Consider the following 60,948-nt stretch of genomic DNA (forward strand, 5'->3'; position numbering starts at 1 on the left):
TAGTTGAATGCAGTCATTTGCATTTCCACATCACACCGTTTGGACCTTGAAAAAGACCCTGCTATAAGGGTAGAAACGCGTTGGTCCACTTTACCATGGTGACTGGAGGACGGACAGCAGGTCCGATTAGGCTGCAGACATTTGAGCTGAGACCAGTGAACATCACCCGGGTTGTTACCACTGAATCTCATGCTTATTAAACTGTTTTGTAATTTGCTGTTATTCTACCACACACCATGGCTTTGTGGATGTTATATACATTATCGTTTTAACCTATTCTAAAATAGGTTGTGAATTGTTTGTGTGAATCAAATTACTGTACTTCACTACTGAACTTTTATCTTTTTACTTTTGGGACATACTGCTCTGGATATCTATGATGAGAAGATTAATCTGCAAAATCAGCGCTAGCTAAGTAGATCTCCACATTTGTTGTTCTGTGTTTGTATCTATTTGGCGAGGGGATTGGAAATCCTCCCTACTGGTTATCCATTTGGCAAGCAGCTTCTTTTATTAGTGCACTTTCAGATACCTTTACTACCTAAACCTCCCCCCATCCGTAGCCTGCTTCTTAGTGCCTAAACCTAATCCTCCATCCCCGCAGCGGACACTACCCAAACCTTTGTGCGTAATCCTCCCTCCCCATTGACTTACCCTAACCCTCTCCTCCTACAGCATATCCCTGCCACCCCCCACCCCAACCTGCCCCAACATACTTAAAATCGAGATGCTAAGAGTCAGGATTCTGGAGTTGGCATTGACAGCAATGTCAGTATTCTGGTGTCCTGGCCACCAGTCCGGATTTTGACTGCTGGCATTCCAACTGCATCCCTTTATAAAGACATTTGGGGTTATGGGAGTATGTTTGTTTGGCAGTGCCTAGAACATTTTTATAGTGTGGTTAATAGCAGTACACTTTTTTACAGATGCAATACTTGTTTGTGTGCCATGGCTGACATAGGATCCGACACAGAATGTGAAGAGCAAGTGGTGTCACTGATCAAGGGCTGTTGCATAGGTTTGGTTACAATGTGGTACTGCTATTTCTGTACAGGAGAATGTAGACATTGTGGAAGTAGTTGTTGCAGGAAGAGTTGTTATTAAATACCAGTGGATATTTGTAGGAGTATGAGGATGTTTGCTAGTTTTAAATAATGGGGGGGGGGGGGGTTTAGGTGTCGGGTTGGACAGATAGTCGTGATCCGGGATTGCATAGCCCCCTTATTGTGTAGCACATTAAGATATCAGCACCTTCCACTTGCAGAAAAAAAACAACTGCAATGTGTGCCTATAATTAGTGTTAACAGCAATGGCTTAATATAAGCCAATTTAAGGCCCCCATACACTAGTACAATTAGGACTGATTTCACTTAATCCTGACGGATCGGGCCAAGAAATCAGCCCAAATTGGATGTGTTAGTCATCCCCTCCGTCTCATGCGCATCGGGTTGGACGCTGGAGACTGGAAGTCCTGCATATAAAGTCTATTCAGACCCATCAGCAGCACATTACAGGTGCTTTTGAGCACCTGTGATGTGTTCAGTCCAATTCCGTAGGTGTGTGCCGTCATGTCCGGTGGGGCTGACAGGGGTTACCGACGGGGCAGGTGTCACTCAGGGCTTCCCATCACTGCCTGTCCCACCGCTGCAAGGTCAACCCCACCTCCTGTGTGCTCAACGCAGCCTGGCACCAGCTGCTGCCTGGGACTCACCGCTGCCTCCCCACCACTCACTAGTTTGTTTGTTTTTTGAATCTCATGGCCCCGCAGCTCCCTAGGAGTCTTTACATGCGATAAATCGCATATAAACATGGCACATCAAGTGCCAAATCGTAAGTGAGCTCTGCCAGGGAGCTGCTGGGGAGCTCAGGGGAAATTGGTACCGAGCAGCATTTAACAGATATAAAAAATAAAAATATAAAACTTCTAAAAAATATCAAATACCTAGGCTGACAGGTGTACAGTTTTCAGTAAGATGTATGGGCCTAAATCTGCATGGGGTTAGTTTCCAAGAATTCACAAGACAACAGCTTGTGGCAGTACGCTGCAGGGGGCCACCCAGCACAGGGTCACAAAATCATCCACTCCCACAAACTGCTTAGTCTCTGCCCCAGACGCTACTTAAACTGCGGTCGCAAGGCCTGCATGTAATCGATGATTATAGATTTACAGAGATCTCCGCAGCTTATTGAGTTAGCCCTTCTATCCAGTATAATTGCTGCATCTGGTTGCACTTATTTTATTGTATTAAAATACAGAAACAAAAGCTTATGTTATATAAAGCAAAGTGTTGTACCAGATATATCCCACAGGGACCACATACTTATGGAATCTTCCTCAATAAGTATTTGGCTTCAAAACAAATATATTTAGTTATATTTAAGCCCTGTACACTTTATGTGATAAAGGCAGATGATACGCATGATAATGATATTACTGTTCCAATATGCACAGTGTGTACGGATGGTAACAATAAGCAATCCCGTGGGATGTTATCGATCCCCTTTCTTGTCTGTACATGCAGTAAAGTTTTCCTTATGTTGTTTATGACTAGGTGCATATTGCTGAGTGTGTAAAGGTGCCCATACACTAGGAGAGTTACATGCAATTTGGGCTCTTTTAATTCGATTGCGGCAAACAATCTCAAATCACATATGATTGACAGCAGGCCCAAGGCGATGCACGGTCTAGTGTGCATCGCACTGGAGACACCAGTTGCATCATCTGTAGAAGCGATCTGTTGGATCGCATGCGAGCCAGCTAGGCTTGACTGGGATCGCATGCAATCTATCATATGCGAAAGGACCGCATACAATATATTGCATGCCTGCCCGGGAAGGTCCTGGGAGGCTCAAGGGAGGATTACAGAAGACTTCTCTGAGGGAAAGAAAGTCACCCAAGTGTATGGCCAAGAAAGCTAAAGATACATTTTTCATAAAACAGGATGGTCGATGGTACACCAAACTATCTTTGTCTTTATCATTTGAAATTGTTCAGTGTATACTCTATATCGTTTATTCTGTAGCCTTGAGGTCAAGGGAAATCATCAAATATACTGTTATCTGCCTTCATTGCACATAGTTGCAGCTTTACATATTATGCTTTATACAATAAAGAATTGTTATGATGCTTTGGTGGTATACTTTATAAAAAAAAAAAAAAACACACAGCTTTTCAGTGGTTATGGTCACAAAATGTAAAAGGACAATAATATAAAATACATTTAATATTGTTGCCCTTTAAATACCAAGGCCAAAAATGTTGCTTAGTGAATAGAACACCTTGGTGTCAGGATAAGATGGACCGCTACATTGTTGGAGAATCCATTCGGAGACAAGTCCAGCACACTTATGCCCCTTTCAGACCGCACTTTTAAAACGGTAAATTGCCGTTTTTTTACCGTTTTAAAACGGTAATGTGTGCGGTCTGAAAGGTCCAGTCCCACTTAACCGGTTAGAAAATGCCGTTTTTTCTAACCGGTTAAAATGCAGGGTCCTACCCGTTTCTGAACCGGTATTTTAGCGCAAAAATCGGCTCAGAAACGGTATTTAGGACCCAGCCAATGAGCTGGGTCCTAAATTCAGCACAGTGAATACTTAATGAGCGCTCATTAAGTATTCACAGCACTGGAGCCCCCCCCCCGCGCGTGTCGACACCCCCGCGCGCGTGTCGACGCCCCCCCCCGCGCGTGTCGACGCCCCCCGCGCGTGTCGACGGCCCCCCCCGCGTGTCGACCCCCCCCGCGCGTGTCGGCGCCCCCCCCGTCGACTTACCCCCTGCCGGTATCTCCGTTGTGGTTCCCGGCACTGCAGCTCAGTATGCTCGGAAAGCACTTATGAAAAAAGTGTCTTTCAGAAAATGGCTGCCCCCCATACGGAAGACAGTTTTTTTAAACAGGGTTTCCTATGGGGCAGCCATTTTCTGGAAGACACTTTTTTCATAAGTGCTTTCCGAGCATACTGAGCTGCAGTCCACAACGGAGGTACCGGCACGGGGTAAGTCGACACGGGGGGGGCGCCGACACGCGGGGTGGGGTGGGGGGGCGTCGACACGCGCGGGGGGCGTCGACATGCGCGGGGGGGCGTCGACATGCTCTCGGTCGACACGCGAGGGGGGGGGGGAGCTGCACGGAGGGGAGGGCTGAAGGCTGCACTGGCTTTGACCCTGTATTTGGAAAGTTTCCAAAAACGGGTCTGCCAGTGTCAAAAAATCGGCACTTAAACGGTAATATACCGTTTAAGTGCTGCGGTGTGAAAGGGGTTTTATCTGGCAGACCCGTTTTTGGAAACGTTTCCAAATACAGGGTCAAAGCCAGTTATGCGGTCTGAAAGCAGCATTAGATAAGAGACTTATCCCTATGTGTTTTGCCTTGGACACTATGCTATATGACAGATATTCCTTTGCTCTAGAGCAGGGGTGGCCAACCAATCATAGGCAAGGAGCCAAAAAATGTGTTATGGTAAGACAAAGAGCTCATAACATGCAAAAAAGGCCACACCCCAGTGCTATATAAAACCATCTTGTGACAGCTCAACTTTATGTTTAACCAACAGCCCATATATATATATATATATATATATATATATATATATATATATATATATATATATATATATATATATATATATATATATACACACCTTGTGACATTTATTTTAATCTTAGCAACCCATGTAAGCACTACAAAATGCCGAATTAGACATTACTGTTATTCTTCCCGCCCTCAATTGCAGGCTAACCCTACAGCTGAATCAGTCCCGACCAATAGTGACTAAAATAACTAAAAGCCTAGGAAAGAAGCTGGTCCAATAGTGTAAAGCACTGGAGAGAGAGCAGCATAAACAGCACTGAAGAGCTGAAAAAAAGATGGCCACTAAAAGGGTCCTCCCTAATTTCATACAAGCAAGAGGGCTGGGTTTGCCAAAGGAAGGAACTCCAAACCCAGCTCTCCTATCTCACCAAAGAACTCAGTGGAGTGGGGCAGATGGTAAAGCTGAGAGTTGCTGTTAACAGAGACCACAGTGATTTTGCATTACTCCACTGTGTGCCGGCTCCCACACCCGGGGCACTGCCACTTGCCTCCTCTGACTGTGAGCCGCATCTCATTAATAAAAGAGCCACCCTGCTCTAGTCTTGCCATGTGCTTCCTATTTTTGGCAGTATATGAGCATGGCAAGTAAAAGGTTTTTTTTTTCAAAAGCACATTAGTACCACAAAGAATAAAAAAAAAAAAACTACACACAAATATAGCAGCCAGGCAGCATTCTCTACTCGCCTCCAGCCAGACATTGAATCATTCTGTTTGTCAGATGACTGGAGCCATCAGAGTGCTTAAAGCCATTTACTGTATAGAACAGGGCTGGGCAACACCGGCCCTCCAGATGTTAATGAACTACACATCCCAGGATGCTTTGCATTAGTTTTGCTATGTGGCCATGCTGAAACTGATGCAAGGCATGCTGGGATGTGTAGTTCATCAACATCTGGAGGGCCGGTGTTGCCCAGCCCTGGTATAGAAGCATGTGGAGAGACCACAGGAAGGGTAAATCGTTTCAAAATGTGTTTTCCGTGACTGAGTGGGCAAGGGCCATGGGCACAATTCAGGGGGAACGCCATTCATAATAACTCACCATGAAATGAATCTCCCCCTATAAGTCTAGACTTAATCAGCACTGCGAATGGCGTGGGGAGAAGGAGGCCGCTGCTGATGTCAGTGGGCCACCCTCCCAATGGCCAGGCAATGCTGGTGTTTTTTGGGGCACTCCTAGAAAATGCCGGCGTTCTGCCCCCAAACGCTCGACGCCTGTCAATCAATATCGATGACTGATCACAAGGTACAGCTCGCACAGGAGCGGTCATTCTATAATCACTTGGGTTGCAAATTTGCAGCCAAACGATTGGCTCTGTATTGGGCCCACAGTGCACTGCTTTGCTGAGAGCCTACTGTGCTGAAGACAGCAATGGCATGTGGAAAATGGCAAAAAAAAAAAAAGGGTGAACACTCACAACTTGGATATCACCTTGTTTTGAACAAGAGAATAATATTAATAGTATTAATAGAATTGTTAACATGAAGATTAAAGCTTGGTACATTCTGGAGCGATCTTCGGTCGGTATGTTATTTCTGTCCGAATCGGAATTACATATCGGCCCAGGGGCGCTGGAACGTTTTTAGGTTGGGGGGGGCAAGATATAATCTCATTTTGGCGCCCCCTAAATTGCTATATGTTACCCCCGGGCACTATACACACTGGCAGCGGCATATACACGTGGGCATTATACACCGGGCAGCGGCATATATGCATGGGCATTATACACAGGGCAGCTGCATATATGCATGGGCATTATACACAAGGCAGCGGCATTTACGCATGGGCATTATACACAGGGCAGCGGCATTTACGCGTGGGCATTATACACAGGGCAGCGGCATATACACGTGGGCATTATACACAAGGCAGCGGCATATATGCGTGGGCATTATACACAAGGCAGCGGCATATATGCGTGGGCATTATACACAAGGCAGCGGCATTTACGCATGGGCATTATACACAGGGCAGCGGCATTTACGCATGGGCATTATACACAGGGCAGCGGCATATACACGTGGGCATTATACACAGGGCAGCGGCATATATGCGTGGGCATTATACACAAGGCAGCGGCATATATGCATGGGCATTATACACAGGGCAGCGGCATATATGCGTGGGCATTATACACAAGGCAGCGGCATTTACGCATGGGCATTATACACAGGGCAGCGGCATTTACGCATGGGCATTATACACAGGGCAGCGGCATTTACGCATGGGCATTATACACAGGGCAGCGGCATATACACGTGGGCATTATACACAAGGCAGCGGCATATATGCGTGGGCATTATACACAAGGCAGCCTAGCCTAGCCGCCTCTCAGTGCGTGGCCGGCGGTGCTAATACTCGGGGAGGTCAGCGGGGGTCACAGACCTCTCCGCGCTCCCTCTGTCACCTGGCTGCGGCAGTCCCCGGCGCCGCGTCTCCTCACGCTGCTGGAGGTCGGCGGGGGTCACAGACCTCTCCGCGCTCCCTCTGTCACCTGGCTGCGGCAGTCCCCGGCGCTGCGTCTCCTCACGCTGCTGGAGGTCGGAGGGGGTCACAGACCTCTCCGCGCTCCCTCTGTCACCTGGCTGCGGCAGTCCCCGGCGCCGCGTCTCCTCACGCTGCTGGAGGTCGGCAGGGGTCACGCTGACGTCCCCGCTCAGCCTCCCTCTCTCCGTCCCCGCTCTGCCATTAACCCCTTCTCTCCTGGGGCTTACATAGGCGGACTGGCGGGGGCTGGATCAAGATTAATCAGCCGCCCGCACAGCTGGTTTAGCGCCTCAGTAATTTTGGGGGGGGGGGCAAGCTGCCCCCTCGCCCCCCCCCCCCCCCCCCCCCCCCCCCCCCCCCCGTTCCGGCGCCACTGTATCGGCCTGATCACTCAGTGGTCATTACCACTATCTTCTGGTCAACTGAGCTGTACAGCCAACTGGATGACATCACATGCTTTGCCACGTGCTGTAATAAAGGACAGAATAGGGATAATTCCATCCTGTATTCCAGTACATCATTCTGACGTGTATGCACAGTGAGATATGTCTGCCAGTATATTGAGTGGGTACACATGGCTCCAATGTGTACCCATCTTAAGACATTCCCTGTGACAACAGGGGCACTTGTACAAATATAAGCTGATGATTTTGCAATACTGTTCTTTTGCACGTTTCTAAATGATAACTATTATTGTGAAAAAAAGGTAGCACTGACAGTGTGCATTAACAAATAATAAAGTTTTACATAAAAGGTTATGGCAAGGGGTTAGAGATCATTATATAATGTATGAAGCAGTGGCGTAACTATAGTGCCGCAGCCCACGCGGTGGCGCTAAGAATATGGGGGTTCTGCGGGACTATAGTTACCGCCGGCGATCCTGCCCCCGCCCCCCCCAGAAAAGTTAACCCCCTCCTTACCCTGTTGCCGCCTCTAACCCCGTCACGCAGATCTGTCGGGTCCCCGGCTCTCCCAGCTACAGCTGCTAATAAGGGACACTCGGAAAATGGCTTCCCCCATACAGCAGACAGTTTTTAAGGTTGCTAGAGGGAGCCCGCCTCGGGGTAAGGAGGGTGATAACTTTTCTGGGGTGGGTGGGGAGTGTTAACTTATGGGAGGGCGCCCAAAATTCCCGGCGGGGGGGGGGGGGGGGCACTTTAAATGTAGTTACACCACTGGTATGAAGAACTATCCAAAGCTGTAAAACTGGCAAAAGTGCCTACAATGATGGGACCAAACGCATATCAGGTGGAATGTGAGCTCACAGAAATTGGACAGATATAGCAGTAAAGGGGTGCGAAGTAGAAAAACGTGCATAATATCAGTGGAGGAGGGGTGTAGAGCAGAGACGGGTAAACAACAGAGACAGGTGCACATTACCAGTGGAAAAGTGTAGAGAGAGAGACAGTAACAGTGGGGGTGCATTGTAGAAAGCAAGGGGAGCAGAGAGAGGTGCAAAAAAGTAGTGGAAAGGTGCAAGGTAACAGGAGAGGGGGGGCACTGTATCAGTGCCAGGGATGCAGATAAAAAAAAAGTTGCACATTAGCAGTTAAGGGGTACAGAGCAGAAAAAGGGTGCACAGTGGCAGGGTGCAGAGCAGAGAAGGGTGCATAGTGGCAGTGGAGGGGTGCAGAGAAGTGAGGGTCCCACCTGCGCAGCATAGCGAAGTTCTGCCTCTTATAATAGTCCAGTAGTAGAGCAGTCCTCTCTCTGCATCTCCTCCCGTCCACCTCAAATCCCTCTCCCTGCAGGGCGCTGCTCATTCTCTCTGCCACCGCCGCCCACACCTGGCCGAACTCTCGCACCCAGAACGGGTTGTGGTGGATGACCTCACGCAGCAGGATGATGTCATGGTGTGCTGCAAAACGGATATGACGCTTGCGAGTGGACCCGGGTGGAGAATAAGCCCCAAAATCTGCCCGCACTGAGAGGAAAGAGTGACCGGTACATTAGAAACAGACATGAATATGGGAAACATGAAGCTGCTATATGTCACATACATAATAACGGGGAAGAGAGGGAATGGGTAAGAGGTGGAATGCAGATACAACACCCGGCTTTTGCATTTCCATCTCTATGCGCATGAGGGGCAGATACGTGGTGTCAGTGTGTGCCCAGCTCTCACCCGCGCTGCTCTGTACTTGTCCCTGGGACTCCATCCGTCTGACCCTGCGTCGGCGGAGGGAGCGGGCTCCCCCTGTGTGCCCGGCACAGGAAGCAAATCCGCCCAGTAGTTGCAGCTCATGCTGCGTGCCGCTAGGGGCAGCAGTCATCCTGTGACAGGGCTGTGCTCATTATCTAGCAACAGGTTTTATTATTGTGGGCTAGATCATTTACTGAGCTAATGAGCTTCAAAAAGTGATGAAGTGGAGAGTTGTAAACTACCAGCCAATCAGCTCCTATAGGGAAAAGTAAAGGTGCCCATACGCTGAGGCGATGTGGTCCGATTTCAGCCGATTGCGACCAATCGGCCCGTTAAATTGGACCAAATCGCCTCTCCCTGACAAGCAGTCGTGTCCGATGCACATCGGACCTGACCACCCGTTCTGGGACCTCCCTCCAGGTGACGAGGCGTGCGGGAAGCATGGACCACAGATCACATGCGTCCCTGCCGCCGAGAAGGTCCCGGCGGCTTGCAGGGTATCGGGTGTCCGAACACTGCTGCGAGACCTTGCAGCAGTGTATGGGCACCTTTACAGGAGTGAGCCCATGTGCAGGCGCTGGGTGGGCCGCTTCCTCTTGGAAATGCCCAAAATGGAATTTCTGAATGTTGAACAAGGAGGTTGCCACTTAGGAAGTGTTCTGAAATAAATTTACTTTTGCACGGACTGAAAATTGATAAATTACCTCAGAAGTTCACTAGCAACAACCAGAACTACCCCAAATTGGTTGATTATACCATATTGATGTGTTTTTATAATGTTGAATAAAAAACCATAATGATCAGCAAAGATTCCTGCTAGGTCCGCTGCTCATATAATCTTTCGATTGGTTTTACCCCTGATGAAGTCTTAGTGACGAAACGCATCAGGTTTTTTCTTGCAATAAAAAGACTATTCATCTAGAAATGGACTGCATAATTATTGCGAACATACTCAACATTGAACACAAGGAAACGATCTCCAGAATGAATTTCTGATTTTATTTTATATATATATATATATATATATATGGATCCAATCCCCACAGGGACAATAACGGCACTCAAGGAGACGACCAGCTTAACAAACAGGTGGTGTTTTTTGGGGCACTCCTAGAAAATGCCGGCGTTCTGCCCCCAAACGCTCGACGCCTGTCAATCAATATCGATGACTGATCACAAGGTACAGCTCGCACAGGAGCGGTCATTCTATAATCACTTGGGTTGCAAATTTGCAGCCAAACGATTGGCTCTGTATTGGGCCCACAGTGCACTGCTTTGCTAAGAGCCTACTGTGCTGAAGACAGCAATGGCATGTGGAAAATGGCAAAAAAAAAAAAAGGGTGAACACTCACAACTTGGATATCACCTTGTTTTGAACAAGAGAATAATATTAATAGTATTAATAGAATTGTTAACATGAAGATTAAAGCTTGGTACATTCTGGAGCGATCTTCGGTCGGTATGTTATTTCTGTCCGAATCGGAATTACATATCGGCCCAGGGGCGCTGGAACGTTTTTAGGTTGGGGGGGGCAAGATATAATCTCATTTTGGCGCCCCCTAAATTGCTATATGTTACCCCCGGGCACTATACACACTGGCAGCGGCATATACACGTGGGCATTATACACCGGGCAGCGGCATATATGCATGGGCATTATACACAGGGCAGCTGCATATATGCATGGGCATTATACACAAGGCAGCGGCATTTACGCATGGGCATTATACACAGGGCAGCGGCATTTACGCGTGGGCATTATACACAGGGCAGCGGCATATACACGTGGGCATTATACACAAGGCAGCGGCATATATGCGTGGGCATTATACACAAGGCAGCGGCATATATGCGTGGGCATTATACACAAGGCAGCGGCATTTACGCATGGGCATTATACACAGGGCAGCGGCATTTACGCATGGGCATTATACACAGGGCAGCGGCATATACACGTGGGCATTATACACAGGGCAGCGGCATATATGCGTGGGCATTATACACAAGGCAGCGGCATATATGCATGGGCATTATACACAGGGCAGCGGCATATATGCGTGGGCATTATACACAAGGCAGCGGCATTTACGCATGGGCATTATACACAGGGCAGCGGCATTTACGCATGGGCATTATACACAGGGCAGCGGCATTTACGCATGGGCATTATACACAGGGCAGCGGCATATACACGTGGGCATTATACACAAGGCAGCGGCATATATGCGTGGGCATTATACACAAGGCAGCCTAGCCTAGCCGCCTCTCAGTGCGTGGCCGGCGGTGCTAATACTCGGGGAGGTCAGCGGGGGTCACAGACCTCTCCGCGCTCCCTCTGTCACCTGGCTGCGGCAGTCCCCGGCGCCGCGTCTCCTCACGCTGCTGGAGGTCGGCGGGGGTCACAGACCTCTCCGCGCTCCCTCTGTCACCTGGCTGCGGCAGTCCCCGGCGCTGCGTCTCCTCACGCTGCTGGAGGTCGGAGGGGGTCACAGACCTCTCCGCGCTCCCTCTGTCACCTGGCTGCGGCAGTCCCCGGCGCCGCGTCTCCTCACGCTGCTGGAGGTCGGCAGGGGTCACGCTGACGTCCCCGCTCAGCCTCCCTCTCTCCGTCCCCGCTCTGCCATTAACCCCTTCTCTCCTGGGGCTTACATAGGCGGACTGGCGGGGGCTGGATCAAGATTAATCAGCCGCCCGCACAGCTGGTTTAGCGCCTCAGTAATTTTGGGGGGGGGGGCAAGCTGCCCCCTCGCCCCCCCCCCCCCCCCCCGTTCCGGCGCCACTGTATCGGCCTGATCACTCAGTGGTCATTACCACTATCTTCTGGTCAACTGAGCTGTACAGCCAACTGGATGACATCACATGCTTTGCCACGTGCTGTAATAAAGGACAGAATAGGGATAATTCCATCCTGTATTCCAGTACATCATTCTGACGTGTATGCACAGTGAGATATGTCTGCCAGTATATTGAGTGGGTACACATGGCTCCAATGTGTACCCATCTTAAGACATTCCCTGTGACAACAGGGGCACTTGTACAAATATAAGCTGATGATTTTGCAATACTGTTCTTTTGCACGTTTCTAAATGATAACTATTATTGTGAAAAAAAGGTAGCACTGACAGTGTGCATTAACAAATAATAAAGTTTTACATAAAAGGTTATGGCAAGGGGTTAGAGATCATTATATAATGTATGAAGCAGTGGCGTAACTATAGTGCCGCAGCCCACGCGGTGGCGCTAAGAATATGGGGGTTCTGCGGGACTATAGTTACCGCCGGCGATCCTGCCCCCGCCCCCCCCAGAAAAGTTAACCCCCTCCTTACCCTGTTGCCGCCTCTAACCCCGTCACGCAGATCTGTCGGGTCCCCGGCTCTCCCAGCTACAGCTGCTAATAAGGGACACTCGGAAAATGGCTTCCCCCATACAGCAGACAGTTTTTAAGGTTGCTAGAGGGAGCCCGCCTCGGGGTAAGGAGGGTGATAACTTTTCTGGGGTGGGTGGGGAGTGTTAACTTATGGGAGGGCGCCCAAAATTCCCGGCGGGGGGGGGGGGGGGCACTTTAAATGTAGTTACACCACTGGTATGAAGAACTATCCAAAGCTGTAAAACTGGCAAAAGTGCCTACAATGATGGGACCAAACGCATATCAGGTGGAATGTGAGCTCACAGAAATTGGACAGATATAGCAGTAAAGGGGTGCGAAGTAGAAAAACGTGCATAATATCAGTGGAGGAGGGGTGTAGAGCAGAGACGGGTAAACAACAGAGACAGGTGCACATTACCAGTGGAAAAGTGTAGAGAGAGAGACAGTAACAGTGGGGGTGCATTGTAGAAAGCAAGGGGAGCAGAGAGAGGTGCAAAAAAGTAGTGGAAAGGTGCAAGGTAACAGGAGAGGGGGGGCACTGTATCAGTGCCAGGGATGCAGATAAAAAAAAAGTTGCACATTAGCAGTTAAGGGGTACAGAGCAGAAAAAGGGTGCACAGTGGCAGGGTGCAGAGCAGAGAAGGGTGCATAGTGGCAGTGGAGGGGTGCAGAGAAGTGAGGGTCCCACCTGCGCAGCATAGCGAAGTTCTGCCTCTTATAATAGTCCAGTAGTAGAGCAGTCCTCTCTCTGCATCTCCTCCCGTCCACCTCAAATCCCTCTCCCTGCAGGGCGCTGCTCATTCTCTCTGCCACCGCCGCCCACACCTGGCCGAACTCTCGCACCCAGAACGGGTTGTGGTGGATGACCTCACGCAGCAGGATGATGTCATGGTGTGCTGCAAAACGGATATGACGCTTGCGAGTGGACCCGGGTGGAGAATAAGCCCCAAAATCTGCCCGCACTGAGAGGAAAGAGTGACCGGTACATTAGAAACAGACATGAATATGGGAAACATGAAGCTGCTATATGTCACATACATAATAACGGGGAAGAGAGGGAATGGGTAAGAGGTGGAATGCAGATACAACACCCGGCTTTTGCATTTCCATCTCTATGCGCATGAGGGGCAGATACGTGGTGTCAGTGTGTGCCCAGCTCTCACCCGCGCTGCTCTGTACTTGTCCCTGGGACTCTATCCGTCTGACCCTGCGTCGGCGGAGGGAGCGGGCTCCCCCTGTGTGCCCGGCACAGGAAGCAAATCCGCCCAGTAGTTGCAGCTCATGCTGCGTGCCGCTAGGGGCAGCAGTCATCCTGTGACAGGGCTGTGCTCATTATCTAGCAACAGGTTTTATTATTGTGGGCTAGATCATTTACTGAGCTAATGAGCTTCAAAAAGTGATGAAGTGGAGAGTTGTAAACTACCAGCCAATCAGCTCCTATAGGGAAAAGTAAAGGTGCCCATACGCTGAGGCGATGTGGTCCGATTTCAGCCGATTGCGACCAATCGGCCCGTTAAATTGGACCAAATCGCCTCTCCCTGACAAGCAGTCGTGTCCGATGCACATCGGACCTGACCACCCGTTCTGGGACCTCCCTCCAGGTGACGAGGCGTGCGGGAAGCATGGACCACAGATCACATGCGTCCCTGCCGCCGAGAAGGTCCCGGCGGCTTGCAGGGTATCGGGTGTCCGAACACTGCTGCGAGACCTTGCAGCAGTGTATGGGCACCTTTACAGGAGTGAGCCCATGTGCAGGCGCTGGGTGGGCCGCTTCCTCTTGGAAATGCCCAAAATGGAATTTCTGAATGTTGAACAAGGAGGTTGCCACTTAGGAAGTGTTCTGAAATAAATTTACTTTTGCACGGACTGAAAATTGATAAATTACCTCAGAAGTTCACTAGCAACAACCAGAACTACCCCAAATTGGTTGATTATACCATATTGATGTGTTTTTATAATGTTGAATAAAAAACCATAATGATCAGCAAAGATTCCTGCTAGGTCCGCTGCTCATATAATCTTTCGATTGGTTTTACCCCTGATGAAGTCTTAGTGACGAAACGCATCAGGTTTTTTCTTGCAATAAAAAGACTATTCATCTAGAAATGGACTGCATAATTATTGCGAACATACTCAACATTGAACACAAGGAAACGATCTCCAGAATGAATTTCTGATTTTATTTTATATATATATATATATATATATATATATATATATATATATATATGGATCCAATCCCCACAGGGACAATAACGGCACTCAAGGAGACGACCAGCTTAACAAACAGGTGTATTTAGGAGGACGTTTCGGGGTATGAGCCCCTTCTTCAGCTCCAAACCTACAGCAATATACAATACAAAAGTGCAAACATTTATACTTACAACAATCACCGCCTGACGCCCGGGACTCGCCATCCGCCTCCACTGTCAGAATCGGAAGTTGTCAGCGCCAGCTTCCATCCGCTGACACGCACCCAGTTGCTAGGCAACAATGAGCGTGCGTCTCGCGGCACAGGAAGCCGCCCGCCTCACAACACCAACTCCCCAGATGCGCTCACCCCCGGCGCCAGTAACATATAATAACTACAGATAACATGAGTAATTGGCACCATATGAAGTATGGCAGTCCAGTGCCGCTACCCACCGCAACATATACCATGACTACAGGTTTTACACCCTATCCTGCCTGCCATGATACACAATGTTAGTGGATCGCCAGCACGACACACCACACCAATGGGCACTTTAATACTCATGAGAAAGATATATACATACATACATGAATAAGAATATAAAAAATATAAAAAACAGAAAAAACACGCATAAAGCAGAAGTTAAAGAAAACATATGCCTGATGTAAATTGGAAACCAGCAAGGTAACATAGCATTACATAAAACTATTCCAATTTAGTTTGTCATTCAGTCCATCGGGGCGCATAGTTTTTAATTTAAAGATCCATTTAGACTCCAGGACCAACAATTTCTTGGCCCTATCGCCGCCTCTCATAGACTCCTTAACGTGGTCTATGGCAAAATATTTGAGCATAGAAATGGTATGACCCTTTTCTTTAAAGTGGCGTGGCACCGGCCTGTCAATCTGCCTTCCTGACATAGAAAGACAGATATCAGATCGGTGCATTGCCATGCGGTCACGGAAAGGCCGGGTGGTCTGGCCAATGTAGTATAGTCCACAAGGACAAACAATTACATATACCACGTATGCAGTTTTACAAGTGAGAACAAATCGTATGTCAAACATCTGATCTGAGTGTGGATGTTTGAACTGTCGACATGACACCATGTGTCTACACGTAGCACACGAGTAGCAGCTATAACACCCAGGGGGTTTAAAATGGGTATTGACAGGTCTAGGAACACCCAATCCCGTTATATCGGTTTTTACCAAGCGGTCTCGTAGGTTAGCACCCCGCTTGAAAGCTGCCAAGGGTCTGAGTGTATTTAACCCAGGTAATTCCGTGTCAGTTTTAATTATAGGCCAAAGGGCATTCGTAGCATGCCTAATGACCGGGCTACTGGTGGAGAACGCACTAACCCAAGGGAGAATAGAGGAGCTACTCCGCTCTTTAGCCACAAATAATTGAGAGCGTGGCATACCCAGAACTTGCACCTTCTGTTTCTCTAGCTCTCTGCGGCTATAACCCCTCTGTACAAATTTTTCAATCAGGTCATCCAGCCGCTTCTCAGTGCCAGCACCATCACTCATTATTCTGGAGACCCGCATCATTTGTGAAAGGGGGAGGCCTCGTTTTAAAGCAGGTGGGTGATGGCTTGATGCCATCAAAAACGTATTCCTATCCACATCTTTAAAAAACACATCAGTGGAAATTCTACCCTCCTTGATACTAATCTCAACATCCAAGAAATGCGAAATAGTATCACTGCATGTAGCGGTGAATTTTATTGTGGAGTCTCCAGAATTAATGTTAGTTAGTAAATCAGAGAGCAATGTTTGTCCACCCGTCCATAGGATAAAAATATCATCTATGTACCGGGTGTACATTAAAAGATGTTCTTTGATCTCTGGTTTATCAAGAAACAAGCGCTCCTCCTCCCTGAACATAAAAATGTTCGCAAATGACGGGGCCACAGCGGACCCCATAGCACATCCCCTGCGTTGGAGGTAATATGCCCCGTCAAATAAAAAGAAATTACGTTTCAGTGTCAAGGTCAACAATCTCAGAAATAAATCATGGTCCAGTAGAGCTGGATCCAAGTAGTCATGGATGAAGATGCGCATAGCCTCAACACCCCCATCATGTGGGATGGAAGTGTAGAGGCTACATACATCTAAACATACCATTATAGTACCCATAGGTACTATGTCAATCTGGTACAACATTTTCAAAAACGTGGTGGTGTCTTTCAAAAAGGACTGTTTTCTACTCAATAAAGGCTGCAAAAGACCATCCAGCAACTGGGCCACTGGCTGGTAAAGAGATTCACGTGCCGCAATGATGGGCCTACCAGGGGGATTTTGTGGATCTTTGTGTACTTTAGGAAGGGAATAAAGTACGGGAACCAAAGGCCATTCACAATAGATAGCCTTAAACACTTTAGATGTAATTTTCCCTTCAGCCACAGCAGTGCTGAGTATAGACTATAATTCTCGCTGGTAGATGGTAGTAGGATTGCCCGATAATTTTTCATAGACCTCAACATCACTCAGCTGACCATATAGCTCATTTTTATAATCTGTCAAATTCTGCACTATAATGGCCCCGCCCTTATCGGCGGGCCTAATTACTATATCCTCGTATTTTGACAGATTGGATAGAGCTGCCGATTCAGCAGGGGTGAGGTTTTTATTAATTTTAGCCGGAGCGGCCACAAATTTAGACACAGACTGATCTAGTAATCGTCCAAAAGTTCGAATGGAGGCATTCGTAGAAATGGGATCAAACACCGATTTAGATTTTGATTGTAGAAAGCCTTCTTATGGATCTGGGGGGCCGGATTCAGGTCGAGACTGAAAATGTTCTTTCAAGCGTATTATTCGCATCAGTTTGTGTTGTTCACATTTCCAACGGAACGGATCATGTCCATTCGTGGGCACATAGGATAAGCCTTTATTCAAGACCCTATGTTCATCAACTGATAGTATGCGCTGTGACAGATTTATAACGGCCGTTTCTTGATTACTCGTATAGGATTTCGTCTTGGCTCTCTGGTTTTGTCCACCCCGACGAGTGGGCGGCCTCTGCCTCTGCCTCTTGGAGCCGTACTCACTGGAGCTTTCCCTAAAGGGATTGCCTGAGAGCTATTGGTATCATCGGAATCTGATATTATAAAGTCGCTGTCGTTGTCAGTTGCAGCGATCTCACGGTGTACCCGATCTCTCTGAGCTCTAGGTTGCCACGGGCGACGTCTCCTATCGGTATTGGTTTGTCTTTGGTTAATACCGGCTAGCCATCCATAAACTCGGTTTTCCTCATAGTCAGAGTCTACTGTACGCTTTTTATTGCGTTTAAACTTGACCAACTCAAGTTTATATGCCTCACATTGTTGTTCAAGTTTCTCTAACCAACTTGAATTCTCTTGATCATTGAGCAAGGTGTTATGCTCTGTCACAAAGGTACTGATCTTAGTCCTTGTCAATTGTAGTTCGCGGCCCGCCTCCTCTATAACTAGGACCATAAGATCCAGGGCACAGTGGTTTAGTATACCCACCCACTTTCTCACAAAATCGGGGTTGTGACGCCCGATAGTGGGGGTATTCCTTACCCTAAATCCTCTCGGGATATGTTTGGCCCTGAAATATTCTGACAATGAGGTCCCATGTAATAGGAATTCACCGCTACATGCAGTGATACTATTTCGCATTTCTTGGATGTTGAGATTAGTATCAAGGAGGGTAGAATTTCCACTGATGTGTTTTTTAAAGATGTGGATAGGAATACGTTTTTGATGGCATCAAGCCATCACCCACCTGCTTTAAAACGAGGCCTCCCCCTTTCACAAATGTTTCGGGTCTCCAGAATAATGAGTGATGGTGCTGGCACTGAGAAGCGGCTGGATGACCTGATTGAAAAATTTGTACAGAGGGGTTATAGCCGCAGAGAGCTAGAGAAACAGAAAGCGCAAGTTCTGGGTATGCCATGCTCTCAATTATTTGTGGCTAAAGAGCGGAGTAGCTCCTCTATTCTCCCTTGGGTTAGTGCGTTCTCCACCAGTAGCCCGGTCATTAGGCATGCTACGAATGCCCTTTGGCCTATAATTAAAACTGACACGGAATTACCTGGGTTAAATACACTCAGACCCTTGGCAGCTTTCAAGCGGGGTGCTAACCTACGAGACCGCTTGGTAAAAACCGATATAACGGGATTGGGTGTTCCTAGACCTGTCAATACCCATTTTAAACCCCCTGGGTGTTATAGCTGCTACTCGTGTGCTACGTGTAGACACATGGTGTCATGTCGACAGTTCAAACATCCACACTCAGATCAGGGCCCTTATTCTGATCGGTGCGGCCAGGTGCGATTATGCGGCCAGGACCGTGCGTGCGAAACCCCGCCTTCCATACGGATCGCCAACTCCGTCCGTATGCGGTAAGAAGCTGTCCGAACGGACCGCACGTGTATTTTTCACGGAATACGCCTCCTCCATCTAAGGGAACCTCCCCCATCATTCGATGGTCGCAGACCATCGAATGCAGGACCGAGTGCTCCACCAGCACCCGCAACCTCAGACCACACGGACATTTTTCCGTGCAAAAGCAGGGATCTGGGCGGGCAGCTGACATCCGGCGATGTCATATATCCGCCCCCTACATGTGCGTCACGGCCGCATTACCATACGTACGCCCAGCGTTTTCATGGGAACGCCCATGAAACGCGGGGCGTATGCATATGGTAATGAGCCCAAATAGCCCTTCACGCCCCTCTCCACCCCCTGTTCGGAGTGTTCACATATCATGTGGGATTTGGCCGTACGCCCCGCTCGCACATGCGCAGAGACGCCTCTGCACATGCGCAGACACAAAACATCGGCGGGCCGAACGCACGCGGATATATCCGCACCGATCAGAATAAGGGCCCAGATGTTTGACATACGATTTGTTCTCACTTGTAAAACTGCATACGTGGTATATGTAATTGTTTGTCCTTGTGGATTATACTACATTGGCCAGATCACCCGGCCTTTCCGTGACCGCATGGCAATGCACCGATCTGATATCTGTCTTTCTATGTCAGGAAGGCAGATTGACAGGCCGGTGCCACGCCACTTTAAAGAAAAGGGTCATACCATTTCTATGCTCAAATATTTTGCCATAGACCACGTTAAGGAGTCTATGAGAGGCGGCGATAGGGCCAAGAAATTGTTGGTCCTGGAGTCTAAATGGATCTTTAAATTAAAAACTATGCTCCCCGATGGACTGAATGACAAACTAAATTGGAATAGTTTGATGTAATGCTATGTTACATTGCTGGTTTCCAATTTACATCAGGCATATGTTTTCTATAACTTCTGCTTTATGCGTGTTTTTTCTGTTTTTTATATTCTTATTCATGTATGTATGTATGTATATATCTTTCTCATGAGTATTAAAGTGCCCATTGGTGTGGTGTGTCGTGCTGGCGATCCACTAACATTGTGTATCATGGCAGGCAGGATAGGGTGTAAAACCTGTAGTCATGGTATATGTTGCGGTGGGTAGCGGCACTGGACTGCCATACTTCATATGGTGCCAATTACTCATGTTATCTGTAGTTATTATATGTTACTGGCGCCGGGGGTGAGCGCATCTGGGGAGTTGGTGTTGTGAGGCGGGCGGCTTCCTGTGACGCGAGACGCACGCTCATTGTTGCCTAGCAATTGGGTGCGTGTCAGCGGACGGAAGCTGGCGCTGACAACTTCCGATTCTGACAGTGGAGGCGGATGGCGGATATGGGTGATCGTCAAGAACAGTTGACGGAAAAAGAGCTGAATGTAGTAAATCCTTATTTAGGCAATAACAATACATTTTGACAAGTAGCAAAAAGTGTCCATACCGGGGATCCAATGCTGATTTTTTACAGAACGATTGGCCCCCAATAGGGTGACAATTGGAAACAAAAGTTCAAACCAGTATAGGGTGGTCAAACCGGATGTGCTCTCCAGGGATCCAAAATATTTTTAGTATTTGAGTTAAGGCAACATTCCAATTTGTACCATAAAAAGCACTTATTAAAAGTCCAGTGGAGTGCCACCATTTGTGTATGCTATATGCATGCTGGCTGTGGAATATACTAAGTTTTCCGGAGAGCACCCATGGCAATTGTATTTTTATATATTATATATTTATATATACGTACAGGTTGAGTGTCCCTTATCCAAAATGTTCAGGACTATGAGCATTTTGGATAACGGATTTTTACGTATTTTGAAATATTTTTTTTTATTTCATACTTATTTGGTCCTTCGGCGGTGCCCCGATGGTCCCTCAATGTCCCCTGGAGTCCATGGCGGCCTTCGGAATACTCTTCAAGGCATTCTTGTCCAGGGGATGCCTCTGAATAGGATTCCGATAGCCGCCGTGGACATCAGGGGGCGAGGTGATTATGAAAAAAAAGGGGTGGTGGAAAAAAATATTCTGAAAAACCACGACTTTCGGAATATTTTGGTTTTTGGAATATACGGATAAGAGACACTCGACCTGTATATACAGGGTTTGTATAAAAAGTAATGGGACCTATTTTTTTCTGACGTGACTGTATTTCACAGCGTGCATGCTCCAGGTGGATTCGATGAAGGGGTAAGTCAGCTTCAATACGCACCAAGCGTCGCCTATTAGCTTCTGTGCAGTGCATATCATGGATTTAGTGGACTCCTGTCCCTAGGCTCGGTTGAAGCTTAAAAATGCAACGTTCTATCAAACAGTGATACGCCATTAAATTCTGTGAGACATTAGCCATGATGCAGAAAGTGTTTGAGATTGAAAGCCTATCAAAAGTTGCTGTTTCATGACAATTCACAAAGCCCCACCAGCTTCGTAGTCAATGACTACCTTGCATGGAACGACATCGCAACACTTCCCTAGCCCCCCTACAGTCCCGATCTGGCCCCAGTGGACTGTTTCCTGTTCCCCCGTGTGAAGACAGAGCCATCAAAGGACACGACAGCAGACCGTAGTAGAGGTCATTCCCAGTAATGCCCTACAGGGCAGGCATCAGTAGTGGCTCTGGCTTGGGCTCTTCATGAGAAAGGAGTGGTGTGTGGGGATACAGTGGGGGTACAGGCTGTGATTGGGGTGGCCCTGGCCTTGCCGATGGGGGTGGCAGGCTTTAGGCCCCTAGCATTTTGGGGCCCTATGGCAAATGCCCTTCAAACCCATATCTTAAGACGCCCTTGCCTGGAGGGTATTGAGAAACTCTAATGCATAGTGGACCATATCATCCATTTGTACTACCAAGTCATATACACACCTGATTGCTTCTCTGCTAATTTGCAGAGCCCTGTAATCAGACAATTGCCGTTCAGCCAGAGTGAAATTCCACCCTGTGCAAGGCTGCACAGATTTGCTATTAGCTGCAAATCTGTTTTCAACTCTTTTATATATACGCGCTAGGATCCGTGTGCATGCGCAGCCCAGAGATCAGGTTTGAATAACCCCCTAACCCACAAGTGATCCTCTCTACATGTATGAAGAATCTAACACAGTAAATGCACAACATCTTGATTATAATACTGATGGGTAATGACCTCACTAGGGACTGGATAAGGTCAATGTTTTTATGTTCATTGTAATATTGTGAAACTTTGTATTTGAGTCTGATATCATGGCTTTAACTCAAAATTATTTCAGTGAAAAAATGTGTGCGTATTTTGCAAAAACATATATCAACATCTGATTGATATTCCAATTATTTTTTATGGGAAGAGATTTTGTATTGATTTAAAGTTATCAGAACAAGTATTACGTTATTCTTGTCAAGTAATCCTTTGATAAATGAAGTCTAATAATGGAAATACTAGACATTTCAGTGTCTAGTAAACTAGGTAAAGTAAAAAATACCCAAGTGCAGAAGAATATGCAATGCATCTTTGGGGGGTAATTCAATTACTGTAAGCACACCAGGAATGAGGTCCCAGAGCTATTCCATTAGCAGCATTGTAAACCCCCCCCCCCCCCCCCTTTTCCCTCCAATGCGGAGAATTTAATAGATCTAGGTACATATTTCCAGGGCCACAACTAGAGTTGTGTGGACAGTGCTCACCACACAGCAAATATACACTCCGGCCGGATAAATTAAATGGACAATTTTAATTGGTCGCATACTTGTGTGAGGTTACAGATTGGTCCACCATTCCATCATAGGACCGATCCCTCTAGCCAGAGGCAGAACTCTGGGAGGCAATGGAGTCATCTGCTGCCGGGCTTCTGCTCCCAAGGGGGCACCTCTCCTCCCCATGCAAGTATAAATCAGTTATTTAAAAGTCAATGATATTGCTTCTGTGTCTGAGTTCTGAGAAATATATGTGTTATCTACCTATATTTCTATATAAATATATATTTTATATAAGGTATATTTTATATAAGGTGTGTGTGGAGGGGGGGGGGCACCAATATATATCTTGCCTCCAGGCAACTGGAGCAAACTTACGCCACTGCCTCTAGCGACAACCATGGACTCTGATTGCCGTGTGGACATTATCTATTTGGGACTGCTGCTATTGGTACAGTGCATGTTATTTATATGCTTTACAACTGGGCCTACCACAGTTTAGCACTTGATCTGGATATTCAAACCATTGTTTTTATTTCTGTTTTATTAAAATTGTTTATTAAAATTGTCCATTTAATTGATTCACTTGGTACAGTTTATTAGATGTGCGCTGCTTTCTTCTTCTCTTTTGGACATTATAGGGGACTGACCATCCCCCAATAAGCAGCCGCCTTAAGTAAGCAACTCCTGATTAAAAGGTGCTCTTTTTTAACTATACGTTAAAACCATTACTCTGGGCGGATAAGCCGCCTCATCCACCGGCAATGGTCTATGTGCTGCTGTCAGCTGCAGCACTGCCCACTGTAATGTAGGTATTTGTGCACCCAGTGTCTTCTCCACTCCACTACCAGACGCACAGGTACATACTTTACATATAGTGACCAGAGTAATGGGCCAGGCAGCGGTGATAGGGCAGTGCAGGTGCAGCATTCAGTGACAGTGAACCTCCTGAATCATGACATTCTTGGGTGTTTTTTTATGTGGGGGAGAGTTATTAAGGAAGGTTACATATACCTGTGCAAGTGTATGATATGCCCCCAAGCCACGTCAAGGCTTCTTTGTATATTGAGGGGTCCCTAGCGCTATATCTAGGTGCAGGGTATGGCACCCCAAAAACTATCATAAGCTAGAAAGCCCGGTGCGGCACGCCAGTGAGATACTATAGTGCTAATAAAAAAATAGTGATAGGAAGCCGAAGCTATATATATAGATAGGGACCCCCAATATACAGAGAAGCCTTGACGTGGCTTGGGGGCATATCATACACCTGCGCAGGTATATGTAACCAATATCTCTGAATTATATTATCATGTAGTGTTCCAGATTGGTTACTAATACCATTCAGTGTGCTGGGGGAACCAATGTCTTGTTATATATACAGGTTGAGTATCCCGTATCCGAATATCCATTATCCGAATTATTCCGAAAACCATACATTCCAGAAAGTGAAAAAAAATATATTTTTTTTCGCTAAAAACTTACTGGGGACATTTGTAACTGCACTACTGAGGACATGATACAGTATGTAACTGGCACTATATATGTGCAAGAAAATGATTGCTTGGCATTCAAATTCAGTGCCTAAGATAGTACACAAACTTTGTTTCATGTTTTGAAACTTTATTTTTTTAACAAATAAAATATATTTGTGTGTAATTCATGTGGTTGATTTGTTTATATAGCATACATGCAAGATACTTCAAAATACATTATTGAAATATTCAAATATTCCGAAATACGGAATAATCACTTATCCAAAATTCTCATGGTCCCGAGCATTTTGGATAAGGGATACTCAACCTGTATAGGCAAATGCTTCTCTCTAAATTAATACAGGTTGAGTATCCCATATCCGAATATCCATTATCCAAATTATTCCGAAAACCATACATTCCAAAAAGTGAAAAAAAAAAAATTTTTGCTAAAAAAACTCACTAGGGACATTTGTAACAGCACTACTGAGGACAGGATATGTAACTGGCACTATATATGTACAAGAAAATGATTGCTTGGCATTCAAATTCAATATCTGAGATGCAACACAAATTTTGTTTCATGTTTTGAAACCTTGTTTTTTGAACAAATAAAATATATTTGTGTGCATTTCATGTGTTTGATGTGTTTATACAGCATAAATGCAAGATACTTCAAAATACATCATTGAAATATTAAAATATTCCGAAATACGGTATAATCCGTTATCCAAAATTCTCCTGGTCCCGAGCATTTTGGATACGGGATACTCAACCTGTATAACCTTTAAAAAATAAAAGAAAGCGCTCGGATTAGATAGAAATTACAGCCAGTCTTAATAAATTAAAAATAATATTTATAAAAATAATACAACAATATACATGATAAACATAAATTGAGAGTATTTCATATACATTTTAATGTCCTATATACTAATGAGTAACGGCCGATACCACACAAAAATAAAAAAAATTCAAATTAAAAAAGTGTGACTAAAAAGTCCCCTTTTAGAAAAGGTTTTTGACCAAAATATCTTTTAAATCCAATGTTGTTAATCTGAGTCAATTAACAGAAAGTCCACCATATTTTAGTTTGTTAGTAATATAAGTATGCAAGCGGTCGGTAGCAAGTAATAATGGTAAGTAACAGCAGTTGGTTAGATATTAATTACCAGTCTTCCGGTTAGTAAAAATTATTATGCAAGTATTCAGGTAACAATCGGTGATGGTATTAATGGAATTAGTAGTTAGTTAGGATATAGTCGTCGGCGGCTATTACCTCTTTGGAGGAGGGGGGCTTCCACAATGCAGGCACCCCCTCCGCTGCTGTGCTTATGGTCCCCGCTACTGTCGCCACAAATTCCAGTCCCAGCCACCGGTCTCCGGCATGGGGCGAGCGCATACGTAGTAGCTTTTTAAATACTGCGCATGTGCTGGCCCCAGCCTCTATGAGCTGCTTTTGCAGCAGCCCCTGACAGCATATTCAGTACTGCGTATAACTCGTATAACTGGGGCTTCGCAGCTGCGCATAGAGAGGCATCCAAGAGGGAGGGAACACTTCCCAATGGGACTGCTTTGAGTGACTGGCAGGTCGTACGATCATTTTCTGCACGCACCCCATGTGTTTGGATGTGCATGGCATTCGCACATGCGTAGATACGCCTCTGCAAATGCGCAAACACCAAACATCAGCTGTCCAGCCGCACACTGAGCCATCCGACTCAACCAGAATAAGGACCTATGAGCTGATACACTTTGTTGCCATGCCCCTTGCCTACAAAGTCACACCACTTTATCCCTTGCATTCTGGTGGAATCGATGCAATAAAGAATACAGTACAGTATCTATCCTTATGTATCAATGCCTATTTCCCTATAGATTGTAAGCTTGCGAGCAGGGCCCTCCTACCTTTTGACTGTCTGTAAATACCCTGTTTGTTGTATCACTGTCTCCATTTGTAAAGCGCAACAGAATACATAATGGGGGGAGGGTGGGTAGTGCTAATTCAGTTTTTGGAACAGGGCACCGAAATGTCTAGTTATGGCACTCCCTGCTTATTTCTGACACTAATCAATATCAAATTTAATTTAATCCCTCCCTTTACCTTCTATCCAAACAGGGGTCCTCACATTTACAGTTGGACTTGTGAAAATTATTTTTATTCCCATACTGTACATACATTTAATGACTTTTATACTGTTATTATCGATTGGAGTTTTTATTGACAAAGTAAATTTGTTGGGAGCCAATTGGCCTACCAGTATATTTTTGGATTGTGGGAGGAAAGCAGAGTACCCGGAGTAAACAAACACAAGCATGGGGAGAATATACAAACTCCACACAGTTAGGGCCATGGTGGGAATCGAACCCATGATACACGCTATGAGGCAATAATGCTAACCATTACACCATCCATACTGCCCATGTATATGTATACAATCATACTTATGGCAATTTCTGACAAAATGGGGGCTTATTCTATAAAAGGGCTATATAATACAAAAAATTGCCTTAACCCTTCTCTGTTATGGTCAATTCAGAAGTGTACAGATGTAGCCAGCCTCGTCATGGCTAAGTAGTCATGCCAAGTGTGCCTGCGAACCGCGACGGCCATAGGGAATGCGTTAAGTATCCTCCAGATGTAAATAGTCGCACCCTGGCATGGCAAATCACTACCTCTATGAGGTTTATTTCTGCTTGCACTCTATAGTCTGCTAGACAGTAAAATCTGTTATCTGCCGCCAAAACAGTTTCCTGCGGTTCAACTGATTTCTGCTAGAAATTAGCAAATTAACTATGCTCCAAGGTGTCCTTGTGGGTGTGATACAGGGGTCCGACAGTCGGGATCCCGACGGTCATTAGCCCGACGTCGGGATCCCAACTGGCCGGACCCAGACAGCATGGCGAGCACAACAAAGCCCCTTGCGGACACACTGCGCTTGCCACGCTGCTACGCGAGCCACCTATTCTATTCTCCCTCTATGGGGGTCGTGGACCCCCACAAGGGAAAATACCCGACACCCGTCGGGAACCCAGCTGTCTGTGTTTTGACAGTCGGGATCCCACTGTCGGGCAAATGCCTGTCAGGATCCTGACTGTCGGGACCCCGTCCGGCACCCGTCCTTGTCATGGTGCTGGTTTCTCCCTGGTTTCTCGCTGCGCATAGTGAGCGCAGCGAGCGATGTGATGTGATGTGATGGGATGCGGTGCACTTTAAACTGTGTCCATGTTGACATTCAAGTAAAAAAAACGGTGAAAAACCCCATGTCGACCTTTTGACTGTTGACCTAGACATTGTCGAACTAACGACCCGTCGAACTAATGACCTTTTGACCTATAACCATGTCAACCTTTTCCCATATCGACCTAATGGTGTCGACCTAATGACTGTCGACCATCATGCTGTAGACCAAATGATCCCAACCCCAGAGGCACACACCATGTCAATCCAAGCCACAGTTCTGGGAGTACAGGTCATTTAAAAACAAAGAAGTTTACAGTTTGGAGAAATTAGAAATGTGAGGTATAAAGCCAAAGTGTACGGATTGTAGAAAGTAGAATAGTACAGAGCTGAAGTAAATGTGCAGGGGAACACAAATTGACTCACGTTTAAAAATGGAATCAACTTAACAACCATATTCAAATATTAAAGAATGCAGATTTTTTCAAACATTTTTTATTATCCATTACAGTATAATTTAAGAATAAATAACATATTTAGAAGAATTTAGAGTTTAGTAGTCATTCAAGAGGCTGCAGAGTAAGCATTAGGAGTATCTCCCTTTTTAAAGTTTGCTCTTTTACATTCCCAGCCTGTTCCCTGTCCTTACACCCACACAACCTGTCCCCTTCAGTCACAACACAGATGCAAACCCTGTTCCCCCCAACGCATGCATATCACCACACGCACACACACCCCATTTCCCCTAGTCACCCCACACACAGTTCCCCCTAGTTACCACACACACGCACTCCGCCCCACCCTTCCCTCCCATTCACCACACTCATACAGCAGGTAACTTTATTTTTTTATGGATCAAAGGGTTGACAGTGAATAGATCAACCACTGGTTCTCATTGTGTGTTGACACGGACCACCAATTAGTGTAAGGCTTACCATCGCATGGCTCACGTTGCTTGCCATGGCATGGTGCCCCGCTCTGCTGGTATTTCGCTCGGCACACTTTACTACTGAACCATATTTTTAAAGGCACTTAGAGCATACCCAAGAGAGGAGTCACAGGACCTGCCCAGCGGCAGATCAGTCAGGTGTGCCACAACAATCTTGATTTGGGTGGGGGGTGCACTTCAAACTGATATCTATATTGCAGTGTAAAAATAAAGCAGCCAGTATTTACCCTGCACAGAAAGAATATAACACTCAAATCTAACTCTCTCTGCACATGTTACATCAGCCCCACCTGCAGTTCACATGGTTTTGCCCATTAGAAAGTGATTGTGCCTTTCTAAGCGAATCAGAATTACCCCCCCCCCCCATATATGTGTAATGCTGGGTACACACCAGGACGACTAGGGCCTGATCCCCTCAATCTAGATCCAATTCCGACCAATTGGATGTAGATTGTGTGGTGATTGGGCCCTTTTCTGTCCTGGTGTGGACCGATACCGATCCGATGCGCGGTCCCGCAGGTCGGTCGGTCGTTATTCAGATCCTACCTGCTGCAGGTAGGATCTGAATAACGACCATACTGCCGGGTGCGGGTCGCCATTGGATCGGACCTGCTCACGGTGCATCATGAGCGGGTCGTCGTGGTGTGTACCCTACATAAGGCTCCATCAAAATGTAAAAGATGACCTCTTTAGCTGCAAGCAATGCCCCTACCTAGTCTGTAGTATATTTGCAGTTGTATAATTTGTTAACAATTGGTAACATACAAAAAAACAATTAAACCTGCACCATATGTATAGTATTTGGAAGTATATTATATGGTGGATGAAATTGACTTTTATTTCCAAACAGAGGGGATTTTTATATATATTTATACTCTCTGATTGAGGGTGCTCTCAACTGATTTAGAATATAGGTTATCAGTAAGAAATCAGTTTCACTAGGATGCACTCCTCATCCACACAGTCCAACAGGACCTAAAATTACTAGTAGGTACAACCTTTATTATTAAGCAATTAAGGTAAAAAGGCCATCATTTTTTATTTGTCAATTGTATAAATTGTATATGACCTGGTTTCTCGAGTCCCTGTGCCAGGGATAAGGGTGGCGAAATATTAAAAAAAATTAATGTATATAGATAAGAAAATACATTTTAGAAAATTAAAATCTGTAAACTGTTGTTGTAATCTTGTTTATGTTAGTACTTTTTTGATAAGTACCAGTGATATTGGACCAATGTGTGCTTATTTTAATAAACTATAATAGAACCACTGAGTGTGATGTGTTCTTCACTTATATTAGCTAGTATGATTTGTTACATGTATCTTGCAGTTTTCTGTTTTAACATACAATGTTGCAAAAGGACAGTAGTGTCCTACCCGAGGTCACAATGTTTATATATAGGGTGAAAGTATCCCAGTCTGGATTTAATCACACACTGGGCCTTAAGCAGCCCATACACGCTGCTATGAGGGCGTGCTTTCCGTGCTGTACTAGCACGGATCACATTGCATTGCATTGCCTGTGCATGCGTTGTGCATGCAATGCAATGCAATGTGATGAAACCTAAGTACAAAAAGTATGTGCTTGCACATATGTGATCCGTGTTAGTACAGCATGGAAAGCACGCCCTCATAGCAGCGTGTATGGGCTGCTTTATTATGCTTGGTACGGTGGGACCGTACGCCGTCAGATCGGGGGTTTTTTTGTTCTGCGCATGCGTACCTTTCGCAATGCGCAGGCGCGGCGACTTCACAACGCTCACGGACGGGTCTTTTCGTATGAAAAAACCTGTCCGCAAGAGTACGGTCATTGTGGGTGGCATAGGGGCGTGTTGAGGGGAGCGGCCGAAATAATGAGGAAAACTGGCCGTAAAAATGGGCGTACACGGGGGTGTGCACCAAAAATTTACGGGGCTACAACCGATCAATGAACACACCGTGCATTTCGGACAGAAAACAGGCGGACGCCAATGATACCTCCAGACCACCCCTAGAGATACCGTATGAGAGCGGACGCCTGGGTCTGCTAATTAACGCTGATTACTACTCAAACTCAGACACCTGAATGTAATAAGCAATGCTGCAGCCTATTAAGTGAAAACCATTATTTCACTACCTGCAAGCCACACACAGCCCACAAACACATTGGAAGCATATCTTTCTACACTTCTCTACATGTAAAGGTTGGTTTAGTTTTAGGTAAGATTCATTTTAAGACCTGCTTACATATGTCAAGGTAGTTAGTTTATAACCATCTACATACATTCAGTATTTTTATATACTTTAAACAGCAGGACACTCAATCTACAGAAGTCGACATGTGTCAACTTTTTCACTCTAACACCAACATAACTTTATTTAAAAGTAAAAGCAATGTGGGGACACATAGATAGTGATTAAAATGCAACATTAGAACATAAAAATATACATGTAAGGAGGGTTATAATGTATTTTTATTAGGGTGTTCATTAAGGTAGACAATTGAGGTAATAGAAAACAATAATTGAATAACAATTAGAATAATTCATTTAATTGTCTTAATCATAGTTGAAAGGCTAGATTAGCAGGGCCATATATGTGAAGGGTATGCCAGCGTGCACGGACGTACGCTCACTCTCACGATCGGTGACATACGCTGAGTTTTCCATTGAAAACAGGCAAGACCCGTTCGTGCAAGGTAGCGTACGCTCAGATAGCCGTAAGATGTCGGTGGGAAAACGGACGAGAGACGTCCGTATACGGTGGCGTACGCTCTGTTGTACGCCAGTTATCGGTGTCTAATGGGCCCTACACACATGCCGATGTGTGCAGGGCTACCTAGCTATGCTAGGTCGGGCTGTGCTGCGCCGCTATCGCCTAGCACACAGAGCTGACAGCCCACACACAGAGCGAGCTGTCAGCTCTGTGTGCTAAGCGAGCGGACAGCGCCAGTGTTCTCCGGTGGGAGAACACTGCCGATGCCGAGATTGATGGACACTGTCCATCAATCTCGGCCACCGATAAAGACGCGCGGGGACGCGCACGGATGCCGATACAGCCCCCACACATACACCGATGTGAGGGCATTTGCTAAGCGACTTTGCAAAACTAAGAAAAATCGCTTAGAAAATGCCTTAATATCGGCATGTGTGTAGGCCGTATAAGAGGAGATCCGTCCATGTACGGTGCTGTACGCTCAAGTGTACACCACTCCCCTTTGTTGGTGTTTGTGACCGTCCGTATGCGGATGTTTTGTGGGCGGACTTACGCTCAAACGGGAAACGTACGGTGAAACGGACCGTACGTACGTTTGGCCGACCGAAGCAGAATAAGGCCCACTATTATTGTATGTTCTGCGGTCTAGACCTTTTTGTATTCCGGGTTCACTCATATATATATTTTGGTAGATAGCAGGCAATATATTCAAGCTTAAGAATTGCAAATATGTGCCCGGGTTCTGGAGCAGGTGGTTGTCCGTAACTGGCTCAGATCTTAATTAGTATGTTGTCTGAGAGTGTCCCGGACCCAAATGGGACAATTCGATTATGTCTCCTAGTGGTGCAAACACATAGATGTACATGCTGCAGCATATGGCCATATCACATTAACACATAGATGTAAGCTGTCGCATTGAATATGGTAGCGGGCGCGTGTGTTTGCCAATGAATGCCGGAGCCTGCTGTGCAGATCTCCGTATTTCAGCACTTCGGCAGTCCTGGGATCTGCTCCCTTTGTGTGGCTGCGTGTGGCGTTTAAATATGTGTTGCAATTTACTGTTTCACTCTTACAGTGTTGCAGATGATAGTGATGTTCACAGTATTTTATATAGTGAATGAGTGTCCCAGTCTGGGTTTAATCATATACTGATAACCATGTCATATCATTATATGACCCTAAATTGCAGCATTAAATGGGGTAGCGGGCGTATATGTGCCAATAAATACCGGAGCCTGCTGTACAGATCTCTGTATTTCAGTACTCCCGCAGTCCCAGGATCTGCTCCTTATGCAGATGATAGTAATATTCCACCTGAGTCACAGTATTTGTACAGCGAGTGAGAGTGTCTCAATCTGTGTTTAGTCTCATATTGTTATTATGTCTTATACCGTTCCAGATTTTTATGTTTTTGTGGGTTCACTCATCTATATATTTTAATGATGTAGTGGTAGATACTAAGCAGTATTTTGAAGCTCGAGATTAGCAAGTATGTGCCCGGGTTTGAACACAGGTAGTTGTCCATGACAGGCTCAGACCCTATTGAATAAGTTGTCCGAGAGTGTCGCGAATCACATCACCATATAATTATAGGCTGCAGCATAGAGTGGGGTAGCGGGCGTGTATGCGCCAATAAGTGCCGGAGCCCGTTGTACAGATCTCCGCACTTCAGCACACCCGCAGTTCCGGCTGCATGTGCCGATGTGTGTGCCACGCTTCTCTAAAGTAGCGCCTATGTCTTTGCCCCACACTCCCCTCTCTGCAGCTAAAGTTCAGCAGTTTTAAGATTCTAAACACAAAGGTATTTCAAACAACAGTTTACAGCTATATGCCAATGCGCATTTCGCTGTCTTTAAGAATTTGTCAAGGCTTAATCTCAATTGGTAACATGCAGGCACTGTGACCTCTGCTTTGGGGAGCAGCTTGAGGTAACTAGCCACCTATGAAGTTTAAAAATATAGGAAGCATATAAAGACTCCAGTGGTCACTATGGTTTTCACTGTTTTATTAATATGTTATTTATACCTTTTATACTTTTTATACCTTTTATCCTGTGATATATTGCAATATGTATTTTTTTTTATCATGTACTTCTCATTGTTTTATTAATGTTAGAATAAATGTACGGTTATTTATTACCTACTACTACTGTATATAAATCTTTAAGTGATTTTTTTAAGATTTTATCATTTATAACACGTGCAGTCGCTGAATCCTTAATCCTTGTAAAAAATTCCTTTTCTACCTTAGCAACTTACCACTACTTTGTATATTTAAGGTGTAGCAGACGCCCTTAGAAGTAATGTGTGTTTATATATATATATATATATATATATATATATATATAAACTAGTACTCACAAGTGGCGCTATATATCAACCCACATAAGTCACTATGGATATGTTAGACAATGGCCCTAATTTAGATCTGATCGCAGTACAAACTTGTTCTCAAAATGTGCAAAACCATGTGCACTGCAGGTGAGGCAGATGTAACATGTGCAGAGAGAGTTAAATTTGGGTGCGGTGTGTTGAAACCTAAATCTAAATTGCAGTATAAAAATAATGCAGCCAGTATATACTCTGCACAGAAACATAATAACTCAAATGAATGTAACTCTCTCTGCACATGTTACATCTGCCCCCCCTGCAGTGCACATGGTTTTACCCATTTTGAGAACAAATTTGCACTGTGATCAGATTTGAATAAGGGCCAATGTGTGCACTAATGCACTTTAGGGTGGTGTAAAGTTCCATAGACACTGGGCGACTATGCCCAGCGTGTATGGACAGCGATGATGTCAATCATCGCTGCAGGGAAAGCCACTTAGTGCATACACACACTGAGCGGCTTTCCCCCTGCCCGGCGCCGACGGATGGGGGGGGGGAGGACGGCGTTGCATAGCGCAGAGCTATGCAAAGCCGTCCTCAATGCCGCTCATCTGCTGGTATAACCAGCAGATAAACAGCTTTCCCGGCAATGATGCGGGAGCGCGCAGCAGCGCTCAACGCTCATCGCTGGGGCATACACACTGGACTGCTTTGAGCTGAAAGCTGCTCAAACAGGCTGTTTTGAGTAGCTTTCAGCTCAAAGTCGCCCAGTGTGTATGGGCCTTTAGTAAACAAATACAGAGGGGCATATCCATTTGCAGGCCCCCATACATTAGTCCGACTTGTCCTAGGGACAAGTCGGGCCTGATTTCCCCTGCAGCTCCGGGAGGGGGACACACGATTAGGCACTTGATGTGCCAAGGTTTACATATGATAAATCGCATGGATTTATCATATGCAGTCCCCGGGGAGCTGCAGGAGGAGGGAGCCGTGCGGGGAACGGCAGCGGGCGGGGGATGCCGGCTAATTGAGAGCCGAGCAAGGAGAGGCTTCATAGGGACCCGGGCAGGAGGAAGCTGTTGCGGTGGGGTGACAGCGGGAGGCGAGCAGGGAGAACTTGATGACGCTGGCTGCCGGGCAGCGCCGCAGCGGCGGGAGCCGGGAGGAACAGATAACTTGGAAAAAAAAACGCCCATAGAGATGACTAGCAAGCCATTGATTGGCTGAGACCTCTCTCAGCCAATCGCTGATTGGCTGAGAGAGGTCTCAGCCAATCAATGGCTTGCTAGTCATCTCTATGGGCATTTTTTTTTTCAAGTTATCTGTTGCTCCCGGCTCCCGCCGCTGTGGCGCTGCCCGGCAGCCAGCATCATGAGAACCCTTACACGGGCCCTGATTGCAGGCAATGTTTTCAACCCCACAAGGTAGTGCAGCAAAAGCCTAACTTTATGGCAGCACAGATTTGCACTATTTTTTTTGCAAAAAGAGGCATCCCTATGGTAATAGTTCCGATGGATCCTGGTAAGCAGTGGTGGGGCAACAGCACATTCAAATTGTTAAATAGGGGAGCCACACCAACTGCCTGTTAATACCAGCCAATGATGTTTGGGGTGGCAGTCCCCTATTTGAAATTTGGACAGTTGGTAAGTATTTTAAATATGCCTCTATGTCACACCCCTCCTGCAGTTTAACCCTTACTTCTCCCACCCCTGAAGCCTAACCTGGATGTATCGGGATCACGGCTCTTGGAATGCTGGCGGTCAGTATACTGATAGCAGTTTCCCGATTGTCAGGATCCCAACTCCTTTTAGGTAACTATGTTGACCCTCAGCACTAGCCCTTTGCGGTGATCTTCAGACTAGTGTCGGGATTCCAGTATCAGTATTCTGGCTGCCGGAATCCCAACCAGATCCCTGCCTAACCATGACCCTAACCTCAGTGCATACTGTCAGCCCCAACTGTGCACAAAAAGACCTAAAATACTACACTGCACTGCATAATAGCCAATTGGGGGAAATTTACTAAGATGTGATTTTGCTATGGGCAACCAAATTTACTAAGATTTGATGTTGTTATGGGCAACCAATCAGAATCTACTTCTTATTTATTTAGCACCCTCTAGAACAGTGATTTTCAACCTTTTTCAGGTCGCGGCACACCAGACAAGACTTAAAAAATGCCAAGGCACACCAACATTTTGTTATTAAATATAAGACATACTGTATCCCTCATAGTAATTCCACACACCTGCCCCCCCCCCTAGTTATTCCACATACAGTACCTGCCCCTCCTTAGACGGTCCAAGCATCAACTCCCCCTTACAAATTACATAAACAAATGCCCCTCCTTTGTTATTACAAGCACTCACCTGCCCCCTCAGATATTCCAAAAATATTGCGCACTTGTAAGTAGGGTTACCACCTTTTTGTTGAGAGATTCCCAGACATTGGCCCACCCTTTGACACACCCACTGACCCGCCCCAGTCCTGCCTTATGTTGATTTTTTTAAACCTTTGCTTCAATTTTATTCTTGATTTTGCATACCATAATGCCAGTTATATGTTATATCACACACATTAATGGCCATTACAAGTTATGCCACACATCGTGATGCCAATTACAAGTTATGCCATATACCGCAATGGCCATTACACATTATGCCAGGACTCAACAAATTTCTTGCAAACGAGGGATAATATGGACAGTGCGCGCCGAAAATGTGCCCATTGCACATTTTAGTGAACTTTGTAATTCCGATTAGACATAAGCCCACACATGATGCCCATGACATACTATGTAACACTCCGCAATGCCCATGACATAATGCAGTAGCGCACGCAGGGGGGGTTTCTGAGTACCCAGAAACCCCCCCAGGAGTCTAAGCACCTTGGCCTGAAAGCTGAGGGTCCCCTCTTTCCATGGGTACAAGAATTTTAAAAATCGGCCCTTGGGAACCGGAGATATCGGACTTCAAAGCAGTGGTCCCCATCCAAGCCTGTTAATTGCTCTTCCCAGTCAGTAGATAAGGCACACTTTTTCTTCAAACTAATTGGTTTTGACAGGTCCACGCCCCTTTTATACAGGTTGATATCAAACTTGATACGATCGTATCACGTTTGATATCAAAGTGGTATAAATAATATTAACCCCCGTATTAAAATATAATTGGTTTGATACTGTAACTTCATACACTGATATTGTCTATATCAAATAAAACCACAGCTGTATAAATTAATTTATAAAGGTCGCTTAATGATATCTTAACCAGCTGGAAGAATTTCTAAACATAATGCTAAAAAAGTTGTTAGAAAAATATGGTATACAACAGATATATAATTCGTAGAAATGTAGATCTTGTTTTATATCAAATTTGATTTGTGTAGGATGTCTCGCAACTCCGATCATCAAAACATATAACGTATATAATTATAACGTATTAAAGCCGGGTAATTGGTATCGCTCATAGCTCTTTCACGGCGAATAATACAGACATATCATTACCAACTATAATAACACTTACCTTAGAACGATCCAAAAGCCTGACCAACCGTGTATCAAAAAATAAAAAATAAAAAGTTATACTCCACACAATAACTTCCACACCAGCTAAGGTCCATCTTGCTTTTAAAATGAAACATCAGAACATAACAAAGAGGTCTGGGTATACAACTGTTATGCATTTAAAGATACAGGAGACATTCAGTCTGGGGCCTGACATGTTGTAGGCATTTAAATTTAAAGACACACAGCGTGAGAAGTATAGTGTTACTTTTAGAAAGACATCAGATATGACGGATGATTGTAATTTTCAAAAGTAATTTTAAACACCGGATTCCATAGTCTTTGAAGACGTTGATATTTACGTATGACACAATTAGCGTAGACAGCACAGCTGGGCTGGTAACAATTATATTCATTAGAAAGCTCATACCTCTGAAAAAAACATTTTCACACGTCTATCAGTTTAATTAGGTTAGACAGAACAAAGAAAGGCCATGAAATCTTTGCAACAGAGCATGAGTGGCATCTAGTGGCCATGTATTGCAGTTGCAAGCAAGTTCCAGACGGAGCTAGAGACTACAGAATTAACTTATATATTATATTTAACTGAACATTAACCCTGAACATTATCAATGCTGATAAATAAAGGATCTATATAAAGTATATATATATATATATATATATATATATATACAGCTATATACAGTATATATATATATGTATATATACAGTATATATATATATATGTGTGTGTAATGTGATGGTATCATTATATTATGTGATGAATAAAATATGGATAATATGTTATATTATTTAAATCATATATATATATATATATATATATATATATATATATATATATCTCAATCAAATTACACAGGTGTAGTGGATAAGGTATATATTTTAAATTAAAAAGCATACACATACATATACAACAAATCTGTTGATCAATCATATAGAAGTCCAGATGGTATTTGTAAAAAGATTTATTCGGGAATCTTCCAAAATGATGACAAAAGCCCATATATATATATAGGGCTTATGTATGCTGTTGTTGATGGTGTGCCATATCTGACATTTATTTAATAAGAATAAGGGTTTTTATTCAGGGGGCAATTTAGTGGCATTTTATCGAGCTAAATATTCTGAACACAGCTGTGTTTTGCACAATATGCTATGTTATTTAAATCAAATATATATATATATATATATATATATATATATATATATATATTTGATATGCCTGTCTATGACTTTGGAACACAACTCATGAATATTCAAATGAGACAAATGCAACACAGATGTGTTAACTGACTGAAACGTATAAATATGTTCTCCATGGGGCCAGACAACTACCAGGCATCTGCCACACATTGAGGTTGAAGGTCTTCACACACACACACTATTCAAGACAGAGAACTTGAAGTTTTGACTTGAAGTTTTGTTCCAGAACAGTGGGTAAGTCTAATTTAATTTTCTAAATAAATATATATATATATATAGTTTGCTGCTGTATTCATTGTATTGTAATGTATTTGGAGTACATGCTGTCATACTGGCGGCTTGTGGTTAATCATTTATTTAGGAAGTGATTAGCGTATTGTGGTCTGTACATTATACATATTGCTTTTAAAAACACTTTAAACAATCTTAAAATATAGTTTGCTGCTGCATTCATTGTATTGTAATGTATTTGGAGTACATGCTGGCATACTGGCGGCTTGTGGTTAATCATTTATTTAGGAAGTGATTAGTGTATTGTGGACTGTACATTATACATATTGCTTTTAAAAACACTTTAAACAATCTTAAAATATAGTTTGCTGCTGTATTCATTGTATTGTAATGTATTTGGAGTACATGCTGTCATACTGGCGGCTTGTGGTTAATCATTTATTTAGGAAGTGATTAGCGTATTGTGGTCTGTACATTATACATATTGCTTTTAAAAACACTTTAAACAATCTTAAAATATAGTTTGCTGCTGCATTCATTGTATTGTAATGTATTTGGAGTACATGTTGGCATACTGGCGGCTTGTGGTTAATCATTTATTTAGGAAGTGATTAGCGTATTGTGGTCTGTACATTATACATATTGCTTTTAAAAACACTTTAAACAATCTTAAAATATAGTTTGCTGCTGCATTCATTGTATTGTAATGTATTTGGAGTACATGCTGGCATACTGGCGGCTTGTGGTTAATCATTTATTTAGGAAGTGATTAGCGTATTGTGGTCTGTACATTATACATATTGCTTTTAAAAACACTTTAAACAATCTTAAAATATAGTTTGCTGCTGCATTCATTGTATTGTAATGTATTTGGAGTACATGCTGGCATACTGGCGGCTTGTGGTTAATCATTTATTTAGGAAGTGATTAGTGTATTGTGGTCTGTACATTATACATATTGCTTTTAAAAACACTTTAAACAATCTTAAAATATAGTTTGCTGCTGCATTCATTGTATTGTAATGTATTTGGAGTACATGCTGGCATACTGGCGGCTTGTGGTTAATCATTTATTTAGGAAGTGATTAGTGTATTGTGGTCTGTACATTATACATATTGCTTTTAAAAACACTTTAAACAATCTTAAAATATAGTTTGCTGCTGCATTCATTGTATTGTAATGTATTTGGAGTACATGCTGGCATACTGGCGGCTTGTGATGTGCGGTCTGCTGACCACGCATGCGATATGATGTGATTCTGTAGTAGTTTTGTTGGATCCCCTGTAATTAATTTTTATAGGCCGATCTATAGAATACAATGTCAGGAGGTATTCATAGATCAGGTTTTTGTGAGAGCGTTAATAGTTTTATGTGATTTTGTGCACGCAAATTTCGTTATGGAAACTTATCGTGTTATCTTTTATTATCAACAGTGCCATCTAGTGGTTGTTGCAGAAAAACACCTTTGAACTTAAGCTATCAACAAAACATCAACATGCAGGTGTGTATATGATATTTACAATAGTTTAACAATAGCTTATTGTATTGTTATTTCAACTTATTATTATTATTTATTACAGAGAAAGGAATACAAAACCATTAATGCAAATAAAATAAGTCTCAGAGACTTTCAAGATTTACCCAGCTTTCAACAGCAATCAAATGAGCAGACAAATACGTGTAAGTTTACAGATCAAAGACACAATGTTGTTGCTAGGGCATGATTTGTTAAGGCACAGGGGCTATTGACAGGTGTTATAAATGTTACGCTGTTGGTGTTAATTATTATTACCAGGCTCAGTTGTATTATTCACAGGTTCTGTTAAGACAAGCAACCTATTGGTATAAATGTTACACGTGTTGATTGTATTTTTCGTTCTACAAAATTGTTGTGTTAATTTTTATTTTATTTTTTATGTATATATTATTTTAAATCAGTTTCAGATGTCACAAATGTCGCATCTGAAGTTGGATCATTTGGTTCGGATTTCACAGTCGGTCCGGATCTGACGACATTCGAAAACCCATACGCAGCATACTCTGATTTGTCCGAATCGCAAAAATGTAGGTGGTCATAAGCCGTCAAAAAATGTGATGTATGTTAAAAAATGTGATATATTATTATTTCCAAAAATATGTCTCTCTCTCTCTCTCTCACGCTATCTCGCGCGAACTCTCACGTTCTCACTCATATATATATATATATATGTATATATATATCCTGTTATATTCATTTTTATACCGCCTGTGATATTAATGTGTTATTTGTTCTCTGTTAGTATCGCCGATTATGTCGAAATCTGATGCAGAACACATAATGGATGATCTCTGGAATTTACCATCGGCAAAACACTATAAACAACTATACCAGACCCCGGCTATACAAGGTGAATTTTGACGATTGGCTAGCGGTGTTTTTATAATGTGTTTTTGTGTTAAATGTTGCATATCGTCGCAAAATCATGAATAGTGTCCACAGGAGTTGTTGTTATCATGACTTAAATGACAGTTTTTTTTTTTTTTTTCTCAAGTCAGCGAATGTGTCGTTAATTGATAATATATGTATTACAGATGACATAGCTAGCCGGTATGAACCTACGGTACCTAGGGCCGATACGTGTGAAGCGGGACCATCCGGATACAGAGAACCGACATCGGGTGCTGAATCAAACGCCAAACAACACAACAGCGCTTTGGCTAAAGGCGCAAAAAGAGCCCAGATCAGCGATCAAGCTTTCTGGTCATTGTTTAAAGGAACCATGCCGGCGCAAACCTTTGACAAATACCCGGGTATGTTTATTTATTTGGTTTCTTATATAGCAACATTTACCATTGTTCTTTACAAATGGAAACCACAGGTATTAAACAGCCTGTGTAGACGTAAGCCGACAAGGAAGGTGGGGTGGGGGTGGGGGTGATCCTGAAGGTGTTATAAAGCGACTGTCTTTGTGGCCGCGTATGTGTAACTAAAACTGTGTGATTTTTATTACAGTAGGAACCACGCCGATGGAAAGATCTGGCAAATATTCAGGTGTGTAATGTAATGTTTATTTATTTAGTTTCTTATATAGGACCGCGTTCATCATTGCTCTTTACAAATGGAAACCATCGGTATTAAACAGACTGTGTAGATGCAAACCGACATGGAGGGGTGGGTGATTTGGGAGGCAGGGCCTGAAGGTGTTATAAAGCGTCCGCGGATGTGTAACTAAAACGTTGTTATTTTTTATTTACAGCGGATCCGCGACAATTCGCAAAAATGATAGCCGCGGCCGGGGTTGCTCAACCACACAATGCTGAAATGGATGGGGGAGAATCCGCTAAAACGGCGATCGACCCACAACGCCAAGAAAATGTATCAAGGGCCGAGATCATGGCAACCGAGCGCGACGATTTCAAGCCAAGCAAGCGGAGAATTTCAAAAAGTCGATCCGGTCAAGAAAACAAGGCCGATTTATCAGACCTTAAAAGAAGATTGAAATATTCGGAAGGTAGACCCGTGAGAAAAAGAATTGCATTACAAACAGTGCCAACCGTGAGTAATGTGGATTACCCGCACGCATTTACAACACCTGCAACACCTACTGAATCCGACATTGACATTGCCGGTAATACAAAGACTGTGAAGACTCGTAAAACTTTACGACTGTCAAGAGAGAGATACACGACGCTGACGGATGATGATGTCATCGTGATTTCAGACACGCAGGAACATCATACTGCAGAAACGCAAAGCGTGGTCAGTAACACACCTGCAGCTACATTATCCGCTAATGATGAGGACTTAAATGGGCAAACATTTTTTATCACCCCTAGTGAAGAGTCAGGCTCAGATACACCACAGAATGATGATGAGACTGTAACATCTGTAGCCGGAATCCCTGATAAAGTAATGGGTGATGATTACACAAAACTACCCAGTGTTTTTACCACGGTCGGCGAGGCAACCGCATCGGGCGGTGCGGATGCCCCGCCGACCGTGGTATCGACAGACATAGTTGATGGGGTTCAGAATGTGGAACAATTAGGACAAGATGCGGAAATACAATACTACGCGGTCATGGGGAGGATGCGTGAGCATATAGGATACATGCGTAGAAATGTCAATACCATGTTGAACCGTATAAAAGATGAGCTTTATGGTTCAAAAAAGAAGCCAGAGATCATTAAAGAACTTGTAGAAATGTACATGAATGTAACATCAAATCATATATCAGAGACCGTGAGGACTAGGGATTTTATTAAAGCGAACATGTATCATTTTGCCGAGATAATTGAAACGGATCCGTGACTAGGCATGGTGGGTTATGGGTTGAAACGTAATTTACATGTGTGTAAAAAAGCCCCAAGAATTAAAGCAAATGTACCGTGCAAAATCTCACACTTATTTCGCCGTTCGAAAATAAAACAGGCTTTAAAATGCATATACAGGCTGAGAAAGCGTAAACAACACAGGGGGCGAGGCACAACCCCAACCCCGGGTGCACAGGCTGACAAATCACCGGAACAACCATTACCGGGTGACGCTGCGTCACCTGACAATGTTGAACACCCCGCAACGCCCATGCATAATGACATAGATGGGGGTGCGCCACCCGGTAATGGTGAAGGTCGGCGAGATGTGTACTTAGAAGCTGTTAACAGGTATGAGCGACACCATCCTAATTTCAGAGCTATTGAGTATCATAATCATTTTCAATTTGTTAATTTGGAAAGAGTTACATCATTTGCAGAGGGTGTTGAAGCCGTACACAACGCTATACAGGTTATGATTGATGAATTCATGGTTGGTGTTGACCCTAATGATCGTGTACAGTTAAGATTGGAGGGGGGTGGTTTACACAACGCCATCTACTCACACCGAAAGCCGCAAGAATCATTAGACGCTGTCAGTTTCTTGAATCAAATTACAAACACTCTTCAAAGTAACGCTGAATTCTTATTAGGCACGGGTTTAAGGTTTGTGATCACTGTTTTTAGAAATAGAGCGGGTGGGGCCCTAACTGGTCGCGGCCTTAGACGCATTCCATACAGCTTAATTATAGAAAGGCGCAGAAGACACCTGTATGATTTCAACAATACGCACAATTATTTGTGCTTTGCGGCATCGATCTGCAAACTTCTGGATAAAGGTAATGCCACAGACGCTGAAATACACGATCGGGCGCTTCAAATTCATAAGGATTTGAACCTACCGATCGATAAAGCAGTCAGCTTTAGCGACGTTGTTGTTTTTGAAAAACACTTAAAAACAAAAATTACAATATTATATCATAATAATCGTTCTTGGCATTACTATTCTTCAGATTCGCGCTACGGTGATACCCTGTATGTATTATATCACGATTCACACTATTATGGCCTGATTAATATCTGCGCATTTCTCGGATCGAGATTTTTCTGTTCCTTATGTAATCGAACTTATGAGCGCAAAAATAGCCACGATTGTCTTTTCTTTTGTAAGGCTTGTCACAGACAAGCGTGCGCTGATGATGGGGCTTCCGCATTAAGATGTTCGGTTTGTAGGGTGTTTTGCAGATCGCGTGAATGTTTAGAGGAGCACAAATCCTTAGCTTTAGATCACAAAATATCCTGTCTTGAACATGTTTATTGCGACAGGTGTTGTCTCTACCGTCGCAGGTCTCATGAGTGTCAGGGGCTAAAGTGTTCTACTTGCAAGGCATATGTTGATGGGTTTGCGGATCATTTGTGTTACATACAGCCCATCAAAGCGGAAGAACCCACCACCAAATACATCTTTTATGATTTCGAATGCATGCAGGAGACAGGTATACATATACCAAACTACTGTTACGCTCTCACATTAATGGGTGAGAAATCCTGGGAGTTTAAGGGCATAGGTTGTATCGATGATTTTGTAAAGACGTTCATGAAACCAAAATTTGCGCATTACACATTCATAGCCCATAACGCTGGGCGGTATGATGCGTATTTTGTATTGAACAAGATCATCAAAGAACGGTATACTGTATCCCTCATCTCTAATGGCGGAAACATAATGTGTATCACAATAAAAGATCTGAAGATTAGGTTTATAGACTCTCTCAATTTTCTCCCCATGAAATTGAGCAGATTTCCAAAGGCCATGGGATTTGATGGCGTTAAAGGTCATTTCCCGCATTTTTTTAACACAGCCGATAACCAAAATTACATAGGGGGCATGCCCTCAATAGAATATTTTGGCCTACAACACATGATGCCTGAGGAGGCCGCTGATGTTACAGAGTGGTACGAAAAAAACAAACACAAGGTGTTTAATTTTCAAAAAGAATTAATACGATATTGTAAAGAGGATGTCAGAATATTGCAAAAAGGGTGCGCAGCTTTCAGATCAGCCGTTATAGCCATGACAGAACAGGAGTTTGTAATAGCGGCTGAGAAAAAAGATGTAGCCGTTAAACGTCACGTTGATCCATTCCAACTGACGACTTTAGCGTCGGTTTGTATGGCTATGTATCGTTGTAAATATTTACAGGCAAACACATTGGCTCTTGTACCGGGTGATAACTATCACAAGACCCAGAAGCGTTACTCAACACCAGCCATACAGTGGTTAATGTACATAGAACACAAAGATGGTGTGAGTATAAGACACGCTTTACAAGGTGGTGAGAAGAAAGTCGGTAGATACAGTCTGGATGGTTACGCCGTGATTAACGGCGTGCCAACAGCTTTTGAATTCCAGGGGTGTTTTTATCACGGTTGTGACAACTGTTACAAAGACGATGATGAAAACAATCTGACTAAAACAACCTACGGTCAACTGCGGCACAAGACACAGTTAAGGATACAATTCCTTAAACGGTGTGGATTTCAGATAAGGGAGATGTGGGGGTGTGAGTGGAAGAAAATGAGGGAGACTGATGAGGAGCTTCAGGTTTTTCTGAAAGGTTTGGAAATCCCTGAACCCTTGGATCCTCGTGATGGTCTTTATGGCGGACGCACTAACGCCATAAAACTTTATCACAAGACAGAGTGCGATGAAAAAATACACTATTTTGACTTTACTAGCCTATACCCATTTGTCAACAAGACCAAAACATATCCTATACGTCACCCACGCATCATTTATAAGGACTTTGATGATGTAACAAAGTATTTCGGTTTTGTTAAATTAAAAATTAATCCTCCGCGAGGCCTTTTCTTTCCAGTTTTACCGGTTAAAATGAATGGTAAGTTAATGTTTCCGCTGTGCCGCACATGCGCCGAATCTGGACAGTGTGAGCCGTGTGTTCATGACTCAGAAAACCGCGCCCTAACCGGTACATGGTGCACAGTGGAGATAAATCTTGCTATAGAAAAGGGGTACAAAGTGTGTAAAATCTATGAGGTGTGGCATTTTGATGAGAGATCTGATGATCTGTTTTCAGGTTACATTAAAACACACCTCAGAGATAAACAGGAGGCTTCTGGTTACCCTGATTGGTGTACAGACTCTGTGAAACAACAAGAGTACATAGACGCGTATCAAAAAAATGAGGGCATAGCTTTAAGACACGAACACATAAATGTCAACCCCGCCAAAAGACAAATTTCTAAATTGTTTTTAAACTCATTATGGGGTAAATTTGGTCAACGTAGCAACATGCCCAATACTTGTCTAGTGACAGATCCTGATAAGCTTTTTGAATATGCCTTTCAACCACACTATGAGGTGTCTGCTTTAGACTTCATAGACTCAGAAACTGTTATGGTCAACTGGAAATACGCCAAAGACCATTATACCAGATCTTCAACAACAAATATATTTATAGCGGCATTTACCACAGCGCACGCCCGCGTCGAGTTGTACAACCTATTGGATAGATTACAAGATAGATGTCTGTATCACGATACAGATTCTGTAATTTTTGTCAGCAGGCCCGGTGAGTGGAATCCGCCATTAGGCGATTATCTAGGGGAGTTGACCAGCGAACTACCATCTGGTACGCATATAACAGAGTTTGTTTCAGCCGGCCCCAAGTCATACGGCTATAGACTAAGCAACGGCAAGACGAGCCTCAAGGTCAAAGGTATAACGTTGAATGTTTGTAATGAGCAGCACGTTAACTTTGACAGTCTGAAAGAACTGGTCTTAGATTATCCTTTAAACCCCAAAGGCGAGGATCAGAAAAAAATTGTGACCAGGCAGCCCGGTATAGTACGTGTGAAAAAGTACTGGCAGATTGAAACCCGTATGCTGCAGAAAACGCAAAAGTGCGTTTACACTAAACGTAACCTCACGGATAATTTTACAACCCTACCATTTGGTTATTAAGATGGATATCCGTTTTCAACACCCCTTCTCCTGTATTTTAGCCGGACCCTCCAATTCGGGGAAAAGTTATTTTGTGAAAACGCTAATACAACACGCATCCACACATATGACGCATGTACCTGATAATATTGTTTGGTTTTACACCTGTTGGCAACCGATATACGACCAACTTCTGAGTGCTCACCCTGGTATGCGTTTTATAGAGGGGTTGCCCGAGTCATTTAGCGACGACCAGCTTTTTCCCCCTGATAAGATTAATTTAACGGTGATAGATGACTTGATGGATGCAGCGAGTAATAATTCTGAGGTTGAGAAAGCGTTCACAAAGTATGTGCACCATCGGAATCTCAGTGTCATGTACCTTGTGCAAAACATATTTTGTCAAGGTAGAAAGAGCAGGACTATACATTTAAACACAAAATATATGGTCCTGTTTAAAAACCCCAGGGATAAAATGCAGGTTAGCATTCTGGCTAGACAAATGTACCCATCAAAATATCGTTTTTTTCTTGAAGCCTATGAGTCCGCTACGGAGCCACCATACGGTTATTTACTGGTTGATTTAAGAAACAATGCCCTTGATGATTATCGTTTACGAAGCGGTTTATTTCCCCCCGACACACCAGTAGCTTATGTTGTTAAGAAGCGGGGTTCTAAATAGCTATAACCGCGCATCCTATAGTCATTCATTACCACTTCTAACAGCTGTGAACATGTCGACCAGGATAAGGCGTAATTGGGCCCTTTTAAAAACCCTCATTAAAGCCAAACCGGCCCAAAGAAACGCTATATTATCCAACGCTTCAAACGATTTGGTGACAGCCATATGTGAGATTGCTCTCAATACGCTTAAAGGTAAAATACCCCTGTCACAGCGCCAGTTGAACTACCTTAAAAAGAAGAGGAACCTTATAAAATCGCTTTGTAATAAGAAATGCGCCATTGGGAAAAAGAAGAGGTTGGTGAAACAGTCGGGTGGGTTTATCGGATCGTTGCTAGGATTTGCCATTCCATTAATTACCGGACTACTGTCTAATCGTTGATGGAATACGCTGAGAAAATGTATCTGGTCCCCCAGCAACAGATAGACCGTTTAAACAACAAACCAACCGGCGATGATATACGCAAAACAGCCACGCAAAACCTAGATGCTGAGATCATAAGTATACTACATAATAATGCTTTATCAGAGTATGAAAAGGCAAAACGCTACACAGCTGTGTTACAGAGATACCTGGTGTTGAGTAAACAATCTGATAGAGAAATGTCAACTTTAACGCTTTTATCACCCGGTGCAAATGCTGTTGAGGATACCGCTAACCCTACACAAGATGATGCTACCGACGCTGTTTACCACGATGTCTTGAACAGTGTTAATGCGCGGTATAAAAAGAACTGTGAAATACTAATGAGTAAAATGGTTCGCTCTAAAGACGTTGCGAATTGGGACCGCAAGGGTGTGTTTATGTATAAAGGCGTCACAGTGCCAGGATCCAATGTGTTAGACTTGATAAGGGGTATCACGCAAAATCACAGCGTGACGAGTCATAAAATGCCTAACGGTTGGATTGAATTTATGCGCGCTATGGCTGAGTTGAATATCCCGTCCACTGTAGTTGGTAATGCATCAAACAGATTACAGTTAGATCGCTTAAAAGCTGAAATCTACGATGATGAAATTGGCAATGTAAATATAGCCTCCCCAATACACAACATTAAAAAAAGTCGTATAAATGTTTTAAATTCCCCCGGGTTAACAACGCCACACGGCTACTTACTACCGAGGAAAAGATCCGTAAATCTGTTTCAGGATTCGCAGTGGTTGAACCTTTAACATATAACTAATTTATAATGTTTTTATACAATGTATTTTTGTGCGTTTAATTTGTACGATGACGTTTAATTTGTATTGTATCATGTATTTAGTGTATTGTTTTAACTGTAAAGTTTATCGTGTTATTCGTGATTAACTTGCTGTAAATACATTTTGTCTGTACCAATAAAATAAGATTATGATTTATAAAATGCTGTTTTGTTCTTTGATTCTAATCAGTTTGTCTGCAAAAATGTACAATCACACGGTATAAAGTTCAATAAGCAAGATTTTTTAATAGAAAGTAACCATAAGCAATGTACATACAGCATTTCAATCACAACATTAGTTACAAGTTACACAAACAATTTTGTATTACACATCAAACACATGTTGGTTACTGGTGACACAGGACTGTATACAGTTACCCGTATATCGACTCAAACAATGACTTCTAGGGAGACGTCTTACAAAGTTTGATACATAGCGATCATTACGTTTTGTATCATAACTAAAACGGGCCAACACATCTGTATATTTGTAATTTTTACACATGAAAAATATAAAGTATATACAATATTGTCCACAAACGGTACTGTTAAAACCTTGCAACTGCTTATTTTGGTGGTAAATTCTTTTTGAATTTGAGTTTAAAAAATTTATTATGGCCTTTGGGAATAGGGGGTTGTCAGGTTCTAATCCGTATCAAAAAGTAACACTCGCTCTGGTTGTTAAAATAAACGGCCAACCAATGCTCCCCCGGTTGGGTGCTGGTATGTGTGTTGATTACAAACGCGCAGGGGTATTGCGATAGTTTACCGCTCGGTAGCATATCGCACGGGAAGGTCCCTTTAAAAAACAGCCGCGTCACCGGATTAGCGTACAGTATACAATTTATCTGTAATGTGTTCATATCGCTGCTTGGGGTGATGAATATTGGTAAATATACGATAAATATAAAAATTATTTATTTCATTTATAGATAATCATACAGCACATCGCGCCTCTGGTTGATCTCGATGATATTATCAAATAATGCGTATATTATTATGTTGACTGTCCGGTCTAGTGCTCCTGCAAACCGGAATTCAGCTCGTAGATTACCGGTTCTGATTAGAGACAGATGCTCCGCGCATTCCTGTTCAGGCGACAGATCAAAAGCAAATAGTGTGTAGCCGTTGAGGTACTCTTCACGGTCAATTAGTATACCCGAATCTGATTTCTGCTTATTTGTGATCTGAATGAGCGACATATACTCGCGAACCGCGTTACCGTGTTCAAAGTCTGGTTGAAATGGTTTGGCCGGATGCGGTGTTCCATCCAGGTATAGGGATGCGAAGTTTACATTTTTATGTTCAAACCGTAGAGGGTTTTTGTCATAGGCTCCTGAAAACGCTTCATTATCTACAAAAGCGGCTATAACGGTTTTTGGTACCTGGCCTAAAAACAGGTTTTCTAAATTAAATACGCGGCTCCCCGTCGGTATACTATAGATCTTCATGCCCACTCTATTGATCGCGTATTTGGCGTTGGTGGCCAGTAAGGCCTGGGCGTGTCCAATCCGGACTGCGGGTGAGACCTGAACTCTTTTCACAAACAGGGACGCTGCAACAATCTGAATTTTAAAGGCCTCCGCTTCAGCAGACATTAAGCAGAAAGCATCTTTGTTTCTGATGAGTTTTATCTTCAAGTCCACGGCGTTCAATATTAGTTTATGTTGATGAAAAAGGTCACAGTGTAGCGGCCCCAATAATTCAACCGTTCGACTTTGTGCCGTTGTTCTTGCCCTTTTTATAAACCCTGTGTTTACACCATCCAGGGTTCTTGTGTTGTGTTCTCCAGCCACATCTTTGTAGAATAATCCAGTTGTGTGTTTTGTGGATAACGCATCTGAGCTATAATTCAGTATGGTCTCTATGTAGGCCCTATAAGCGTAAAGATTATTGGACTGCGATATGAGCCTATCGCCCAAAGTGACATCAACCTGGCTAAATAAAGTTGCTATGGGGTAATTAATAAGAGCGACCTTGGCGTCTTGAGGTATAGCAGTGTTATCAGGCCGTACGATCTTGCAGGTCACGTACAGCAACGTGTTGTTCAGATCGTAGTAGTGTTCCCCGCTGGCCGCTATGTAGAATTCAAGCGGCGCGGTCTCGGATAATGCCGCCAAAGGTTGAACTTCGACGTAGAGGCTTTTCTCTACGCTGGTCTGCGTCGGTGGTACGTCAAAAAGGTCAAGTTCAGATTTTGCGCATTCCATGGATTCATTGTGTATGAAAGACATGCTTAAAAAATATCACCGACCCTTCGCTTCGGTTTCCTTTTTTTAATTAAGCCGCGTCTGCTCCGTTTTTTGTTTAAAAGGGGTCTGCACCATGTCGGAAGTCGTATTGCCCGCTTCCGTTTATTTTTAGCCGCCCCTTTCCTGGCATAGATTAAACCTGATCCATCTTGCTTCGCTTGATTTGCGTCGTGTATTTTGCTCACAACCGCCGCTGTGGCTTGTCCGATGACGTCTTTCGCGATGTTGCGTGCTGCATTCTTCACGTGGGGCTTTGCTATCGCCAGCCCTCTTCGGAAAAGCGGTACCGCTTTTCTGAACAGGCTTCGAAAAATTCCACCTAAACCGCACCCGTACATATACGCGCTGCCGTGAAAACCGGGTAATCCATTACCGGCCTGTGTTTTATAATATTGCGCGTAGAGCCCCGGGTCCCCATAATTTTTAACGGCCACCATTGTCTTTAATAAAATTCGGATTTGCGGCGTCTGAAATGTAGTTTCACGTTCGCTTTCCCAAACTTGAATGACATGTTTTCGTTCTGATCATTCTTTATCTCTATGGCTATAGTGTCAAAATGCGTCTTGCACAACGGAACATAATCGGGCTTCTCATACCGTATAGTGACCATCTCGTTGTTACGGCCCTTTATTTCAACGGTGCGCAACAACGGGACATAACTATCACCGACCCTCTGATGTTCGATAATATCTGTGTACACGAAGAGCGTATATTGCCCTCCGCTGATGTCGGCGCACGGTTTTAAAAACTTAGTTTTCGGGTATAACCCCAGTATTCTCGACAATTTAGGACCGGCTGTGATGTTGTACATCGCCTTGTTGTCGATGATTATCTCTCGTTCAAGCGGATCGTACAATAGTTTTAAACCATCCAGTTTATGTCGGTCAATTTCAGCGTTGAAAGAAAACAGTAACGCCCCGATGGTTTCATAAAACCCCGGTTTAACGCAAACCCTCGTTGCTGTACCGCTCGTCCCATCCCACTTTGTTATTTTCAACACACAATCACGCACATCGATTGTATTCCAGGTGTGTGGGTATTGTATTTCTGTAAGAGCTACTTCCCAATCTCCACTTAAGTCTATCGGCCTTGCTAACTTTGTGGTATAGTCAGAAATCTTATTTTGTGGAAATGTATCGGCTGAGGCGTTACTCGGCAATGTTATGTAGAATGGTTTGTCATCCATCTTCCTCTTTGTTTATATATCTTTTATCTCCGATGCAGCGACCCAACTGTTAAATTTTGTGGGGTATCCGCGCCACTTGACTAATATGTGTTTCCTCCCTCTAACCGTCTTATTTTTTAAAATCTTCTCCACTTTGTAAATCCTATTATAGTTTTTCGGTATACTTTGAAGTTCTTCGGGGTAAAAACTACCCGTTATAGCCTCCCCGTAGAGATCCTCCAACGTGTAAAGCGGCTTAAGTCCTTTAGTGTTCACTCCGCGTATTACAAATATTTCCTCAGAAAAACTCTGTTCGTAACCTTTCTGAAATATATCCTTATATTTTGAGATACGAACGTGGTCCCCGACCGCTAAACAAGCCTTTGTTTTCTTACTTCTAAAGTAATCGCCATATATCGTCTTGAAGACATCCAGCGCATTAGAGCCATCCACCTCATTCGGCGCCCGCTTAATCGTTCTATGGTATGTGTTATTATAACTGGTAATGAACGCTTGTAAAACGTCTATATATCGGTATGTATTATTCGCCGTGAAATATCGCCACATTCGTGTTTTTAAAGTCCTATTGAAGCGTTCTATAACGGCTGCTTTCACATCATTATTGGTTGTGAAATGTTGTATACCGTATTTTTCTAACAACTTTTTTAGGACTTTGTTTAGAAACTCTTTACCATTATCGGTTTGTAGTTTCCGCGGTACGTCCCCCTGTTGGAATAATTTTTCAAAAGCCTTAGCGACAGTCGTCGCGCTCTTAGCAGTCAGACTTTCAGCCCAGGCCCTCTTACTGAATATATCGATGACGGTTAGTATATATTTTACGCCGTCGTTGTGCTTTGCCAGATCTATGAGTGATACCAAATCACATTGCCACTGTTGATTTATATCCGATACGCATATCATATTCCTTTTATAGTTTTTTCTAGCCGGTTTGTGCAATGTGTACGCGTCTTGCTCTTGTAACCATTTTCTCACATCGGATCTTTTAAATTTATTTTTCAAAGCTTTATAATATTTATCAAAGCCGCAAAAACTCCCCGGCTTTAATACGTTATAATAACTGGCTTTCAGCCGGCTGTTTTGATGATCGGCGTTGCGTGACATCCTACACAAATCAAATTTGATATAAAACAAGATCTACATTTCTACGAATTATATATCTGTTGTATACCATATTTTTCTAACAACTTTTTTAGCATTATGTTTAGAAATTCTTCCAGCTGGTTAAGATATCATTAAGCGACCTTTATAAATTAATTTATACAGCTGTGGTTTTATTTGATATAGACAATATCAGTGTATGAAGTTACAGTATCAAACCAATTATATTTTAATACGGGGGTTAATATTATTTATACCACTTTGATATCAAACGTGATACGATCGTATCAAGTTTGATATCAACCTGTATAAAAGGGGCGTGGACCTGTCAAAACCAATTAGTTTGAAGAAAAAGTGTGCCTTATCTACTCCAGTCAGATATTTCAGGTTCTGTCTGAGTTAGTTTTTCTGAGGGTATATTCCAAAAACTGGGATTCTCCCCCTTTGAGGGACATGAGTAGCTTGTCTCTACTGTGCCCAGAACCAGAGATATCAGCCTTCCAGCAGCTGGTTACTGCTCCAGCTCCACACACCTTGTATGTAGTTTTATATACTAGTTGGCAGATTGCTCTGCCTCCTGAACTCTGATCCCCTAGTGCCCAATACCATTTGGTAGGTGGATTCTCTAGTTTTTAATTCCATTAAAATCTAAGAAATCTATTTCTGGGAACTGGAGATATCTGCAGTCAAGCAAGCTGTCCTCCCACCAGAAAATTATGGATAATAAACCCACTCCACTATACACCCCTCCTCTGCGTATTAAACATCCTCTACCACCCTGGAAGTTATGTATCAGGGCCCCTTCATTCAGCCCATTGCCCCCTTTTCCCACTCCATCTCCCACCATCTATGCAGTAAAGGGGCAATTAGTGGAAATTACTGATCCAGGCCCTACATGCTGAGCGATTGATATAATACCCCCTACCACCTGCGGGACATCAAAGCTTCCCCCACCCCTACCACTGGAGGTTCGGTAGGGGCCCCAATACATTGCTGTGCCCAGGGGTCTACACTGCTGTTGACACCCATGTATGTATGTATGTATGTATATTATTATTATTATTAATATACATTTGGTCTATCTATAATACTTTAACTGACCCGGCATATACTGGGTCACCTAAGTGTCCATCTCTGTGCTTTGCTCCGCCCCTCTGGAAACCCCCTTCTGAAAATCCTGCGTTTGCCACTGTAATATATAACACACAGCAATGCCCATGACATACTATATAACACTCCGCAATGCCCATGACATACTATATAACACACAGCAATGCCCATGACATACTATATAACACTCTGCAATACCCATGACATACTATATAACACACCGCAATGCCCATGACATACTATATAACACTCCGCAATGCCCATGACATACTATATAACACACAGCAATGCCCATGACATACTATATAACACACAGCAATGCCCATGACATACTATATAACACACCGCAATGCCCATGACATACTATATAACACTTAGCAATGCCCATGACATACTATATAACACACAGCAATGCCCATGACATACTATATAACACTCTGCAATACCCATGACATACTATATAACACACCGCAATGCCCATGACATACTATATAACACTCCGCAATGCCCATGACATACTATATAACACTCCGCAATGCCTATGACATACTATATAACACTCCGCAATGCCCATGACATACTATATAACACACCGCAATGCCCATGACATACTATATAACACACCGCAATGCCCATGACATACTATATAACACACCATACACATTTGACACATAAGTGCCACTTACCTACATGCTCAATGCCAGGGGCTTCATGCTCGATGCCAAGGTGGACTGAATTTGCTCGTTGCCAAGGGGGACAGAACCGTGCAGTGGCCCACTCCTGGCTCCCGTCCACTATTTGCAATTCAATGCACCGCCAGTAGTGTGCGGCAGGGAGGGAGGGTGGGAGCAGTAGGGTGGGAGGGTATCTGGGAGGGTATCTGCAGTGGGGTGGGAGGGTGGCTGGGAGGGTATCTGCAGTGGGGTGGGAGGGTGGCTGGGAGGGTATCTGCAGTGGGGTGGGAGGGTGGCTGGGTGAGTGCAGGAGGGTGGGAGAGTGGGTAGTAGTACACCATACTTAGCCAGCCGGTGGTTAGCCGGCCCGCTCACCTCACCCCCCACCTCCTCCCAGTGTGCGTCCGTGTGCAAACCCCCCCTCCTGCCTGTGCTGACACACCGACAACACCTCCCCCCTGTCAGTGTGCGTCCATGTGCGCACCGCCCGCCCGCTCACGGCTCCCCCGCTATGTACGGGAGAGAGACATGCTGTGCTGCTATGTAATATTCATATCTCCCGCTGCTGGACCACTAGCCAATGGGCGCTCGCGGTCCAGCAGCCACCAGTTGATTGGCTGCTGGACCGCAAGCGCCCATTGGCTAGTGGTCCAGCGGGATATATGATTATTGCATAGCAGCACGGCACGTCTCTCGAGTCCCGGACAGTGCACAGCGGGGGAGCCGTGAGCGGGCGGTGCGCACATGGACGCACACTGACAGGGGGGCGGGCGGGGAAGCATTCCCGGACATTGTATAGTCCGGGTCAGCCACTCAGCGCCGCGCGACCACACACACACAACGTCCAGTATGATGCCGAGCCGCCCGCCCGTCCCCCCTGTCAAAGTGAAACTCCGCTGGTGAGTCGCCGTGACCCGAGGCATGGCGGCACACCTGTCAGCTGGCCGCGGCACACCGGTTGAAAATGTCTGCTCTAGAAGATAGTAGACAGGATCTGATTGGTTGCCCATAGCAACATCACATGTGAAGTAGAATACACATCTTAAGCCCCATACACATGGGGAGATATATTGCTCAGTTTGTCCTTTTCATCAGCGACCAGCTCCTGTGACCAGCGATTAGAATGGGGCTGAAAATGGGAGCGCGCACCCGGTGATTTATCGCCGGGGCACACTCCCATCACTGGCAATATGGTCGCTTTCGGCCCCTATCACCCCCGTGTGTACACAGCATTAGTAAATTTCTCCCATTGCCCTCTAATATATGGAACGTCTCATCTATTTAAAGAGAACCTTCATTGAAACAAATTGTATCCAGACTCTAGCTAAATCCAGGTGACTGCATTATTTATGCTTAGGTAATTGGGTTTTAATTTGAATGCTAAGTAGGTTTGCCAGTATTCTTCCTGTGAATGCTAAGTAGGTCTGCAAGTATTATTGTAAAATGGTAAACAGTGGATAATATTGTTTACAAAACCACTTTTTAAGCTGTTTTGTATTACTGAAATAGGTTAAGCACATATATTTACACAATATAAATCCAATAAGATGTATTTAAAGAGAAAAAAATAAATGGTACAAAACATCCATGGTCAGAGCATCTCACATTTTTTGCCACCTGCTCCTCTCTGCAGCATCCGTTGGTCCAGAGTAAAAGTCAAGGCTGCTTTTTAACTTTTTACCCAGCAGCTGCTAATATCTGCAACCAAGGGGTGGGAAGTGCTGTCGGGCTGACCGATCAGCATTCATTTACAGTATGACAGGCACTGGGAGAAGAGGAAAGCAGGAAGGCGGATAGGAAACCAAGAAGCATATGTTTTACCCCTTTCACATTGCAAAAGGTAGGTCGGAGCCGGGAATACGATCCTGGCTCTGACCCAGGTCCAGCATTTTCACATTAAATCCGGTTTTCCCATTATACAGAGGGTGCTCCGGGTTTAACCCTTTTTATTAACTGGGTGGAATTGCCGGGTTGCTCAACCAGGGTTATAAGGTTTAGGGCGGGATGTATTAAAATACGGCAACAGCATCGCAAGGTGGTGATGGAGGCCCCCGCGATATCTGTGATGTGGTGTGCAGGGGGTCTCTGTCACGTCCCTGGGCTCTCCCTTTTCTCCCTGGACGGGAAGCAGGTGTCCAGAGTGCCTCCTCCTCCCCCCTGCAGCCTAAAGGAGGAGTTTGATGGAGGTATGCCAAAGAGTGGGGTCGGCGGGAAGCGGGTTGCAGCATCCGGCGATAAGAAGACCATAGGCTTCTATAGGGTTTACCGCATTTTTTTCCTTAGTAAATCTTGCCCTTGGTGCTTCCACAATGCACCTTAACCCGGGTTGTTACATCAGCAACCTGGGTCCAACCCAGGTTATTTTGGAGATGTGAAAGTTGTATTAGCGGCAGCTGCATGAAGTATCTCTTCTTGCAGCCAAGCAGTGGACTTTCTGACCGGTAGCATCAAAAACGATCATTTCAGGAAAAGCCCAGTCTGTTGTGGTCCCATCTGACGCGAACACATCAGGCAAATGGTTAAGAAGTTCTGTTGGATTATTGGTATATAATCCGCATCTGTGAAGATCGAGGTAATTTGTATTTCTGGTATAGTCAGTAAGGTAATATGTACAGTAGTAATATGCATACTTATGTTATTTGTAAACTTATTACTTTTTTTTTAAATTCAATGATTTTTATTGAAATTTTACAGTGTATAACAAGTTCCCATTACAGACAGAGGACATTATAGACACAGACAGTAGGTTCCTCGAATCATAAGGCAATGGCCTGGAATATGCATATAGCAAGGTGGGGAAGAACAGTGACAATGATTCAAATCAGTATACAGTCGGTATCAGGTATCTATCAGTAAAACAAGGGTATTGTATACGAACATAGCAATTTAAGACATTCCAATGCAGGATGTAATAATTACTAGTGCCCAAAGGCGCCATTTGGGCACCAAACAAATAAAAAATGTCACACTGCAGAATGGCAGAATTCGAACATTGCCTATGTATAAGATCGCCAAGACACCATCATCCCTGTCCAGGGTAGGATATGGTGTCGGAGTGGAGTGTACAGTTCAGTAACATATGTCTGGTCTATCCGGAGAAACAGAGAATATAACTAAATAAACCCACCCAAACGACCCAAAACAAACCTCCCTTATAACCCCCCACCCTGTACTACCCAGCCCCAACCTAGGTGTACCTGGATCCCTTAACCGCGCCCCCCCCCCCCTAACTAACTATAATGACTACGCTAACTAAACCCCCCCCCCCCCCTCCCTTCCCCACCCACCCCTAGTTACCGGATATTAAACAAATATTTAACCGGGGCATAAGAGCCAAGTATTATAACTAGTACAAGTCTAGCTTTTGCAAATATAAGTGGCTCCTAATAAATTAGTTCAACATCAGGATATGGCGACTGGTTATAAAGAGAAAGCCTATATGACACTTTAAATAAGTATTCAGCAGGATCATGTAAATATAACATACTGGCATCTCTTGCATCGGATCTAATATAAGAAGAATAGTGACGGATAGCAAAAATATAGAACATCAGAAGAGAGCTTATATAATAGTAAACCGTAGGAATGGTTAGCAGAAGAGCTAATATGAATGAATATGAACAGAGTCCACATTACAGTTTATAGGGATTAGTCTGGCCAGTTTTTAGTTATAGCCATGCGGGTTTAATCGGGCCAGTTCTTCAGAGCCAGGAGTGATCTGAAGATAGCATACAGTAGGAGAAAAAGTAACCACGTGCAGACCGTGGTAGGATCAAAACACTCAGAAAGCATAGTCCAGGACCTCAAAAGTTCTCTCAGAGGTAGCAGGTGCAAAATCGGATTCAACTGCGCAGCATCAGGTTTTAGAAGGGTGAAGTATGGTGCAGGGTCAAATCCAGAGAGAACCGACAGGCAATGTTCCCCTAGGTCTTGGAGGGTCACAGGGTCTGTGTGTATTATTATTACAGAGCGATGAAGGGGCGGATAAACATCCACACAAGCTGATCCCATCATGTAATCCATCGCTTGATACTTGAAAGCTGCATCTGAATAACCCTGAGGTACAGAGTCCGTGGTCATAGGGCTTTCCCCCTGAGCATATGAAGCCTCATTCTCACCAAGGAGAGCAACAGGGGTGATGTCCTGGGTTGGAATATCAGGGAGTCCAATAGGAGGATTCTTGTGGGCTGGTGAATTACCCACAGCGTAGTCATGCAGTGCAGACAGCTCCCAACACAACCTGTCAGCAGTGTCATTTATGGCCCGCAGTATGCAGTATAGAGGGCTCACCATTTTAGCAGCTGGGGTAGAAGGATCAGACCACTTGCCTTATTAGAAGGACCTTTGTGCAGATTTGCTGGTTCAGTAAGCTGTGAGCGCCCGTGGATCCCAGCATATATAGATGTCGCACCGCAAAGGTACCCCAGGCCAGGCACCAGACAAACAGGGCCGCACCCACGTTCCTGGCCGGCCAAGCAGCGCGCCTCCGCAGAAGCGACTCCCGCTCACCGCCGTCAATCCACCGGGGGGTCGCCGGCCACCGCCCTCCGCCCGATCACCAGGCCAGGCACCTGCGCGGCTAAAGTAAGAGAGCACGCTCCAGGAACACCGGAGCCGTTGGGGGATCCAAAATGGCGCCTGCACCAGGAGAGCAGATCACCCGATCTTCAGCAGGCCTGTGCGTTCACTCAGCTCTCCCTCCACTGCCCAAACAGGATCCCAGCCGCGTGGGTGTCTCAGCATCAGCTCCGTAGGCTTTGGGGGTATGTTTACGGGTGTCCAGGAGCACAGGGGAGGATATTTAAGAAGGATTTTGCCGGAGCTCTAACACCCTGCGTCCACTCGCGTTGCCGGCCAAGCCACGCCCCCCCGTAAACTTATTACTTAATAATCACTAAAATTGGAGTGATTCACTTGTGCTGCTATTTGGAGTCAATAAATTCAAAATTACTTATTTGCATACCTTTTGTCTGCCATTTTGTTTGTGTCTGAGGGGTGGGGGGAGTTCTTGTCTCTTTTCTTCTGCTTCATTGCAGTGAACCCGTCCCAGGTAGCGCTGCATTGTGAGATGGTTTGAATCCATGTTTAATCCCACTAGCTTCTCATGTTGAAATACAGGATTGAAGACATTGCCTACAATTTATTATACCCGACATAGTTCAACTGTGTTCATTTATAATGCCTGCAATGTGCAATTCCATGTTTTTGCTCACTCCCATGCAAAAACTCACTGCCACAAAAACCCGGGTATTTGCCAGGGCAAGCAGTAATTTCCTGTGTCCTGTCTCATGCCGTATTCTTAATTTCAAGAAGGAAAAGAGTTGCACTAAGGATGCACACCAAAGAGAGGGGGATCTTTTTGCAAGGGAGAAAAAGAAATCTTTACGTTTTAAAATTTATACTTTTATTAGTTCTTGTTAAAAAGAAGAGAGAGCAGACCTGTGTGGATTTTTTAGCATATAGAATCACACTAGGTAGTCTTCTTCAGTGCCTTGTGAAAAATTTTCTTAAGAGGTTAAGACTTTGACATACATACATATAACATATAATGTGTTAGTGCCAAATGCACAGGAAAAGATAGAAGTGTGTTTAGGGATTAAAATCGATTTCCCTTTGGCTGGCTACTAGAGTGATGCTGTGATTTTACTTTTTTGTTTTAAATGCTCATAGGAAGGAAAGTTTTTATCGTTCAATCACCAACTGATTTGATTGTTTTAGGGTGATTTGTGGTGGGTTATTTCCCACGTGTAAATATATCAATTTTGGCTGGTATTTATTATAGGGCTACGTGTATTATTATTTTCTGGTTCCCTTAGTATTGTTGCCAGTTAGTAGCTAATTTCAAATAATACACATAAATGGACCTGTTTCAGATTTGCCCTAGGTCTCCGCTATATCCCTCTCCCCATTAGTTAGCTCTCTCTCACTGAGCCACTTATATTGGGGGGGGGGGCGGAGGAGCTGATAAGTTTATTTCACGACTTAGTATTGATACATTGGCATATTTATACTCGTATTGTGGTTCAAATTCCACTTTTTTTAAATCAATATGTTAACGCTGTTCAATATATTTAGGAGAGTATTTAGAGCGGTGA

The 60,948-nt window shown here is 44.1% G+C and overlaps 2 protein-coding genes across 2 annotated transcripts in view; one reads left to right on the forward strand and one right to left on the reverse strand.

Annotated features, from left to right (window-relative positions):
• Positions 1-9,353, reverse strand: part of LOC146008485 (uncharacterized) — an 18,979-nt gene extending 9,626 nt beyond the window's left edge. The window contains exons 1-2 of the mRNA XM_083147828.1: positions 9,200-9,353; positions 8,725-8,998 (exon numbers count right to left, since the gene is read on the reverse strand). Of these exons, the coding sequence (XP_083003954.1) occupies positions 8,725-8,998; positions 9,200-9,347 (422 nt within the window). The 5' untranslated portion in view covers positions 9,348-9,353. The remainder of the gene's footprint in view (positions 1-8,724; positions 8,999-9,199) is intronic.
• Positions 9,354-18,586: 9,233 nt separating this feature from the next.
• LOC146009667 (uncharacterized) lies at positions 18,587-57,298 on the forward strand. The gene is made up of 8 exons (XM_083150123.1): positions 18,587-18,757; positions 39,973-40,072; positions 40,331-40,456; positions 40,672-40,779; positions 40,964-41,182; positions 41,385-41,423; positions 41,629-42,251; positions 57,272-57,298. The coding sequence occupies exons 1-8, from the start codon at positions 18,587-18,589 to the stop codon at positions 57,296-57,298; spliced, it is 1,413 nt and encodes a 470-aa protein (XP_083006249.1).
• The last annotated feature ends 3,650 nt before the right edge of the window (positions 57,299-60,948 follow it).

Source organism: Crinia signifera, chromosome 6 (assembly GCF_055691185.1).
Source record: "Crinia signifera chromosome 6, ASM5569118v1, whole genome shotgun sequence".
NCBI classification, from domain to species: Eukaryota; Metazoa; Chordata; class Amphibia; order Anura; family Myobatrachidae; genus Crinia; species Crinia signifera.

Excerpts from the sequence above, each read along its gene's own strand:
- LOC146009667 (XM_083150123.1), top strand. The coding sequence starts at position 18,587 with ATGAGTGATGGTGCTGGCACTGAGAAGCGGCTGGATGACCTGATTGAA. Across the intron at positions 41,183-41,384 it reads AACCTTTGACAAATACCCGG|TAGGAACCACGCCGATGGAA; the intron begins GTATGTTTATTT and ends TTTTTATTACAG. Across the intron at positions 42,252-57,271 it reads CACAGAATGATGATGAGACT|CCAAGCAGTGGACTTTCTGA; the intron begins GTAACATCTGTA and ends CTCTTCTTGCAG.